Below are 72,089 nucleotides of genomic sequence, written 5' to 3' on the forward strand. Positions count from 1 at the left end.
ATAATTGGGCCATTTGCAACTCGATCTGCTTAATCGATATTGCATGTGTATCAACTTTTTGACCAATACTTGCCAAATAACACCTTAACTCATTAATGTGCTCATCACTAGAATCGAACCTACTCATCATTTTGTTCAACATATCCTTAACACGCGCCATACTATCTCCACCATCCCTAGGAGTAACTTTACGATTTTGAGGAGGGACATAGGGACCATTCCTATCATTTCTGTAACCGTAGTTACCCCTGTTGAAGTTTTTGTCGCGCTTATAGTTTCCATATAAGACATAATGACCCTCACAGTTATAGTTACCATAGATCCGACCTTGGTTCCTTTGACCCTTGGTGCCAATTATCCTGATTTGAGCCTTGGGCGCTCGGTCGGAAACCCCCCGCTGCTCATTTGCTGCATAGGAGTCCTCCGCATAATAGCATTCATTATTAGATGGTGGTTTCGACAATTAGTTGACTGCATTTATCTTTTCTGTACCCCAGTGACATGTTTTAGTACCAACCTAAGCTCAGTTCTCATCTGAGCAACTTCTTCGCGAATCTCATCTGTGGCTTGTTTGTGAGTGGACTGCTCTGTGAAGGTGTTTCTCCGTGTATCTGATTTCCTAGTACTCCAAGCTTTATTATTCCGGGAGATTTTCTCTAATTTTTCAGCAATCTCAGCATAATGACACTCCCCATAACATCCACCTGCTATAGTGTCCAACACCGCTTTATTATTATCATCATGTCCTCGATAGAAGTATTCCTTCAGTGAATCATCATCTATACGGTGATTTGGGACACTTCTCAAGAATGAGGGGAACCTATTCCAAGAACTACTAATTGACTTTCCTGGTAGGTCCACAATGTTGTTCACTCTGGCTTTGTGGATTAGTTTCTTGGAGACCAGATAGTAGCGTGCTAAGAAGACATCCCTTAGTTGGTTCCAAGTGAAAATTGAGTTATAAGGGAGCTCAATGAACCATATAGCAGCCTCTCCCGTCAGTGAGAGAGGAAACACTCTAAGCCCTATTACATCCAAGTCCAAGTCAGGCCTCCCTACACAGCTTTTACACACTGCCCTTACCTTAGCTATATGGGCATGTGGATCCTCAAAAGGTAGCCCTGAATACAAACCTCTGGCAATGAGCATTTGCATCAGGTTACTAGTTACCACAAAAGTATGGCCTGGTGGTAAGAGTGGCAAGACAAGTGGCCCATCAAAGTCTTCTATGTTGTTATAGCCTCTGTAGTATGCTTGGGGCCGTGGGGCGGGATGTTGTCCTCTCTGTTGGTGTTCACCCAGAGCATCGGGAAACAACTGACCATGAACATCAACCGGAGCTGGGATGTTCTTTTTTGGATCATCATCATTGATTCCCAAGTTTCGATTCATGTTGCATAGTGTACGCTCTAATTCGTGATCGTAGGAAAAAAAGGGTTCTCTTCGTCTCCGTGTATTTTGCATACAAGGAGGATGGTTCTGTAAGAATCAATAACGATAAAATAAAGTAAAATCAAGAAAATATCAACTAAACTATAGTAATAAGTTCATGTAAATCTAAAGGGGGGTTTCTATTTCTAAATGAATGAAAATAACTAACGAAATTGAAAGAGACACTTTACAGCTTTGAGTGTTGGAGTTTATTCGATAAATAAAAGTAACTAGGGTTTGCGTGTTCCCCACAGGTTCATAACTTGATAATTCTAACTATAACAATTCTTTCCTAGTATGTTGCATGTAAAGTGATAAGTTATGTATTTCTAAATCTTTGGTCCAGCATCTAGAAAATTTCACTCCGTACTTTGGTCCGTCTACGTGTGTTGCTATCCTAACCCTTATCTTTACCTCATATTAAGCATCGTATTCGATATTTGACTAAGTTATAACCTCGTATCAATCAATACTAGCCTATTAGATAGTATACACTAAATCTATGTTGATAATTCTTTTCCCATTATCTACCTCCTTGGTCCGGCAAGTAGCATTAAGGCGAGTTCTAACGTTGGCCATCCGTAAAAAAGAATTCTAAGTGAAAGAATTATTAATACATGCAAGACACTATTCTAGAATTGTTAATTTAGTTATGTTTTACCACATTATTTGCCTATGTTTCCACCAACCCTAGTTATTGAGTGTAGTTACCCATAGTCATAATCACAATATTCAAATAAAATATATAAGAATTCATGTACTTACTTCAATAAGAAAGAGTAAAATCCGAAAGTTTGCTTGATTAATCAACAAAAATCACCAACAATCACTTTCAAGAATCTCAAAGTAATCAAGAATCTCACAAAAAGTCTAATGATAATCAAAAGCCTAACCAAATAATCCAGAGTCTAACCAATAATACCGTGTCTAACCTCAAAAATTATATTTTTCGAACTATTTATAGAAAATAAAAACCTAAGTTAACAAGGATTTTATTTGCTGGAAATCTGTCAAAATGCGGCTGGGTCGACGGATCTCGCGACGGATCGTCGTGGTCATGACGGACCGTCATGGACTCCGTCATCCCATAATTGTGCAATTTCGTCTTGTGCTCTCTTCATTACCCTCGACGGCAAGTATGACGGATCGTCACAAGCACAACGGTCCCTCGAGGTTCTTCGTTTCAAAACACTTAAACTATTGGAATATGGGTACTGGGTCTACTTCTCTGAACTTCATGACGAACCTGCAGAACGGACCGTCATAGACACGACGGACCGTCATGGACTTCGTAACCCCACACTTGGTCAGACTTCCCCATCTTCCTTTAGCAGCTGCACTACACTGCCACATACGGACCGTCACAAGCATGATGGACCGTCACAAGCTCCGTAGGTGGTCTCTTCTGCATTTCTTCGCTCAAAAACCTCCGCATTCATCTTTGGACAGATTTCCTTCAAATAAGGAGAAACTTATATAAAAATTAGCACAAAAAGGATTTTGGACACACTAAACTTCAGGAAAAAGTATTAATAATACCGTGAAACCAGGGTACATCAGTAGTCCGTAAGGACTCATGTAGTTCAAACAAGGCACTACGCTTGGAGATATAGGAAAATATAGATTATTCCAAGATTGTTCAAGATTTTATGATAGTGTAGCTAGCAAATATGCAGATGCAAGTTAAGAAGCAGAAATCCAATAAGCTGAGCAGTAAGCCAAAGCAATTGAGAATCGACAAGACTACAAAATAAAATATCTCAAACTACAGTGTACCTATTTTGTCATCAGTACTGCTAATGTTTTTGAAAGTCTGTAAGATGTTTATGTAATCTTAAGATGAAAATTTATCTTTTCAATTGATGTTCATCCAACCTTTTCTAGATAACTAGTAGTGAATATTCATCATCACAATCCTACAACAACAAAAATTCTTTCTATTACTTGTTTATGAAAAATGTAACAAAAATAAATCTTTCTTTTAAAATAAATAAGAAGTGTTACCTGTATGACATCCCTCGATCAGGATCTATCCTTCCACTGCCATAAATATCCTTTAGTTCCAAGGAAGTAATTCAAGATTATCCCATTTGATCTATTTACGTTGCATGGTTTCCACTGTTGGTCGATTACAACACCAGGGAAAGGTGAAAAGAACCCTATTTAGGGAGTGCAATAGAGAACCTGAGATCCGATGCGAACAACAGTCGAAGGACCAGACCTTTTATGTCTTTATGATGCCCAAATCCTTATGCATGGAAATAAGGATCTTTATCATCAGTTCCCGTAGTCCAAAAGCTACTTCCATTGCATATATTAGATTGGAGGGTGTTCATGATACTTTACGGTGGAAGGGCAACAAAAAAGGTATTTTCAAGGTGAATTGTGCTTATAATTGGTTAAATAACTTCTTCCAGTTGACAAGTAACTGGCCTTGGAAAGGAGTCTAGAAATCAAAAATACCCCTCAAATTATATCATGTTTTGTGTGATTATTGGACAAGGAAGCAATTATGACCTAAGACAACCCAATGAAAAGAGGGATTCATTGTGTTTAATATGCCTATTTTGTGGGGAAACTACTGAGATAATTAACCATTTTTTTCTTCATTGTACAGTAACTGCCAACTGTGGAGACTATCCCTAAGACAAGAGAGAGATAAAGAATTATCCAAGCATTTGTTGGCCAATATGGAAGGAGTAGAATTCAAGATGTTTTGGTAGTATAGAAAATAGCATGCAAAAAGTCAAGCTTAATTGCTTGTTGCTACTGTTTTTTTGGTGTTATCAATTATACACAAATGACACTATCCCCATAATTGATGAACCAGATTCAATTTAGGTTAAGACAACTAGATTTGATAATCTTATTGTTATTGATGACCGCACTGATAATGAACTTAGTGGGTCTCAATTTTACCCTAGCCTACTAGATGTCTTACCATAGGCACAAAGGACAACACGTCGATAGTCCAAGAAATAATAAAATATTCTGGAGCCGAATAAGTCCTACTCTTCTATCCATGATGGTGCTTCTAGTCTGAGGAAGGAGTACAGAGTTTGGAATCTGAACTCCACAAATTCAACCACTTTCTCTATATAAAATGGGCTTGAAAGTTCCGTTTTTATGTGTTAATTGGTGTAAGACCACTGATCAAATAGTAATAGTGGTAGAATGAACTCAACTTGCCATCATAAATTTTCAAAACAAACAGGTAACGTTTAGTTACAGAGAGGGAGGGTCAAGATTGCATGAGTATTCTCATTATTAAAGCGTTAAATCCATAATATTAAAATAACTAAGAAAGAAAAAAATAACTTGAATATATGATTATTGTGGCTAACTAGTGCATTTTCTCTGTGGTTTGGCCAGTAGAGATATTTCAAACCTCATTAAGCCAATGGACAACAGAAAAGCATGCTTCAATAGAACTCTTATCCAGATCATCACCAAGAATATGAATTACTTTATATCATGTTGTTTAGTAACATTAAGATCCTTACTAAAGTTTTTAAAATCAATCCCAGCTTCTATCACAACATTATGCATTGTTTTCTTCCTCGAAGGTCCTTCCAAGCAAATCTCCACACACTGCAACAAAGCATAATACATAGTAATCAATTTTAAGTTTCCCATTAACTGAAAGGGGCAAGGGAACATCGTGTCACAATGTCTTCTGCCATATTCATCATGCTTTCATAGTCAGAGTATGCTTCATACATCTAAAATTAATTTAAAAGTAATTATTGATCATTTTGCAGCATGTTATTTGACTAAATGCTCTCAAAATGGATTTGCAAATTCGCTTTGAAGTCTAATAAACTAAATAATGAGAAGTCCTTTGACATAGAGAAATTACCTCAATGGAGGTGATTAAGAATTATGACAAGTTCAAATGCCTTCACCGCGGAATATATGACCAATTTCACGAATTTCATCGATCAATACACCATTTTAGGCCTACGGCCCCACTAATTCTTGACTACACTTGTAAAGTGTTGCCTAAAGTGTTTTGGGAACGTTTTTAAAGCGTAGCTGAAATTTTTAACTTTTAGCTACAATAATTTTGGCAACACTTTGAAAGTTAACTCTTTAATGGTATAAGATACACTTAATAAGTGTTGTTAAAATATGATATAATTGGCAACACTTATTTACATATATGGCCACACTTCTAAAATGTTCTATTTTTATAATTGAAAAAACAACACCTTATAAGTGTTGCCTTAAAAGTTTTCAATAAAATTTTATATTCCCTACAATATTTTAACGCTCCCTCCCATTTATATTGGTCAAAAAAATAAACATCAATAAATTGAAGATATCCCCAATTTCTAGAATGAAAAATTTCCCACTCAGCTCAAGACATTGAAGCTCCAAATTTGAAGTTTTCATGAAGCAAAACTATAATTTTTTTCAGGTTTCAAGATTTTGTTGTTCATTTAAGACATTTAAAACCTGATGATTTTTTTTCTTGAATATCAGAACACACGATTCAATTAAGAAGATGATTTATTAAAGATTCATTTCATTGAAGGGATTTTGTTTGGTAAAGCCTTTATCTTTAAACTTCGACGTTTACGGTTTCTGGGTTTATTGCTTGAGCGTTGTTACATATTTAGCATTAGGGTTTTATATTCTTATCTTTGTTGATATGATTTTTATTTTTATTTTTGGGAGTATTGCTCGTAGCTCTTACCTACATCAGTTGATTCTTTGTCGTGTGGGATTCATGGTTGTACTCCAGCGTATATACATTGATTGTTATTGGTCGTTAATGAAGGAAGTAAATATCAAGCTAGAGAGCGTTTTTGGAAGTCTGGAATGAGTGCTTTTTAGCAAGATGTCGATAAGAGTAATAATAATGGTACTGTACAAACGGAGAGAACAACACGAATACGTTCATCAGTAATACATGTGAGGTTCATGGCTGTAAGTCGAAGGTAATGGAACTTATGAGGTTCTGTCATACACATATATTCTCAGATTCTAAGCAGAAGTTGTAACAGGTTTGTAATTTTTCCATCAAAAGGTATTTTTCTTCTCTTCACATCTCATATATTTATGTCTTAGTATTGTGCCGAGTTCTATGAATTACGAAGAAATACAAATTTACATATGTCTGTGACTCTCACTTTGATATGATATCCTGCCTTAGAATATCCAGCACTACATATTTTACCATTGCTATTATGTTACCCTTATTCCTGAGTATAGTTACTATGCAAAATTTGTAGATAGTGGAAAAGGTAGTATCTTGTGTTTGTATGCACGCCTAAAGTGTCTTTCTTTGACTGGGTCGATGGACCTCGCGATAGGACATCGTGGTCACGACGAGCCATCGTGGACCTCGTGATGGGCCGCCGTGTACCTCGCGACGGGTCGCCGTGGACCTCGCGACGGACTGTCAAAGTAATGAGAGTTCCTCGTGGTCATGATGGGCCGTCGTGGTCATGACGGGCCGTCATGGTCATGACGGGCCGTCATGGTCATGACGGGCCGTCGTGGTCATCCGTCGTGGTCATGATATGCCATGTACTTGAGAATGTATACTTAGTCCACATGGAAAAGAGTAGCTTAGCATTTGGATGCATTGTCTGTTTCACTCATGAACAAATGTTACAAAAGCATGCATATTTAATTTTGGATTCAATTGAAGTTTATGACTTGTGCTTTACTGAAACATCGTTCTAATTCCTGCTATAATTCTCTCTGGAGTGTTTCATAATGTTTTAGTGAACTGTTAATGAACTGTGTTATGGTTCCTATTGCTTGACAGGGGAAAATGAGTGTTTTGATGATCAACGACATTGATGTTGGCCATGGTAGATTTGGTAAGCTATATTATCTTTACCTGGATGTACTTGTTAGTTTTTGTTTTTTCAGTTTCCATCAAGCATCTTCTCGGTCTAAATGACTATATCTTTCAGCTCTCTTTTTGACCATGAATTAAATGATCTGACATTATCCACTAAAGAGATTTCTTTTTCTTTTTTGCAATCAAGGTAACATGCAAGTGACAGTCAACAACCAAATTGTTGTTGGAACTCTGATGAATTTGTGTGATAATCCTACAAGGGTAAGTGTGGGACAGGACTGGAGTGAAGGAGATATAACACACAGGATTCCCATTATTGTGACAGTTTATGATTTTTCAACAATGTATGGTCCCCTAATTCGTGATGGGGGAATGGAGAAGTTCTATTGGTAAGCCCCCTTCTCTCCTTGCTTGTGATAATCGTTCATTGGCTTCTTTGGCGCAACTTCGTAGTATATATAGGGGTCACGGGAATTACAATTTATCACTTGCTGTAGGTTTGATGCAGTACAGAAACCTCAAAAGTTCTATCCTTAGCCGATTTACTTTTTACATTTGAACATGTGAGGTTAACTTTTATTAACACCATTAGCATCTACTGTTCATATTGTTTGTAGAATGTACGGGAATGATGGCATAACAAAGGATGAGGTTGCAACTATTGTTAATACCTTCCCAAATCATGGTGACCAACCATACATGAAAGTCATTTTAATTCATTCTCATATGGAACATATACAGTTTTTTGATATTTTTTTGCTGGCTCACACTTCTGGAAATAAGGACTAACTCTCTTCAACTTCTCTCAATTTACAAAGTTTGGGTGTTCTTAGTTCCATAGTACGAAATCTTGAAACTTAAGTAATATGTTAATAAAGTCTCTTGTGATTGAGGTGTAGTTGTTATTATTACTGTTGTAGAGTAATCTTTATTGTTTTTCTTGAAAGTGAAGTGCTGTAGAGCAAGTGAGTTCATGAGAACTCGATATTGTATTAGGATTATTTTGAATTTATAATGGAAGTGGGAACTTAAGTTATTGATTGGTCATAGAACAATTCAGTAGAGCTTTGCTAGTGTATTGCAGTACTATAGGGGCAATTCTCATTGTTTTTGGGATCCGTAGTCACTATAGATGTTGCAAAAATCATAAGGAGGCTTTGCTGTAATTAGTGAATAAGATAAGATACAGATTCAACGTACTATACTATTGCTGATGGCTGGTTCTCGGATTTGTAAAACTCGGCAGCAAGCACTGCATATTTCCAAGCTGGTACTCCATTCCACTTTTAAGGTTCTCAAAGAGGTCTATAGAAAAAAAGGCAGTTCCTTAATGAACACATTTGCTTCATCAATTGTTGTTGCTTGTAAATGGTGAGTACAAATTATTATTTTGTGTTTGCTTCTTTTCTACCACATTAGTACAAGTTCTAATCTAACACCAACTTTCGGAGGCTTGATTAAAATTTCAGTTACTCTTTTGTGCTTTCCACTTTTATTTAGTGGGTTGAAGACTCAGGAGGTGCTGATGATATTGGCAGAAGATTTCTTCGACAATGAAAGAAGGGAGAACTTCCAGTTTTTATTCCTCCAGAGGTAACGCATTTTCTGCTTCCCTTCCTTTCTCATGACAATAAAGGCAGGAGGAAATGTGGTTTCACTTGGTAAATTAATTTTACATATAGTGTTGGTTTTTCAACGTTTGGTTATTTAGCAGAAAAGTTGTTCAGACAACTAAAGAATGTCATGTTTTACATAAGCAAGAAAAATGATAAAAATAATGCAAAGAAGGTTTTTTTTGGGGAGTGGGAGGGGGGGGGGGAGAGAGTGATTTGATGTATGGTCTAATCACTGAAGAAATTAGAGGGAAAGCGGCACTTCTTACCTCTTCTATATAACTGCCAATATCTTATTTGTGTAGGGAAATGGAGGTGATCAAATTTTAAGTGGATGATCAAGAGTTTTTGAACTATTGTAAAAGTTTAAATACATATTTGATTTGTTGTGTACACATTTAGAATATTGATGTATAAGTATGGGTATGTACACAACACATACTATCTTTTGGTTGTACATGAAATATTTCTCGAAGTTTATTTCAAATATATAACTTCAATTTAATGATTAATTAGTTCATTTTGTGTTTTAGGTCACTTGTATGTATGTAAATATATTATATATATTTGTGCTACATGTAGGCTTATAAATGTTGAAGTTACACATTGTAAGTGTTGCTCTAGGTAGATAAAAAGTTACACTTTGAAAGTGTTGCAATAGATGACCAATAAAAGGCAACACTTTTTAAGTGTGACCAACAAAACTGAAAAGGCAACGCTTTTAAGTGTAGTCTAACAGAAAATAGGTGTTGCTAATGCACGTCTTAAAAGCGTGCCCTTATACCTATTTGACTACGCTTTATAAGTGTAGCCAAAGATGGCAAAATTTTAAACGTGTTGCCTAATGTCAAAGGTTACGCTTCTTTTGGGCAGCCCCTAAAAAGTGTTGTTGAATGTCCAAAAGTTTAGCCTTTTATCAAAGGCCACACTTTTTGCTAGTTTAGGCTACACTTACGTGGTGTTGCTATAGGCTTAAAATAGTGTAGTGGATTCCCCCAACCTACAGTTACACATGATATATGATGGATTGTTACAAAGAAGTAGAAGAAGCACTGCTCTTCTAATAATAGTTTAAGAAAGTACACCAAAAATTAGGGGTTATCCTCCAAAAGTATGAGTTTAATAGACTTCAAACATATTTCATATTTTTGTAGGTATGGCTCATAGTGAAAATGAGTCTAGTATTGTGGATTTGTAGTTATAAATATCAAGCAACAAATAAAATTTAATTTATCTTTTTGTATTGCCATTCAACAACCTGTGTTTCTCTATATTTGTTGAGTTGATTTTACTTTCTATCATATATCAAAAGAGTTCCATCTTATCAGCGGCATATTTATAGTTTGAATGTTATGGTGAACTGAAAACTTGAATGAACACAAGGTCCAAATGCCAACTTTCTTCCGATCGAATTGGACTGCAGTATCGATTCTTATTTTGTGTCTAATTGATGTTTTTCTGTTGAGTTTGTGTTTCTTGTCTAATTTGTGCTTCTGTTGAGTGATTTTTTTTGCTAATCTTCACTTATTCTTGGATCTTACGATGGGTTGTTGTTGGTATCGATTGTTGATCATGATGTTGTGTAATCTTGCTCGAACATCAAAAAATGTCATTGTGTGTCACATCCTTTAAAAGTAGTGAATTTTTGAAAGCATGGGTGCAACAACATTTCTAGAGAGTACGAGCTACTTATGATTATGGTTATAGAAGAATTAGCATTGTTGGGTTGACCAGAAGAAATGCAAGAATGGATATTTGTGTGGACCAAATCTGAGTACATTTAGAAGTGTGTTGATTTTTTTTTATTATCCTTGGTATAGACAACCAGATCATGTTATTTTCATTTCTTAATTCATGTATGTCTATTAATTAGTATTACATGTCTTAGATGTATCCTTTTTATATCCAGTAGTTACACCATAACAGAGCATCACAAATTCTAAAATGAAAAGACATCGACAGTTGCAATATTCTTTACCAATGATCATTTTAAAGGGCATATAGAAGCTACCAGTACCGGGAAATAACTCCACTGGTGATGTAACTCAGAAGAATAATAAAGTAATGAATCTGAACTCTCCAATTTTTACTGAAGTGATGTTCATGCAAAACATAGGGTGGTGAGAGAATACTAAGGGAATATAATAAAACAGAATGTTAAGGCTCCTGCTAAAGAGAAACCAGATGGATTTCTTAGTGAAGATGGGTTAGATGAAGGATATGAAGATATTGATAACCAAAGCACATAATTGAGGTATAATTTTGGAGGTGATGATGATGATCCATATTAAGACTCATTAAATGTAGATAGTTTTGCTAGTGAATTTGAAGGTGAGCAGGTTCGTAATGATTGAAGAAGAGAAGAACGACAGCTGAGAGATAGGAAAAAGAGTAGCACGATAGTCTATCATCCAATTTGTGAGAAAGTCATTTGGTAGATTGTTCAAGCATTTAAAAATGTTAATAAATTTAGATAAGATTTAACCAACTATGCATTAAAGAAATGACTCTAGCAAGAAAAGGATAATAATGATCAAAATCAGGTAAGGGCCAAGTATATGAAGTATATAGGTCTTGATGATTTTTTTCTCAAAGGGATATGTAAAGGGACTTATTTGTCGCAGTTGCTAAAGATGAAAACAATCAAATGTTTCCAAAAGCTTGGGCTATTTCTGTAGTAGAAAAAAAAAGAAACATGGAGATGGTTTATGAGGATCTTGCAAGACGACTTGCAACTTGGAAATGGGGATCAAACTACTGTAATCATTGATGTGAAAAATCTATGATAATGTTAGTTATTCTACTTTTAAAACTTTATTCCTTTCTGGCCTTTGTTCTTGATTAGTTTTATCTCAATTTAACATTTTAATCAACTAGTACAAACAACAAGTGAAAGCATAAAATTCACTTTATGGTTAGTTACTACATTTTCCTAGTAGTTACTGTTTATTTTGCTAAACAGTTTACCTACTATTTTTACTAATATCATATAAATTAGTTATTGTACTATATTTTTTGTTTAGTTACTAAAGATTTTATATCATATACACACAATTGTTTACTGTTTTTTGTAGGATTTGATTAGTTCTGCTAAGGAATTATTTCCTACTTGTGAGCACAGAATGTGAGCTTAACACATTCTGTTAAACTTGTCAAATAAATAGAAGGGTATTGAAACAACGAAAAAGTACTAGAAGTGTGTTAGGGAAACATTTGAATCTGAAGGACAGGGAAGGTGAGTTAAGAAAGTAGGGTAGAAAATTGTTGAAAATATCACACTTGACTTTGAAAGATGGTGAAAAGTGTACTTCGAGGAGTTCCCAAATGTTATAGTGTTGATAATAGTATGGATGATAGTTTTAATGCTTGGATATTAGCAGCCAGCTAGACACAACGCAATTGTGTCTATGCTGTAAGAAATTATAATCAAGATGATAAATAGAATAACTAAAATGAGGGTTTTCTCTATAGCTTGGGTAAATGGGATATATCCAATGGCTTTGAAGGTGTATGAGGAGAAGATGAAGAAGTACCATGATCAAATGATCGAAATAAAGGATTTCATCCAGGTGATTTGATACTTCTACACAACTCAAACTTGCTTTTGTTTCCCGTTGAGCTCAAATCAAAGAGGAAGAGACCATTCACAGTTGTACAACTGTTGTCACACAGAGGGTTGAACTTGAGAATGAGAAAGGAATCATATTGAAAAGCTAAGAATTACGCTACTTGGGAGGCAACCAAGATGTAATTTAGCTAGAATGAATTACTCTATTTTGTATTTAATTGAAATTTCTTTTCTTTGTTTGATTTTTTGCTAGAATAGGATAGTCTAGGGTTCGTGTCAAAAAAGTATCAACAAATTGTAAAAAGAAGTCCTAGGTTTGCTACATGTGCAACAAAGAAAGAAAAATCTGCAAAATTTCAAAGTGTTGAGGATTATATTGTTCCCATCTGCGAGTCATTCCTCATTCAACAAACCGTAGATGGCATCCATAGAATCAGAGTCCTCACACAATAATAACATTAAGTCTAAGCATGCACAATATGAACAATTTTAACTTTGACAGTCCATAGTCTGCATCCGTAGACCCAAGTATGTTTACTGATTTTTTTCCAAGTGTTGAGTATTACGACGGAGGCCTTAGACAGTTCGTATGAATGATTACAGATCGTAAATGATTTATCGTCACACCTCCCTTTTTTATGAAATTCTCCAATTTTAAATTCATCACCCATTTCCCTCAATTGCCAACCCTTACAACCCCTCACATTTCCCACCCTTTCACACAGAAAATCTGTCCTTAACAGTTTCAACTTCCACTATTTAATCATTTCCTCCGATCTTCTCTTTTTCTTTCTCCTATCTTACATTTTCTCGAAATTGTACTCATATTCAAGAGAGTGCGGGAAAGGACAATTATTAAGTTGGTTTTCAAAGATGCACTGGCACAACTTGAAAATTCATATAAAGGTCTGGAATTAAGCCTAACTAGATTAAATTACTTGTATTCAAAGTTGCTGATTGACCTAGGCTATGTGATGCTTGTTTTGTATGCCTAAATTAATTAAAGTTTACCTTAGGGAAGCAAGTAGATGCGAGTGTTGTCGATTATACGTAAATATGTGAAAAAATTACTTCAAATTGTGTTCTTGGTTTACAGTTTGTGATGGTGCTATTCTTTATTGTGATTAATTGATAAGTATAAGTATTACATATTTAGCACATTTTTCGTATTACATATGCTATTGTCTTACATATTCAGTATATTTTTTCTACTAACGTCCCTCATGGGGGATGCTCAATTTCATGCTGCAGGAACATGTACTCTAGCTAGTAGACCTCCTCAGTAGTAGTACACGACATTTTGCTACTTATAGTGAGCTTCATGTTGATTCGGAGCTTTATTGAGTCCTTGGAAAATTTATTTTTGTATTGTATCGTAGTTAAGGGTAAGGTGGGATCTGTCCCCACTTACTCTAGTCTTCTCTCTTTTAGAGGTTTTTGTAGACGTATGTACATGGGCCAATTGTGTCTTCAGGAGTTGTGGCCTCAACGACCAAGTCTTGTATATAACTTTTGGGTCTACTTATGGTTGTTTGTATCGCTACGTCCTATGTGAAATTGTCACGATTGTTATAGTTATATGCATAGTAAGAATAGGTTACATGTTGGTTCTCTCGGGCCTTTAAGGCATCAGGATTAATGGGTTTTGGGGTCTAACAGAAAGATTCTCATTAGTAGGTAATTTCCGTCTGAATACTCTCCAAATATGAAAACATCATTTGTAAGGGATGTGTTTGTGCTAGTTATATATATATTGATTTTGGTTTTTGTTATTTGTTCCCTAATTTAATTCTAGGCAGAGGAAACAGTGAACCCATTATTAGTATTGAGGTTCCAAATAGGATGGTTCGGTATGTCTTGTTGAATTTGAGGTTGTGTAGCAAGAATGTTTTCAACTTGTGTTTGAGGAGAAAGTTGAATGATCTCGTTCTGTTCCATTGCCCCTCAATGAATTCCGAAACAGTATCATTATTAAGTCTGTTGCTATCTCTAGTAAATTGAGCATGAGGTACCACACCTAGCGCACTGTCCCCATAGAAAGAACATGAACTAGACTTAATTTTCCATTGTATGTGAGTCTCTACAGTGTGTTTATTCCTCATCATGTTCCTCCAAGCTTGTGAGTGTCCAATATCCCGTTGTTTACTCACTAATTTAGATCATTGACAATATTTAGATCTTAAGAAGTCACCTCAAAGAGTTTGCATGGACCTAAAATCCCACCATTGTTTGTATTGAAAAGATTGACACACATAATTCATGAGTCTAACTCCAATACCCTCGTCATCATAAGGAAAACGTATATTATACCAAGATGACCAATGATACTAATTTTGTCATTTGTCCAGCCCCAAAAGAAATCAACCATAATCATTGAATTTTTTTGTGGTGGTTGAAGGAGAGGAAATAGCTGAAAGGAGATGTATAGGGGCATAGACTGGATTATATGCTTAACCAAAGTTGCCTTACCCCCATAACTCAACCTTTTTGACTGCCAGCTTGTCATTCTGTTTAATAACCTATACTTTCCAAACACGTATACGACTAAATTAACTTTGTATAAAGGGTATTTACACTTGAGATACTTAGGTAGTATTTTAGCTTAAATATCTAAGATACCAAGTTTATATGGAATTAAGAGTTGGAAATTGAATAAAATAAGTGAGTTGCTTGCTTAAATTTATTATGCAAGCAGGTGCATCACCTACTTAGAATATATGGATCAAATTAAAAGACCAAGAAAGGGCATTCCCTGCTTGACCAAATTAAAATGGCCAAGTAGATGCGTCACCTGCTTGACCAAATTGTGGTCCAAAATGATCAGGAAGAGTTCAAAAAGGAACCTTATAAGATCAAGATTAGTTGATATTCTTCATCATTTTAACTTAAAAAATAAATATTCTAGTAATTCTTTCTCAATGTCTCTCTTAACCTTCAAACAACCACCCTTATATCCATCTAGGGTTCTTAAAGATGTCTTTTTAATAAGCCAAGGTAAGTAAAATAATTCGTGTGTTTATCTTGTTTCTGCCATGGAAGGTTCTGGAAATCATGTGATTTATATTTTAAGTATAGGCCAGCCCTATCAAAGATTAGAAGTCCCACTTTCCTAGTATAAGAATTTTCACCAAAAAGGTCCGGTCACTGCCCCAGTTTTATTTGTTGTTATGGAGAATTATTTAGGTATAAAAGTAGAGAATTCACTGGAAAAGTATCAGAAATCATAAGTTCAATAATTTTTGGTTACTTTGAACAATTTTCTGACAGTTTAATGGTTGTTTTATACGTATATTACTTGGAACAGTTGGGTGACATTATATTTATGTATTTAGGTTGAAATTTTGGGGGTAGTGATACTCCGTCTATTTAAGAACTATACGAGCTTACTGCCCATTAAGCATTTCACTACTGTTTCACAAGGACCACATTGTGATTACTTATTACTATTAGCTTCATTATGTACTTATATTATGAGTAAGACCTTCAAGGAAAGGCTGAGTTCGTAACACCTCGTATTTACCTATAATAGTTCTATGTATATGTCGCATAAAAATTTCCTTGCGGTATAGTTATAGACTCTGTTTTCTATGAGACTGGGTGACAATAAAATATATTTAAAGTTTTAATACCCATAACCTTCTAACACATATACGAATAACTGAACTCAAAAACAATTGAAACTCACGATAGTTAAAGGTGGTATTAGATGTAAAAGTAAAAGGGATAAAGTGTGTATTAGTGCTACGGTCTTATAAAGAAAGTAAGAAAGGGAAATGGTGTGAAGTAATTGGTGTTAATTTATAGGTTGACTAAACTATGCTAGTAGGTGACAAGTAGGTAATGAACCTACTTAGAATTAGTTGACTGCATTTAAAGTGAAAAAGGGCAAATAGGTGATGCACCTACTTGATTTCACAAGGGGATTTATCTCTATTGGGTCTTGATTGTTTTGGATGCTGGGCTTTCTTTCATTTTTATTTTCATTTAATCGGTTTGGTCTTTAAGTGATCCCATGAATATAAGCCTAAATCTGGTCCATCAAACTTCGGCCCTTTCACTATATTGTAGCTCAAGTAGGTGATGCAGTAGCTAGCTTAATCAAGCCAAGCAAACAACTCAATTATTTTATTTCAATATACGAATTCTAATACCTTTTTCATCAAGTAGCAGTTAACTTTCAACTTTAAGCTCAATTACAACCTTACTATATCTACTTAAATAGTTTCGGTCAGAGTAATCTAGCAATACACATGCTGAAACGTGAAAGGCGTTACATCACATTCTGAGCTAGTTTAAACAAACACTAATCATATAAGAAAATTATCCCTCTCCTATATTATAAGTCTATGTCAAGTATCACATGAATAAAACTAATATATACATAATACAAGCCATTACACAAATGATAAAGATCAAACAGTAAAAGTCATAAAGAAATAAAAGATGTGTGGATTAATACTCAAGTTATTAAAAATATAGGCAACAAAGGACTAAAACCCTCACCTCCCTATTGACTTCAACAACCTTAATTTAAACTAATAAAGAATTAACAAATAAAACCAAGAATCAAAAAAGGGTAACACTTCGATTAGTCAAACTCAAGAAGTTAACTAGCAATCAAAATATTAACCCTAATTACTCACTAAGAAGATGCTACAATTTGAATGTCAATATTCAACATAGTATAAGTCTTCCAAAATGATAAAGGACTAATATTTATACTAAGGAAATAAGGATGACTTATTTGACAACTTTGCCCATAATGAGGTAAGGGTCTTGTTTGGTGGCCTTCTTCTGTGAATTCTTGAATTCACGAAATGGACATTTGCACACATGGCTTTTTTCCTTCGTCCTTCTAAATTTGATGTAATGTAAACACATTGTATGTCCTTGTTTGGTGACCTTAAATCTCCTCTAATGCATCCCTTTTCATGAACATTGCTTGTAGGCTTTGGAGATCCTTTGGTTGACTTTGTGTGAATGGTCTTGAGGGGTACATGTGACTAATGTTAGTGTCGTCCATGATGCCCATGTTATCAGCTACCACCCATAATTTTATAGATTTCTTCACTTAGATTCTTTGATCTTTGAGATTGTTGTTTATCAGTTCATAACTCTTTCGGGAATGTTCCTTGGATAATCAAAGCTATTTTGACCTGTAGTTTTGGTGGTCTTAATCATTTTGGAGATATGGAAATATAGACATGAAAATAATACTTCGAGGCATTAAAAATGACATAAGAGGGATAATTACACAATAATAGAATAGTGAACGTAGAATGAAGTACTTCTATGCACTAAGGAGAGGCGTAAATGTTGTTAGCTATTTCGAGATAGTACGGTGCCACTATGCTTCATTTACTAGGAATATAACTTAGGAGATTTAATTCATTGATACTAATCGCAAGTATAATATTTCATGCGAAGGAATACAGAATCAAATAGCCTTACATACCTTATACTCTGACTGATATAAAAATCACGATTCAACCTCTCCTTTTTGGTTTTAATCTACAATTTAAGTCATGGTAAACTAAAATTAGCAACTATCACACTGTGACCCTTGTAAAACAGTAGCTGCTGAAAAAATTCTGTCTTTGTACTTATACTAGAGCATGAATAACATGTTTTCCTAATTATCTATTGGAGAATTAAGCTAAATCCATGTGGTTTCACTTACCTTGCTTTGCAGATATTAGGGTTTCTTCAAGAACACAAGAAGAACATTAAGTGTGCTAGTTTAATATGTAAGAGAAAAGAGAGATAGAGAGAGACAGACAGAGAGAGAGAGAGAGAGAGAGAGAGAGATTTAGAGTTAATTCTTATTTTCATGTGTTAAAATGGGTAAAAAGATCAGCTCTTATTAGATTTGGCTGTTGGACTTTCTTTCATTTTTATTATCTTTTTATAGGTTTGGGATTCAAGTGAGCGCATTAATGTAAGCCTAATTCTGTTCCATCAAACATGGGCGCTTCAACTATATTGTAGCTCAAGTAGGTGTTGCAACTTCTAGATTAATTAAGACAAGCAAGAAATTCAGTTATTTTATTCCAATTTCTGAATGTTAATCCGTTTTCCTTCAACTTAGAACTTAACTTGAAGCTTTAAGTTCAATTGCCACCTCACTATATCTACTTAATTGCTTTCCGTTAGAGATAACTTGCAATACACATGCTGAAATGTGCAAGGCCTTCCATCACCTTCTGAGCTAGTTTAAACAAACACTAATCATATAGAAATATGATTCCGCACCTATACTAAAAGTTTATGTCGAGTATCATATGACTAGAACTAGCATATGCATAATACAAACTGTTACAGCCTCACCTAAGCTTGGGGTGTGACAGAGTTTTTGTTGTCATATTAGCCTAAAAAATGGGTGCGTATGGCTAAAATAATCTTTTTTCCTCTAAGGTACAGACTCTGTAACCTATCTCTTCTAATTGAGCCAATAAAATCCTAGGCTACACATGTTAAAAGTGTTCAATTTGTGGATACACAGTCTACACATATACTGGAAAATGGCTTCATTCGTTCATTTAATCATATACTTTGTTTGCTCACATGCTTCTTTCATTGGATATCACTCCCATTGTTTCAGTGTATAATGTTACTATACATAATCCTTACTTGTTCTCTAGTTAGTATACATTTTTTATATTCTAATTTGAGTTGTACATTTGTCCCTATCTTGAATCTTCCCACGTGTCATATTAGTTATCATGTTCACGGACCCTATTATTTGATACCGTTTACTTAATATGCTTTAGCCCATAATACGATTCATTGGATGTTCAACTTAAAATCTTGTATATAACTTTTTGGTCTACTTATGTTGGTTTGTACCGCTCCGTCCGATGTGAACTTGTAACGATTGTTATAGTTATATGCATAGTAAGAACAGGTTAGAGGTTGGTTCTCTCGAGCCTTTAGGGCATCGGGATTAATGGGTTTTGGGGTCTGATAGAAAGACTCTCATTAGTAGGAAATTTCCATCTGAATACTCTACAAATCTGAAAAGATCATTTGTAAGGGATGTGTTTGTGCCAGGTATATATATATTGATTTTGGTTTTTGTTCTTTGTTCCCTAATTTAATTCTAGGCAAAGGAAACATTGAAACAACCATTAGTATTGAGGTTCTAAACAGGCTAGTTCGGTATGTCTTGTTGAATTTGAGGTTGTGTAGCAAGAATGTTTTGAACTTGTGTTTGAGGAGAAAGTTGAATGACCTCGTTCTGTTCCATTGCCCCTCAATGAATTCCGAAACAGTATCATTATTAAGTCTGTTGCTATCTCTAGTAAATTAAGCATGAGGTACCATACCTAGGGCACTGTCCCAATAGAAAGAACATGAACTAGACTTAATTTTCCATTGTATATGAGTCTCCACAGTATGTTTATTCCTGATCATGTGCCTCCAAGCCTGAGAGTGTCCAATATCCCGTTGTTTACTCACTAATTTAGATCATTGACAATATTTAGATCTTAAGAAGTCACCTTAAAGAGTTTGCATGGACCTAAAATTCCACCATTGTTTGTTTTGAAAAGATTGACACACATAACGTATGATTCTAACTCCAATACCCTCGTCATCATAAGGAAAACGTAGATTATTCCAAGATAACCAATGATACTTATTTTTGTCATTTGTCCAGCCCCAAAAGAAATCAACCATAATCATTGAATTTTTTTGTGGTGGTTGAAGGAGAGGAAATAGCTGAAAGGAGATGTATAGGGGCATAGACTGGATTATATGCTTAATCAAAGTTTCCTTACCCCCATAACTCAACCTTTTTGACTGCCAGCTTTTCATTCTGTTTAATAACCTATACTTTCCAAACACGTATATGATTAAATTAACTTTGTATAAAGGGTTTTTACACTTGAGATACTTAGTTACTATATTAGCTTAAATATCTAAGTGACCAAGTTTATATGGAATTAAGAGTTTGAAATTGAAGAAAATAAGTGAATTGCTTTCTTAAATTTATTATGCAAGCACGTGCATCACCTACTTAGAATATCTGAATCAAATTAAAAGACCAAGAAAGGTCATTCCCTACTTGGACTTTATGAGCAAATTAAAATGGCCAAGTAGATGCATCACATTCTTGACTAAATTTGTGGTCCAAAATAATAAGCAAGTGGTCAAAGAGGAATCTTATAAGATCAAGATTAGTTGATATTCTTCATCATTTTAACTTAAAAAATAAATATTCTAGCAATTCTTTCTCACTATCTCTCTAAACCTTCAAACAACCACCCTTATATCCATCTAGGGTTCTTAAAAATGTACTTTTAATAAGCCAAGGTAAGTAAAATAATTCGTGTGTTTATCTTGGTTATGCCATGGATGGTTCTGGAAATCATGTGCTTTATATTATAAGTGTAGGCCAGCCCTATCCAAGATTAGAAGGCCAACTTTCCTAGTATAAGAATTTTCACAAAAAATGTCAGGTCACTGCCCCAGTTTTATTTGTTGTTATGGAGAATTATTTAGGTATAAAAGTAGAAAATTCACTGGAAAAGGATCAGAAGTCATAAGTTCGATAATTTTTGGTTACTTTGAACGATTTTCTGAAAGTTTAACGGTTGTTTTATACGTATATTACTTGGAACAGTTGGGTGACATTATATTTATGTATTTAGGTTGAAATGTTGGGGGTAGTGATACTCCGTCTATTTAAGAACTATACGAGCTTACAGCCCATTAAGCATTTCACTACCATTTCACAAGGACCACATTGTGATTACCTATTACTATTAGCTTCATGATGTATTTATATTGTGAGTAAGACCTTCAAGGAAAGACTGAGTTTGTAACACCTCGTATTTACCTGTAGTAGTTCTATGTATATGTCACTTAAAATTTCCTTGCGGTATAGTTATGGACTCTATTTTCTATGAGAGTGGGTGACAATAAAATATATTTAAAGATGCAATACCCATAACCTTCCAAAACATATACGAATAACTTAACTCAAAAACAATTGAAACTCACGATAGTTAAAGGTGGTATTATATGTAAAAGTAAAAGGGATCAATTGTGTATTAGTGCTACTGTCTTATAAAGAAAGTAAGATGGGGAAATGTTGTTAATAATTGGGGTGCTTCATTGACTAAACAATGCTAGTAGGTGACAAGTAGGTGATGCACCTATTTAGAATTAGTGAACTGCACTTAAAGTTAAAAAGGGCAAATAGGTGATGCACCTACTTGTTTTCACAATGGGATTTATCTCTATTGGGCCTTGATTGTTTTGGTTGCTGGGCTTTCTTTCATTTTTATTTACATTTAATCGGTTTGGTCTTCAAGGTAGCCCATGAATATAAGCCCAAATCTGGTCCATCAAACTTCGGCTCTTTAACTATATTGTAGCTTAAGTAGGTGATGCAGTAGCTAGCTTAATTAAGCCAAGAAACCAACTCTTATTTTATTTCAATATCTGAATGCTAATACCTTTTTCATCAAGTAGCAGTTAAATTTCAACTTTAAGCTCAATAACAACCTTACTATATCTACTTAAATACTTTCGGTCAGAGTAAACTTGCAATACACATGCTGAAACGTGAAAGGCGTTACATCACATTCTGAGCTAGTTTAAACAAACACTAATCATATAAGAAAATTATCCCTATCCGATATTATAAGTCTATGTCAAGTATCACATGAATAGAACTAACATATACATAATGCAAGCCATTAGACAAATGATAAAGATCAAACAGTAAAAGTCACAAAGAAATAAAAGATATGTGGATTAATACTCAAGTTATTGAAATTATAGGCAACAAGGGACTAAAACCCTCACCTTCCTATTGACCTCAAAAACCTTAATTTAACATAAGAAAGAATAAACAAATGAAACCAAGAATAAAAAAGGGGTAACACTTCGATTTTTCAAACTCAAGAAGTTAATTAGCAATCAAAATATTAACCCAAATTACTCACTAAGAAGATGATACAATTTGAAAGTCAATATTCAACATAGTCTAAGTCTTCCAAAATGATAAAGGACCAATATTTATACTAAGGAAATAAGGATGACTTCTTTGACAATTTTGCCCTTTATGAGGTAAGGGCCTTGTTTGGTGGCCTTCTTTTGTAAATTCTTGAATTCACGAAATGGACATTTGCACACATGGTTTTTTTCCTTCTTCCATTTCAATTTGATGTAATGTAAACACATTGTATGTCCTTGTTTGGTGACCTTAAATCTCCTCTAATGCTTCCCTTTTCATGAACATTGCTTGTAGGCTTTGGAGATCCTTTGGTTGACTGTGTGTGAATGGTCTTGAGGGGTACATGTGACTAATGTTAGTGTCATCCATGATGCGCAAGTTATAAGCTACCACCCATAATTTTATAGATTTCTTCACTTAGATTCTTTAATCTTTGAGATTGTTGTTTATCAGTTCATAACTCTTTCGGGAATGTTCCTTGGATAATCAAAGCTCTTTTGACCTGTTGTTTTGGTGGTCTTAATCATTTTGGAGATATGGAAATAAAGAAATGAAAATAATACTTCGAGGCATTAAAAATTACATAAGGGGGATAATTGCACAACAATAGAATAGTGAACGTAGAATGAAGTAAATTTATGCACTAAGGAGAGGCGTAAATGTTGTTAGCTATTTAGAGAGAGTACGGTGCCACAATGTTTCATTAAATAGGTATATAACTTTGGAGATTTAATTCATTGATACTAATCGCAGGTATAATATTTCATGCCAAGGTATACGGAATCAAATAGCCTTACATACCTTATATTCTGACTGATATAACAATCACGATTCAACCTCTCCTTTTTGGTTTTAATCTACATAAGTCATGGTAAACTAAAATTAGCAACTATCACACCGTGACCCTTGTAAAACAGTAGCTAATTTTAAAAGATAATGAACCCATAGAACCATTAAAATAATGTGTATCACCACACACTCATTCTCTATCCAACACATAAATTATACTTCCTTTCCACCAAGATTAACCAAATAGCTTCAACAATAATACACATACAACAACCCCAAATATTCTTTATCATACAACCAATTATTAAACTCACTACCCATTTGAGTTCTTCATGACATCACACCACTAATTACTCACTCAAATTCATATATAAGGAAGAAAAAAATGGAGCCGTCACCTTAACTCAATTTTTGCAACATCTCCTTATAAATTGAATTCTTTTAGAACTTGAGCTTCCCTTCACAGTTAAACCAAAGAAAAAGAAAAAGGTATTTTGATAACTAAGGAAGTGAGCAGTAGCTGCTGAAAATATTCTGTCTTTGTACTTATACTAGAGCATGAGTAGCATGTTTTCCTAATAATCCATTGGATAATTAAGCTAAATCCATGTGGTTTCACTTACCTTGGTTTGCAGATATTAGGGTTTCTTCAAGAACACAATAAGAACATTAAGTGTGCTAGTTTAATCTGTAAGAGAAAAGAGAGAAAGAGAGAGAGAGAGAGAGAGAGAGAGAGAGAGAGCGTTAGAGTTAATTCTTATTTTCATGTCTTAAAATGGGTGAAAAGATCAGCTCTTATTAAATTTGGCTGTTGAACTTTCTTTCATTTCTATTATCTTTTTATAGGTTTGGGCTTCAAGTGAGCACATTAATATAAGCCTAATTCTGTTCCATCAAACATGGGCGTTTTAACTATATTGTAGCTCAAGTAGGTGATGCAACTTCTAGCTTAATTAATACAAGCAAGCAACTCAATTATTTTATTCCAATTTCTGAATGTTAATCTGTTTTCCTTCGACTTAGAACTTAACTTTCAGCTTTAACTTCAATTACCACCTTACTATATCTACTTAATTGCTTTCCGTTAGAGATAACTTGCAATACACATGCTGAAATGTGTAAGGCCTTACATCACCTTCTAAGCTAGTTTAAACAAACACTAATCATATAGAAATATGATTCCTCACCTATACTAAAAGTCTATTTCAAGTATTACATGACTAGAACTAGCATATGCATAATACAAGCCGTTACAGCCTCACCTAAGCTTGGGGTGTGACAGAGTTTTTGTTGTCATATCAGCCTAAAAAATGGGTGTGCATGGCTAAAAGAATCTTTTTTCCTCTAAGGTACAGACTCTGTAACCTATCTCTTCTAATTGAGCCAACAAAATCCTAGGCTACACATGTTAAAAGTGTTCAATTCGTTGATACACAGTCTACTCATATATTGGCAAATGGCTTCATTCGTTCATTTGATAATATACTTCGTTTGCTCACATGCTTCTTTCATTGGATATGACTCCCATTGTTTCAGTGTATAATGTTACTCTACATAATCCTTACTTGTTCTCTAGTTAGTATACATTTTATATATTCTAATTTGAGTTGTACATTTGTCTCTATCTTGAATATTCCCACGTGTCTCATTAGTTATCATGTTCACGACCTCTATTATTTGATATCGATTACTTAATATGCTTTATCCCATAATAAGATTCATTGTGTCATATAAGTTCCGAAGGTAATATTAATGTTGTTTGTTATGTCATTGTTGATATGTCAAATATTTTATTCACATGTCTAATTCACTAGTATATAGTCCCAAGGTTCAAAATAGTTATGAACAATCCCAAAGATTAAGGGAATGACATAAACTGAATCTATTTAATTATGGGTGGCAGCCCCCTAGGATGAAAGCCTAGCATGGGTGGATCCTGAATGCAAATCTGTATATTTATGGGTGGTAGCTCTAGGTTAAGATACCTAGCGTGGGCCGATCCCAATAGATGTATTTTGGGTGGCCGCTCAGGAGTTGTAATACCTAGCATGGGCCGATCCTAATTTCTATATGTATGAGGAAAGCATTCCAGGGGTTAAAATGCCTAGCATGGGTCATCCTCTTCTACAACTGATAACTTGGTCATTTGTAAGCCCTAGAAAGATTATAAATCAAAGAATATTAAACAAAAGAACGCAACGTACAAGATTCCACAAGTATAAGAAAAGAAGCCAAGTGCATAATGTGTTACTTTATTCATTTATTCACGGTAAATAATGTAAAGAACAAAACCCAAGTGCATAAAGTGTTACTTTACCACATTATAATGAACAACCATAAGATATTTGGAAAATAATTATATGGTGTTAATTCATTACTTATAGTTCTATAAGATACTTCTCGATACAGGTGTATAGGTTAAGAACCTTATTAATTCATTATCTTCTGATATCAATTGTCCATTTTTTATTTTTCTTCACAGCATAGCAATAAATTTTGTACATGTACTGACGTCCCCATGAATGGGGGCGCTGCATTTCTATAAATGCAGGACATGTGTGATAATCTTAGAGATCTTTTTTTGTATCCAACCGAAGAATTGGTGAACTAATTTTTAACTGGACCTATGATGTTTCTAGTGCTCTTTTGCTTATATTGACAAATGTAATTTGGGTATGTCGGGGCCCTGTCCCAGCCACTTGATAGTTAAGGGGATAAAGATTCTGTAGTTTCAGTTGGAGGTTTAGTATATTCTTTTCTTAGATATAGTTCTATTTTTCTTATTTATTAATTTTTTTGTTGTAGGTTATTGGTATAGATAGTTCATAGGCTACTTGTCTACCTCACCCTAGCATGGGACGTGACAAAATGTAAAGCACTAGGTTCATGTTTCCCACGGATCTATAAAGTCGTGTATAGTAGAATTCTACTTATGAATGTGTTGCGCCACACATTTATAATTAGCATGCGACTTAAACATTTAGGAAATATGACATTTAATAATTCAAATCGTGCAACAGAGCTATGTTATTAGAATTTCATTCTTACTATTACTCTATTTTATGTCATCCAGAGTATGCGTACCATAGCTAATGCCCAAGTAAAAATGTATCAACCTTTAAGGAGAAGTGCTAGCTTAGTAGAGCTCATCTAGGATTACCATTTGGGTCCGGTGTTAGCACAAATAAGGGGATTGTAAAGGTTTATGTGTTACCTACATCTACAGATGGGTTTGCATCACTTGTATCATCACCTGGTTCATCTAAATTGGATATGAAGGGAGATATTTATATTCTTATGTGATGATTGGTTTCTTAATTAGACTAATATGGCTGCAACGATTTCTAGTGCAACATTTTAGAAGGATACAATTGATTCTAGAATTTCAGATGATCTCCATATGACTCATGCAATGGTTATAGGATTTAATCTAATAGATGATATTCACTACCTCCTCACTAATATACATTTAACCTTCAAGTTTACATAGATTAGAGATAAAAGTTGAGGAATGACCTAGTTTTTAACAGTAGAAAGATGTGGCAATAGGATAATATGATAGGAAAATATACCATAATAGTATTGATAGAGATACCCCTAGTTAGATGATAGGGCCTAGTTCTTCTATATATCCTTCCGAGTATGTTAGTAGTTGGGTTTTACAAGATATGTACATATGAGTATGACCACCTAGAATAGAAAAACATGTAGATCCCTTTTATGGTTAGAAAAATTTGTGGTAAGTTTATCAATTGTTTTGTATAAAAGTATACGCATAATATCTTCTTATTATGATCTATCTTTTTGTTATATAGGCTTACTATGTGATTAATGATTAAGGGTGAAAATATTGAATATCTTACATAAGTTATGATCGGATAGAATATTAAAAGTAGAAGAAATCATAGTATCAGTTAATTAGTAGAAGGAGAGTGACCGTACACATATGAATAAAGGAGAACAATATTTGAATACCATAAAACAAGTGTTTAAATAAACTAGGGCTTCTAGCTACGGAGAGACGAGTAGAGTAAGTTTCATGATAGTAAGAAAAAAAGATGACATATATGTATGAGAAGATATTACGGAAGGAGACATAGGTTATACCCTAACTATAAGAAATGCATGCTAAGAATGTGACAGAAGAAATCTCAACTTTAACAGTCGTAAAGATGTACCCAAAATTATTCCCCCAATTAACAATTTGAACATTTTTCAATAGAGAAAACATTTTAGTGTTAAATGAATTCAACACAAGAGGTAAAATTGAAGGATTAGTTTGATAGAAAATACATTGATCGTAATTTGCTAAACTAGGATGCACCAATATCATGTGTACAAAAGAACGATTGTTCATTATGCGTATTTACAGTCTGCCAAGAGCTAAATAAAGCTACTACCAATTTAATTTTTATATCCACAAATTATTGATCAAAGCCTGACTAAGACAGAGGATGATTAATCATGTTACACTCGTTCTTATTTGGTTACTTAAATGCGAAATTGGTAAGAATGCTCCATTTATTATGTCATTATGGAAAATCCATTAGCATGATTGTACTTGTCTAGCTAATCCCAGAGTGGCGAACCCTCAAAATCTATAAAATCCTGAATTTACATACACTTGACATGTATGTGTTCCTTAGCCATACATAAGAGTTTAGATACCCCAACGCCTTCAAGTTCAACTATTCATTTGCTTTTTGAAACTCCATAAGGTACAATACATTAAGAAAAAGTTGACCTTCACCTCTTACTACTACACACAAATAGTAGAGAATTTCTCCTCTATAGTGGACGGAATGTTTAGATGGAACTGGAGATGACCATGTTCCAATGGTTGGAAAACTTAAATAAAAAAATCTCCACATATAAAGAGGAGAACTGAAGTAAACAATTGTGGAGTTATTGTGTGAGTATAGAAACACGAGCAAAAATATCTCAGCCACGATTTAGAATCAGCAACAACATGCTTGCACTTTAAGGTATGACTAAGAGGTTATATAAAATGTCTGTCGCTTATAAACTATCTAGTTGCTTATATAATCATACATGCTACATGTCCTATAGCTTATTTATTCATATGACATAAGCCCTTTATGGATTAGTTCTAGCATATTACATAGTCATAGACCGATGGCCTTTGGGTTTTATACACTTCATAGAAGTCTACTTATTACCATATGTTTCATAGTGCCTTAGCTATATGGTATATTTCACTGATAACTTTCCACAAATCATTTGTCTATATTTTATGTGCATAGTACATTAGTTTCGCATATGCTATAGGCATCTTAAATAACTTTCTCTTGATTTGTATGTGTCATAGATCACATGTCGGCATGTTATATGCTTTATAGACCATTTGCATATATGTTACATGCCTCAGGGATTTCTTTCTTCGAGGCCCCACTTTTATTGGCAAATGTGTCATATGCTCACTTCTTCTATTTCGTATGTGTACTTATTCAGGTTTACCACCTATCCATGTGATATAGTTCGCCTACTTCATGTTTCATGGCAATTTCTTTTATGACTGTGTATAGTATGCTTGTTTATATGTTACATGTTCTCATTTTCGTGATGATTTTCTGATGTGTCATAGACTGTGACTTATATGCTCGCATGTTTATGCCTCTTTGTTTTTTTAATTTACATAAGTATTTAACATGTTAGGGTAAGGTTTCACTATATTATGGTGAGATGGGGATGAAACATAAAAGGTTGGGCAGATGAATTTTAGCACAACATTTACCCAAGGATAGATGGCTAAGCAGAGTGCCCTACTCAAAAATAAAACATAAAAAAGTTAGATTTTAAATTAATTGTGTGTTCTAACAAAATTCACATGTGAGACATCATTAGATTCAAAAAGAAAAGGATAGTGGATCCCTTAACAACATTAAGGATTTTAGTGCAAAATTGTCTAAGTTTCTTATGAAATGGAATTACATCAATAATTAGATTTAGTACACATAGCATTTTGTGTGTACATGCTATCAAAACGTGTGTGAGATTGTATACTTTGTCGTTCCATTTGGAGATATTGAAGTCAAGGAGGATTATCAAATAAAGGGGTTCTATATGCCTTCTACACCATTAGGTTAGGAACTCAAGGATTCTGACATGTAGACTCTATCAGAATAATTAATATGTAGGCGTCATAGGGTTGAAAAATCACTTAAAGTAAAGGACTCCCTTAAGTCCAGGTTTCCATAATTGTTACAAGAACTGAATATCATCTTTTATCATATGTGTCTGCTCACTTGATCATAGGCCTATTTCTTATTAGCTCACTTATCTTTTTTTACGTGTCACATGTCTTGATGGTAATTAATATTTGTGATTCTCGAAATACAAGAGTGTCACTTAAGGTTGGTGGAAAAAAAGGGAAAAGGTAAGTCACGTTATACAAAATTGTTTCACTTGATTATATGTGGCCAAAATGAGTCTTACTTACAATTTTATTGTTTCATGTGTAATGCTTGATGAAACGCCTTGTGATACTTGCATATACTCTTGTTAGTCTATAGAATTGGAATAGTCTTGCCTACAAAGGAAACATAGGCAAATTTTTGAAAAAATCTACGGTCAACATTGCCTCTAGCTACACCTCATTCGAGGAAGAATGATCCTAAAAGAGGATGATGTAATAACCTGTACTTTCAAGACACGTATATGACTAAGTTAACTTTGTATAAAGTGTTTACACTCGAGCTAGTAAGGTAGTATTTTAGCTTAAATATCTAAGTGACCAAATGTATATGGAATTAAGAGTTGGAAATGGAATATAATAAGTGAGTTGCTTGCTTGAATTTATTATGCAAGCAGGTGCATCACCTACTTAGAATATATGGATCAGATTAAAAGACCAAGCAGGTGCATCACCTACTTAGACTGTTTGACCAACTTAAAATGGCCAAGTAAGTGCATGTTAAGGTAAGGATTAGGGTTTAGTTTTTTTTAGGTGTTGGGGTTTATGATTTGAGGTTTAATATCTATGGTTTGGTGTTTAATATTTGGGTTTTGGTATTTTGGGCATGGGGTTTAGGGTTTAGACGGTTTAGGGTTTATTGTTATGGTTATTGTTAGGGTTTGGGTTAGGGCTTAGGTTTGTTTTAAGGTTTTAGGGTTCAGAGTTTAGGATTTGAGGTGTAGATAGTATATTTTTAAATAATAGGGTTTTTGTATTTTGAGCTAGGGGTTTAGGGTTAGTGTAAGGGTTAGGGTTTAGGTTTTTTTAGGATTTAAGGTTTGAGATTTACATTTGAGGTTTAATACCTATGATTTAGTGTTTAATATTTGTGTTTGTGTATTTTGGGCTTGGGGTTTTGGGATTATGGTATAGGATTAGGGTTACTATTAAGGGGTAGGGTTTAGATTTTTTTAGGTTTTAGGGTTTGAGGTTCAATATCTTTTGTTTTGTTTTTAATGTTTATGTTTTTGTATTTCGGGCTTGGGATTAAGGGTTTAGGGTTAGGGTTAGGGTTAAGGTTAGGAGTTTTTCTTAGGTTTTACGGTTTGAGATTTTTTATTTGAGATTCAATATCTATGGTTGAGTGTTTAATGTTTGGGCTTTCGGTTTTTGGGCTTGTTGTTAGGGTTTAGGGTTCGGGTTAGGCTAAGAGTTTAGGTTTTTGGGTTTGGGGTATAACATTTCAGGCTTAATATTTATGGTTTAGTGTTAATATTTGGGTTAATGTAATTTGGACTTGGGTTTTAGGTTTTAATGTTTGGGTTTTTCTAGTTTGGGCTTGGGGTTCAGGGTTTATGATTTATATTTAGGGTTAGGGTTAAGATCATATTTTTCTTCAGATTTTAGGGTTTAGTGTTTAGGATTTAAGGTTTAAAATCTATGGTTTAGTGTTTAATGTTTGGGTTTTGTATTTTCGGCTTTGGGTTTAGGGTTTAGGGTTAGGGTTATAGTTTAGCTTTTTTTTTAATATTTTAGAGTTTGGGGTTTAGGATTTGAGGTTTCATATCTATGATTTAGTGTTTAATGTTTGGGTTTTGGTATTTTGGTCTTGAGGTTTGGGTTTAGGATTTAGGTTTTAGGGTTAGGATTTAGGTTTTCTTTTTATATTTTGTATTTTTTGGTATTTAGGATTTAAAATTATTATCTATAGTCTAGTGTTTAATTTTAAGATTTTGGTATTTTGGATTTGGGGTTTAGGTTATGGTTAGGGTCAATGTTAGGGTTCAGTATTATTTAGGTTTTGTGTTTGGGGTTTAGGGTTTGAGGTTTCATATCTATGGTTTAGTTTGTAATGTTTGAGTTTTTGTATTTTGGGCTAAGTGGTTAGAGTTTAGGGTTAGGTTAGGGTTTAGGTTTTTTTGGTTTTAGGGTTTGGGGTTTAGAATATAAGGTTTCTTAGATATGATTTAGTGTTTCATATTTGGGTTTCAATATTTTGGGCTTGGGGTTCAATGTTTAGGATTTAGGGTTAGGGTTAGGGTTTAAGCTTTTTTTAGGTTGTAGGGTGTGGGGTTTGGGATTTGAGGTTTAATATCTATGGTTTCTTGTTTAATGTTTTGATTTATGTATTTTGGGTTTGGAGTTTCGGGATTAGGGTTTAGGGTTAGGGCTAGTCATGGTTAGGGTTTAGGTTTTGTTTTTAGGTTTTAGGGTTTGGAGTTTAGGATTGAGGTTTATTATCTATGGTTTAGTGGTTAATTATCTATGGTTTAGTGTTTTATGTTTGGATTTTAATATTTTGGGCTTGGGGTTTAGGGTTTAGGGTTTAGTTTGTTTTATAGGTTTTAGAGTTAGAGTTACGGTTTAGTTTTTTTGTAGGTTATAGGGTTTGACATTTTGGATTTGAGTTATAAATCTATGGTTTAGTGTTTAATGTTTGGATTTTTTTTATTTTGGGATTTTCAAAAAATAAATGACTCTTGAGGGGGTCAGGGGCTTAGCAACACCATCATGCAAATAATTAGTAAGATTCAAAAATATGTACAAGGAGGGGGCTAGGATACCTCCAATCATATAGTGGGTCAAGTCGACCTACCTACTAAGGATAGTCAACTTAACCCTATACACTTTGGCTGTATTCTAAAAATAATCACCTTACAAATTTCTAAAATACAAAAAAAAAATAACGGAGACTCTCCCCTTACAATAGGAGACGAATCTAATTATTTTGGATGACAGAAACATAGATAATACACCAGTCATATTAATTTGATCAAACTATGTCTCATGAACACTTTGAGGCATTGTATTGTGTCTAACCGGGTGTACTGTTAGCCTTTGAGAGAATGAACCTGAATTACAAGAACCGTGGTTTCCTTTACGTTATCAACATTTCAGCTAAGGTGAGTACCAGATGCAATAAAGTGCCACTATGCAGAATCTAACACAGCACTGTCTTGTTTACGAATTTAGATGTATTAGTTTTATGTTAGAATGAACATTGGTTACTTGTAACTTCACCTTCCTGTACTCTAACATGGTTCCTGTACATTATGTCAAGAAGGCTCTTTCAATATTCTAAACTTGCTTATTCTGAAATTGTGTACTCTCACTTTTCTTATCATATAGCTTCCTCTAACTGCAGTATCACTGCTACAAAAATGAACTTTATGGGCAATTTTTTTTGCGGCAATCAGGTAATTACCGCTAATGTATTTACGCAGGGCATACAATGAGCTGGTAATGTATAATTGCAACTAATAAGTATATTATAGTAGCAATTTTAATGAATAGCCACACAAGATCTTCTTTTTTTTCTAAAATAGAACTCCCTCCAGTTCTTCAAAAAATTTCGTACGCTTGCTTTTCTCAAAATCAAGGAGAAAAAAGTTTTCCAACACTTTACTACCCTAAAAAGCTCTCCTACACAAATAAGGAAAAGATAACTAAAAGTATATCCCATTCAAATAAGGATTCCTTACCCTAAACTCATATTAAGACTCACATACGACATATATCTCGTTAACATAAACGAAGTCCAGCAACATAGTGCAGTCCACAAAAAGTTTTTAGAAAATTTAAGGTATATAAATCCAACCACTCAAGTTTGTTTCTATGATTTTCTATAATATTTGTTGCTCTATAGATGTTAGTTAATATTCAGCCTGTAATTTTGTTCTATCTTCATTAATAAATACTTAAGCATTAATAGGGGAAAATAGAAAATACTTGACGAACTAATCAATTTTAGGCATTAGTTGTGATTTCCAAGTGAATTTATTCATAAATGTATGTTTTCATGTGTTTGTAATATTTAGCCGTTTTTATAATGAGTCAAGATATCTTCTTTTAAATATTAAGGTTTAGCCATTATATGGACCTCTATTATGACTCCATAAACTCTTTGTTTTTTACTCACATTAAATACTTGAAATCTTGATTTTAAGGTTTTGAAAACATCAGACATAGTAATATTATTTTATGTATATGTGAACTGTTCAATTAGTTCTTTTAATTGCATATCTTTAGGTTAATAATCTATCGTAAGTCCGAAGCCAATATTTATATATCTTTGAATTGTCACAAATCACAATTTAGTAATTCAGTTTTATTCGATGTCTCTCAAGTATAAACAAGTTAAAACTGTAGGTAATGATTTAGTATCAGTAGCTTGGACTTTGACGACTTCAGATGTTTTTATGAGAATTATCAAATTTATAGATGCTTTGATTATGTTTGGTTTGTATTTTGGTCTTAATGTTTTACAGTGAGGTTTGTTTCATTTAAATTCCCAAGGGACTTTCTTACTTGAGGAATATTAACACAACACTTGTTGTCCCTTTGTTTTTAGAAATTAGTTGTAGCCGATTTAGACCAATTAAAGCTCGACCATGAGTTGTAACAAAATATAATTTTAGAATTACTATTAATGTCCATTAAGTAGTAGATTAATCATAATAGATTTTACTTAATTTGTTGACTGAGAAATCCATCTAGGCTCTATCTTTACGACCAACGTCAGCCTGCGAAAGTTGTGTATAACTGCCCCCCCCCCCTGCTATGCCCTTCTTCTACTTTATACCAAGCTTAGTTCTCATGGCCCAGGGAAAGCTTGTGACCTATGATACAAGTCCCTCAACCTTCTCCAATTGAACTAAGCCCAGGATGCCACTATGTAACATTTTTACTACTGCACTTCTAAGAGAAAAATAAGTTAAGAGCAACTGCAACATCATTGTAGTGAACATCCAAACAACTACCAGCAAAAAAGTCATAAACAAGAAGTTCATTTAGCTAAAAGTCTCGTAACCTTTAAGTGGGGAATGAATTTAAATGTGAAAATATGCTTAGTATCAAGCAACCATTCTAGGTATAGGTTTGATTTTAAAGGTGTTATGTACAATAAAACATTCAGATATTTGGGTGAAGGGTTATCTCTAGAGGACTGGCAATGACTTGATTTTCAGTCTTGTCTGCAAGTTTTCTCACCTATTTAAACTTTAGGTTTTCTAATGGAGTCTATATATTCTGTGATTTTCCTTGAGAAGAATCTAATCGAATTAGTGTCCTCTTGTAAGATTCAGCCTGAGAAACTGATTCAGTTTGATCACACTAAGGTCTGCGTGAACAAGTAAAATCTTCTTTAAATATAATGAAAATGTCAGATTAACTACAGATTCTTTCATCATTTTTTTAGCCTAACTAACCTCGTTGTACAAGACTTTAGATATTCGATACACCCTTAGTCATCGTAATACTTTAGACCAAACAATAGCAGCATATCAACACTTAATGAAAAGGTGCGTAATCATCTCAGGTTCCTTATGCATAACACACGATCTGGTCAGTTTTTACACTCTATATCAGCTGCCTATGTAAACCTTAAGTGTATTATAATTTGAAGCCTTGACTATTGGTATAGTCAAACACTTAAATCTGTGAGTAGGAACTGATAAATCATGTTGTTCCTTTAATTTCTCCTCGTATATGAATATCTTGAACAACCTTTCTTAGAATCTCCTAAACTAGCCAAGCTTTACCTTGATGGTTCCTTTATAATCATAAGTGGAGATAATCTATTAGTAATATAATTAATACTCCAACTTAACATGAATTACTTCTTGCGTTTTTTTGGCAGAACTAACCTCAGTAGATCAGTCCATAGACATTCGGTATACCCTTAGGAATAATTAAAGTCGATACCAAATAGTAGAAGTAATTTGGGACTTAAGTAAAAGGTGCTATATTGTCTTAGGTTCTTGCTAAATAGCATATAATCAGGCCACAATTTGGTCAGGTTGTAGCCCCACCACAACCATCTATGTAATCCTTAAGTGTAATACAATCAAAATCTCTAAATACTAAAACTAGAAAATGCTTAAAGATACAAAATTGCTTGTAGGTTCTGTAATTTCTTCTCGAACATTAATATCTTTAGCAACCCTTCTTAAAATAATCTTTACTATGCAAGCTTTAACTTGATGGTTACGTTATACCAATAAATGATATACACAATCTGTAGTATAATTTAATAAAAATTTCAGCTTAAGTAGAACTTCGTCTAACATTTTGTGTACCCAAGCTAACCTGAGCAGACCAGCCCACAGACGTTTGGGAAACCCTTAGGAATATTATAAAGTTTGAGATAAAATGATACTATTAAATCGTCACACAAAGAAAAGGTTTCAATGTCCTCAGGTTCATGTCGCATAACACATAATCTAGTCAGTTTGTGAGCCCCATTTGAGTCGTCCATGTAAGTCTTAACTTTATTTCTAACCATGACATATAAGACATTTAGGACATCTTTCAATATATGTAATTACATATTGATTTATTCCATCGCTTTTTAGTAATGCATTTTTAGCTCTTACAGTAATTACTAAAACAAAGAATATCTTCAACTTTATAGAAAATCTTAGAAATAAAAAGTTGATGTATTGTGATAGAGTTAGTAAAGAATACATGGATGGAGTCAAGGATTTTATAAATCATGCTTTTTCTGAAAAACAAGATGGAGACAAAATTGCATGTCCCTGTACAGAATGTGTGATTTTTCATCAAGTAGATCAGGATAATGCATACGACCATCTCGTGGTTACTGGAATTTTGCTATCATATGATACTTGTTTTTGTCATGGATAGTCTCAAAATAGATCAAACAATACTCAAGTAACTAATTCCAGCCAATCAACTTTCAGAGGTGATGATATTAGTACTCCTTCCTATATCTCCTATATATATCTCCCATGTATTCCCTTATTAGGTTAACACTTCAATACAATCAATATTCCTTCATGGTATCAAGAGCCAGAAAACCTAGATCTTCTTTTCACTAGGTTTTTTTTCCCTCTTTAGGGAACCGATCGTTCCCTCTCTTCTCTTGGGCGGCGGCAGCCATGACAACCGAGGTGGATCCTCTCGATTTACTTCCTTCTGGCGTTAAACTCCTTCTCAGGCATCTTCATGCCCTGATTCCCAAAAAATTATCAGACATAAATTACACTACATGGAAAATCACCGTTCTTACAGCCCTTGAGGCCAATTACCTTCTCAAATACGTCTATGGAAGCACAAAATATCCGCCGGCAGTTATCACCGCCACAGACAAATAAGAAAAAACCAATCCGGCCCATGCCGCCTGGAAAGCCGTGGATGGCCGGATCCGATCATGTTTGATTGCGGTCATCTCTCCCACGGTTCAGAAACACGTCCGATCCTACACAACTGCTTCAGCCCTGTGGACGGCCCTCGCAACACGCTATGCATCAATTTACCACTCTCATATTTTTCAATTACGTGATCGTCTCCACACAATTACCAAAGGCACGAAAACTATGGCAAAGTATTTAGACGAGGTCTCCACCATCATCAGAGCCCTCGACACCGTGAACGAAATCATTCCTGAAAAAGATCTCGTCATGTGCATCGTTCGGGGGCTTCCATCAGCTTACTCCTCCATTAAACAGGCGGTTCGCATCAGTCCAACGCCCGTTGACCTGGCTATTCTCTCCCCGTGGCTAAAAAGTGAAGAAATCAATGTGGATCTGGAGAGCAAACTTCTTCTCCGAGAAGCCGCTGTTATGGAGCCGGCCACCGCCCTCACCGCAAGCCAGAACTATCGCGGGGGGCGTGGTGGCACCCGGCAGGGGAACCGCGGAGGTTACGAAAGAAACAGCGGAGGCCGCGGGCGCGACGGTCGGCAGGGCTGTAATCCGCCGTACGACGGTCAGCAGCACAGCAGCAACAACAGCCTGCACTCCTTCGGCAGCGGCGGGCAGTCATCTTGCAGCGGCGGGCAGGGCACTTACGAGCGGGATCGTCCAACTTGTCAAATCTGTCAGAAAAAAGGAAACACCGCTGTTCGTTTCTGGTTTCGGTATGAGGAGAGCCGAAATAGTGATAATCGTTCCAATTATGCATCTAAAGCCGGCCCTTCCTCTGAATGGCTATTGGATACTGGGCCAACATGCACGTTACTTCTGATCTATCCAAGCTTAATGCTCCAAATCCATATCATGGCTCCAATGGTATTACTGTTGGCAACGGTGAGTCCCTTAACATTGCTCACTCTTATTAACCTCTAATGATTTTCAGATCCTAGACAATACTACCAAGAGGGTGATTTTTCAGGGCCCCTGTGAGCATGGTCTGTACGTTCTTCCTGGCACAAGTTCGTCTGCCCACCCAGTTTCAGAAAGCGTTCGTGTGGCTCCGGTGGCTCTTTCGGCTGATGGACACAGTCTGTTGTGGCACAGTCGTCTGGGTCACCCGTCTACTCAAATAATAAATTCTTTAATGTCTCAATTAGGTTTTTTTTCCATTCATGTAAACAATTGTGACTCCTGTTCAATTGCTAAATCTCATAAATTACCTTTTGCTTTATCTGAGAAGCGTAGAACTCCACCTTTTCAACTTATTCATTCTGACCTTTGGGGTCCTAGTGTTGTTCCTTCATTTGCTGGTTTTCGCTATTATATTTTTTGTGGATAATTTTACAAAATGCACTTGGTTGTACCCACTAAAACACAAATCACAGGCATACACCACCTTTTTCACTTTTGAAAAAATTGTCAAAACACAATTCAATTCTAATGGTAAACTTTTCAAAGTGACAATGGAAAGGAATATGTAAATAACATCTTTGGCCAGTTTTTGCAATCCCTGGGAATTATACATCAAACCTCCTGTCCATACACTCCCGAACAGAATGGGGTGACTGAGCGTAAACATCGCCATCTCATTGAAACGGTGGTTACTCTTCTACATCAATCTCATCTCCCTATCTCCTTTTGGGTAGAATCTCTAGCCACCGCAAACTACCTCATTAACAGAATGCCCAGTCACACCCTCTCCAAAAAATCACCCTATCAACTCCTTTACCAAGAACTTCCTAATTTTACCAACCTCTGCGTCTTTGGGTTTCTTGCCTACCCTTGGCTACGCCCCATATTACTCACAAATTACAACCCCGATCCCGTCCTTGTATTTTTTTGGGCTATCACCCTACCTCCAAGGGTTATCGCTGTCTTGACCCACAGACTCATAAAGTTAACATATCTCGTCATGTCAAATTTGTCAAAAATGAGTTTTCCTACGAGTTTATTTCCTCCTCCACAAATACATCATTCATTGGCGTCCTTCCCCTTTTTCCAACATACTCACAGGGTCCCTCACCACCTTCCCCCACACCTCCACCCACTACCCAAGCACCCCTCATCACCCCTTCGTCCGTCACCCACAATACACCCGCAACCACCACCCACACTCATAACCAACCCGAACCACCCCATACCCACAACATCTCCAGCCCAATCCATTTTGGGTCCTTCCCGGCCAACCCCGAGTCACAACCTCCCGTGACATCCCCCAATACTCATCCCATGTTAACCTGTGGCAAAACGGTATTTTTAAACCCAAAACATTTCAGGATACCATACTACCAAATACACTCCTTCCCGATAGTGAACCAACAACCTACTCTGTTGCCTCAAAAAATGCTTATTGGCATCATGCTATGGATGACGAGTTTAAGACTTTAACTGGTCAGAAAACTTGGGTTCTTGTGCCTAAGCCCCATGGGCGGCACCCAGTGGGCTGTATATGGGTGTACAAAATTAAACACAATGAAGATGGCAGTATTTCCAGGTACAAGGCTCGTTTGGTTGCTAAAGGCTGTAAATCAGGAGTATGGGCTTGATTACTCCGAGACATTCAGTCCTGTTATTCGGCAGGAAACCATTTGCCTGGTACTGTCACTCGCCGTGCGCAACAATTGGCTTATCAATCAGTTGGATGTTTCCAATGCTTTTCTTCATGGCATGCTTGATGAAACTATCTACATGAAGCAACCACCGGGCTATGTTGATCCCCTCTTCCCTTAACATGTTTGCAAACTCCAGAAGTGTCTGTATGGGATCAAGCAAGCCCCCCCGTGGGTGGTAAACACGTCTGAAAACGTTCCTCCAGGGACTCAGCTTCACGTGTTGCGTACACGACACGAGTATGTTTACACGACATTCGGCACACGGTACAGTCATTCTTCTTGTTTATGTAGATTATATCATTATTACAGGCTCTACTGCAGCTCTCATTCAGGATGTCACTCGAGCTATGCATATTACCTTCAAAATGAAAGACCTTGGCCCGTTACATTATTTTCTGGGAATGGAGATTTCTCGGACAGGCAGCGACTTGTTTCTTCATTAGTCAAAATATGCTCGAGATCTGTTGCAGAAAGCTGGACTGGAAAAATGCACTAGTCAACCAACACCAGTGGAAGTCTCTACGTCTACGAATGGAGCCGACACCCCCTTTGCCGATATCACCCACATCCGTAGCCTCATTGGGGCTCTACAGTATCTGGCCATTACCCGTCCTAACATCTAGTTTGATGTCAACCGAGTTGCTCAGCGCATGCATCAACCAAGTGAACATGATTACCATTGTCTAAAACGCATTCTCAGGTACATTTTTGGCACTCTTGGTCGTGGTTTACTCATTTGACCGGGGACTTGGAGCTTCGGGGTTTCTCAGATTCAAATTGGGCGAATGATAAAAATGACAGAAAATCTACATCGGGGTTTCTCATTTTTTTGGGGCCGAACCTGATTTACTCGTGTGCAAAAAACAACCCAAGGTCTCTCGGTCCTCGACGGAAGCTGAATACCGCGCCCTTGCTCTTCTTGTTGCTGAGACCATGTGGTTCACATATATTCTTCATGAACTCCGCGCCACTCACACTTTTCCTGCTCTCTATTGTGACAACAAATCAACCATCTGTGTGGCCAGGAATTCCGTCCTACATACCAGAATGAAGCATGTTGGTACCGATTGTCTCTTGTTCGCGATGAAGTTCAGGCCGGCATCATGACTGTGCAGTATGTACCCACTGAAGAACAACCGGCTGATATTCTCACCAAGCCTCTCCCGAGCCGACAACACGATTACCTCAGTTTCAAGCTTCCGTTCGCTTTCGCTAAGCTCAGCTTGAGGGGGGATAATAACAGATAGTATAAATAGTACTAAATAATATTAGTATTTACTTTGTACTAATCCTAGTCCTATTAGGATTAGTACTCCTTAATCCTAGTCCTATTAGTATTAGTACTCCTTCCTATATCTCGTATATATATCTCCCATGTTTTCCCTTAGGTTAACACTTCAATACAATCAATATTCCTTCAAATATCATATAATTTTCCACCATGGACGTGCATGAAAGAAGAGTTCTTTATTCTGTCCTTGCTTATTCCTGGACTAAAATCACCTGGCAATAATATTGATGTCTTCTTGAAACCATTAATATAAGAGTTAAATGAATTATGGAATGTTGTGGCAGAAACATACGAGGCGTCTACAAAGGAGACATTTCAGGATGGAGCAATTCTAGTCGGGTTTGCTTGTCCTTCTTACAACATACACACTCAATTTAAATTTCTTAAACATGGCAAGAATTTTTTTAATGGGCCACCAACATTTCTTGAAGTTTGGACACAAATATCAAAATGATGCAAAATCATTTGATGGAACTAAGGAAACAAGATTTGTACCTTGCAGAATATATGGATCACAAGTTCTGGATAAAGTAAAAGATATAAAGTTTACTCTAGGCAAGTTAAGTGAAGAGGTAAGTGGGGTGAAGAAAAACACATGGAAAAAGAGACACATATTTTTCGATCTTCCTTATTGGGAGTATAAATTGGTGCACACAATCTTAATGCAAAGCACATAGAAATTTTTTTGTGAGAACATATGATATACACTATTGGGTCTTCATAAAAAGTCAAAAGAAAATATTGAAGCACAGTTGGACTTGAAGGAGATGAAAATAAGACCAAGTTATAGCCGCAATATCGAGCTAGTGGGAGAGCATATCTTCCTCCGACTTATTTCCCTATTTCTTCAAATGAAAAAGAGATGTTTTATGAAGTACTACAAAATTCCAAGTTTCAAAATGGCTATGCCTCTAAAGTCTCACGTTGGATTTGCAAGCAAAGTAAATATTTGATTCAGACATAATTTTAAAACATACATCAGGCACACAACAAGTAATTTATATTGATTTTGTTTTCTATATATTTGTCGTGTTTCTATTATTTATCATATTCGAAAGCATCTGTCAATTGTTTAACCATACATGTTTTTATCATTTGATGTCCTTCAAATATTTTGCATTCTAGGTAATTCGGGGGAAAGAAAGATGCGTAGACGTACTTTACTAAAAGATATTTAGGAACTTCCTTTGAGAAAACATTTGACGCGCCGTTTAATAGTGGCAATCAAGCGTTTGGAAAAGAGAGTCAAAAGCTTTCAAGCTTTCTAGGAATTATTGCAAGAACTCCAGAATTAACACCTCTAAATGTAGATTATTGGAGAAATTTCGACAATGAGGAAAAGAAGAAAATACTTAATTTTGTCAAGGTATGACTTATTCATTATTATCAGGTGAGAAAGGTTTATTATGCATGCGGTTATTTTCTACATGTGGGCTGTATTTTTTCAGAAGAAGTTCTCTATCCCAAAATGCGGAGAAGCCTTTTTCTTAAAGACACTGTTAAAGAAATGGAAAAATTACAAGTGTCAGTTAAAAGGTGACCACATTCATAAGTATAAGACTAAAGACGCTTTTCTAAAAAATAGACCAAGTCGTATACCGAGAGATCAATGGAGTGTTCTTATCTCTTATTGGCTTTCCACCAAAGCTAAGGTATCAACAAATATTTACATCATTCTCCAAGTTGTTAATTTTCATAGTGCTCAGATTTTTTTATGCTCAATTTATATTAAAAAATCATAAGATATCATTTAAATCTTTTAATGAAAGAGACGTACACAAGCAAATAGAAAAATGATGCCTCATACAGGCAGATCAAAAAGTGTTGTTACCTGGATGAATGAGCAGGTAAACCTATTGATATTTTCAACTATAACAATTTAACTTTTCATGACAAGTATAGATGACATCAATTTATTCTATTAGACTTCAAATGGTATAGAACCTACATGAGCATAAATATTTTTACTAACTCATAACACACTTAAGGATGGTAGACCATTGGATTATGATTTGGCAAAACCAATTGTAAGATTTCTTCTTTCTTTTATAATCTACATTGAAAAAAAGTAAACGGAAAAATACAAAAATTGAACACATGAATTTCAAATTGGATCTAATATATTTTCTATTGTCAGGACATGATAATGAGAAGACGAGTAATAATGAGGGATCTACAGACCAACCTCGTCACCGTGTTGCTTGGAAAGGTGATGTCTATTCCCAGTCACTAGGAAATGAAAAAAGTGGATATGTTCGTTATTTAGGACTTGTCCAACTCCTTCTTCTCTATGGGGTAGTAGATCTTTCTTTGAAAACATTGATAAAGAGGATTCATCTTATGAAAATGTACGATGGTTAGAATAGGAGATGAATGAATTGAAGGTGAAACAAAATGAAGAAATTAATATGATGAAACAAAATCAGGATGATATCCAATTAGAATTACTCCAAATGCGACAATTCATGCCTAAACATGCTCCTAATGAATCTATGCCTCAAAATATTAATGCACCTCAAGTGGACAGGTAAATTGATTCCATAAGTTTTATACACAATTTTTAAATAAAATTTAATCATATAAAAGTATTTTTAACTTATGTGTTAACATTTATCAGTTCCACTATGTTGATAGTTGTCATGGACAAAAAACACAAACAAGAGGGATACCTATTGTTGCTGAAAATACTCCAACTGCTCATGGTATACTCATCTTTATCCTTTGGTGTGATTGTTTGAGTTATTATTTGACTCCAAATTCATCTCCATTGTTGCTTGTCCGTGATGTGTAGTTAGTTTTATTCATAGGTTCTTTTTTTATAGCTCAATGTTAATGATCTGATTACTTGAACCGATCCATATAAACCTCATCCCTTATTCTCAATGTATTTTTATTATCTACATATCATATATTTTGTATTTTCCAATTGAGATAGGTCTTCTCGATACTTTGCCAGCCCTTGAATCGTATCCTAGATTCGTCTACATTATTCCAAGCCCCTGAAATGTAGTTAATTTTATCTATAGCTTCTATTTGTATATCTCAACATTTGTTGTCTGATTACTCGAACTAGTCCTATAATCATCAAATGAATATGTTTACTTCTGGAGAATAGAAGCCTTCTTCAACAAAACATTTTTTTACGTTCATTTTTCAATATGAATGTCACGACCCAAACCGAGTTGCGAGTGACACCCGCACTTACCCTCCTATGTGGGCGAACCAACCAATCTAAACCTTAACATTTCAATCTAATAACAACAGAAAATAATGCGGAAGACTTAAACTCATTAATAAAACCAATTCAATAACTATCAATATTCAACATCTATTATTCCCAAAACCTGGAAGTCATCATCACAAGAACATCTACGATCAAATGACTAAACTAAGAGTATTCTAAAAGCTAAAAATACATAAGAAGCTAGTCCATGCCAGATGTTCAAGGCATCAAGACTTGAAGAAGAAGATCCAGTCCAAGCTAGAAGCATTAGCTCACCCTGAATTTCTGATGTAGTAAGACTGTCTTGAATTACTGTTGAGTTGAAGACGATGGCACGTTTGCTGCACTCCACAAATAAACAAGAAGAAAACATAAAAGTAGGGGTCAGTACAAAACACGGGTACTGAGTAGATATCATCGGCCAACTCAAAATAGGGAACAGTATATATCAATATTATCGTAAATCAACTATAAAACTCAACATGTAGCCACAACAAGTATTATAATCATCAATAAGTACCATCAAGTTCATCCATGAGGGCTCAAGCCTCAACACCATACTCATTTGGGAATTATGTTCGTTAGATTGAGTATATTAACATCTTTCAAGATTCATTATCTTTAATTCTCTTGTGTCGGTACGTGACACTCCGATCCCTCATATTCATTATTCCTCTTGTGTCGGTACGTGACACTCCGATCCCCTATATCTACGTGTCGGTTCGTGACACCCGATCCCCTAATTCTACGTGTCGGTTCGTGACACCCGATCCCCTAATTCTACGTGTCGGTTCGTGACACCCGATCCCCTAATTCTACGTGTCGGTTCGTGACACCCGATCCCCTAATTCTACGTGTCGGTTCGTGACACCCGATCCCCTAATTCTACGTGTCGGTTCGTGACACCCGATCCCCTAATTCTACGTGTCGGTTCGTGACACCCGATCCCCTAATTCTACATGTCGGTTCGTGACACCCGATCCCCTAATTCTACGTGTCGGTTCATGAAACCCGATCCCCTAATTCTACGTGTCGGTTCGTGACACCCGATCCCCTAATTCTACGTGTCGGTTCGTGACACCCGATCCCCTAATTCTACGTGTCGGTTCGTGACACCCGATCCCCTAATTCTACGTGTCGGTTCGTGACACACGATCCCCTAATTCTACGTGTCGGTTCGTGACACCCGATCCCCTACATCATTCTGTAAATCATCAGGCCTTCTCTATACCAAGGCATCATCAATCTCATTACTTTAATTCATCAAGCCTTCTTCTATACCAAGGCATCATCATTAATTATGTATATTAAAGTTTCCTTTCAAGATTTGGGATTCAATATTTTCATCATGCTTATCTTATCACAATCACATAATCATATTCACGCAAACATACAATTAAGCATATAGTAGGGTTTACAATACTACCAATACATATCATTCTCTATTAAGAGTTTACTATGAAAGCATGAAAACCATAACCTACCTCCACCGAAGAATTGGAATCAACAAGCAATCTCCCAAGCTTTGATATTCTTCTTCCTCGTTCGACTCTTTCTCTCTCAATCGATCAATCTATCTCTCGCTTTTCTTTTCTCTTTTCTTATTCAAAACCCTCTTTCTTTTACCCCAAATTAACATATAATTAAGAATAAAAGATGGCAATAATACCCCACTAATTAACTTAGGGTTACCTCTTTTAACCCCAAGAATTTGAGTTATTAATATAAACCCACGAAATCTATAATTAAGGAAAGAATAGTCCCAAACGTCCCTTAAAATGTGTAAGGAAATCCGATTCTGCCTGGGATTTGCGCAACCTGTGACGGGCCGTCGTGCCTGCAACGATCCGTCCTGCAGGTCGTCGCAGAGTTCAGAGACCCAAATTTCCACCAAGGGTCTGTGACGGTCCGTCACACCTGTGACGGTCTGTCCTGCCATCCCGTCACAAAGTTCAGAGAGTCGATTTTTAGTACTCAATTTTAGATTTTCTAAGTGTTTTGAAATGAGACCCTGCGACGGTCCGTCGTGCCCATGACGGTCCATCGTGGGGTCCGTCGCTTCTGCCAGTTTTTCCAGAAATAAAGTCTGCTGCTTAAAACGACTAAATGGGTCGTTACATTAGATACCAATTTACCCATCGTTCGTCCCCGAATGATCAAAAGACGGAAAACAAGGGCGAAAAGGAGTACCTGAATCTGTAAACAGATGTGGGTATTTTTCTCGCATATCCGCCTCCTTCTCCCAAGTGGCTTCTTCAACCGGTCGATTCTTCCATTGCACCTTGATGGATGCAATCTCTCTTTACCTCAACTTGCGAACTTCTCTATCTAAAATAGCAACAGGCTCCTCCTCATAAGACAAGTTCTCATCAAGCAAAACGGAATCCCAACGGATAATGTAGTTTCCATCCCCATGGTATCTTTTCAACATCGACACATGGAATACCGGATGTACTCCGGACAGCCCTGGAGGTAAGGCTAACTCATAAGCCACCTCTCCTACTCGCTTAAGTACTTCAAATGGTCCAATGTACCTTGGACTTAGTTTACCCCTTTTACCAAACCGCATCACCCCTTTCATGGGTGAAACTTTCAACAAGACTTGTTCACCCTCCATGAACTCTAAGTCTCTAACCTTTCGATCTGCATATTCTTTTTGTCTACTTTGCGCCGCTAGAAGCTTTTCTTGAATAGACTTCACTTTTTCCATCGAATCCCTCAAGAGATCAGTACCCCAAGGTCTAACCTCGAACGCATCAAACCAACCGATGGGAGACCTACATCTCCTACCATACAATGCTTCAAATGGAGCCACATCAATGCTTGAGTGATAGCTGTTATTGTATGAAAACTTTGCTAAGGGTAAGAAGCTATCCCAATGGCCACCAAATTCTATCACACACGCACGAAGCATATCCTCCAACACTTGAATCGTTCGCTCAGACTGACCATTGGTCTGGGGATGGAACGCGGTACTAAGGTCCAACCTAGTACCCAATTCCGCATGCAATGTTTTCCAAAACTTAGAAGTAAACTGCGTACCTCTATCTGATATGATGGATAGTGGAACCCCATGCAATCAAACGATTTCTGAGATATAGATCTTGGCTAACTTCTCGGCATTATAAGTCACCTTAACCGGAATAAAATGAGCAGATTTAGTTAACCTATCAACAATCACCCAAATGGAGTCATACTTACCCATTGTCTTCGGAAGACCAACCACAAAATCCATTGCAATTCTTTCCCACTTCCATTCCGGAATGGGCATTCTCTGAAGTGTTCCTCCGGGCCTTTGGTGTTCATACTTTACTTGTTGACAGTTTGGACATTTGGCAATAAAATCCACAATGTCACGCTTCATTCTACTCCACCAAAAGTGTTGCTTTAGGTCACGATACATCTTGGTTGCGCCAAGATGTATAGAATACCTTGAACTATGAGCCTCTCTCAGAATAGTGTTGATCAAACCATCGACGCGGGGTACACATACTCTTCCCTTGATTCTCAAAACACCTTCCTCATCGATTTGTGCTTCCTTAGCCTCTCCTCGCAATACCTTATCTTGGATTCTGCGCAGTTTCTCATCATCGAACTGTCTTCCCTTAATTTTGTCAAGAAAGGAAGATCTTGCCTCCACCGAAGCCAATAATCCTCCCTTCTCATTTACTTCTAATCTCATCAAGTCATTAGCTAGAGTTTGAACCTCTCTAGCCAATGGGCGTCTCGAAGCTTGCAATTGAGCTAGACTTCCCATGCATCCCGCCTTTCTACTTAAAGCATCCGCTACAACATTCGCCTTACCCGGATGATACAAGATAGTGATATCGTAGTCCTTTAGTAACTCCATCCATCTCCTCTGTCTTAAGTTCAAATCTTTCTGAGTAAAGAAATACTGTAGGCTACGATGATCCGTATAGATCTCACACTTAACCCCATATAAATAGTGTCTCCATTGTTTTAATGCAAACACTACCGCGGCCAATTCCAAATCATGAGTGGGATAGTTACTTTCATGCACTTTTAATTGTCTTGAAGCATAAGCAGTCACACTCTTCTCTTGCATTAGTACTGCACCCAAACCAGAATAGGATGCATCACAATAAACAATGAAGTTCTTACCCTCTACTGGCAAGGTAAGGATAGGTGCGGTAGTCAACAAAGTCTTGAGCTTCTGAAAGCTTTCCTCACATTTATCCGACCATACAAACGGGACATTCTGCTTAGTCAAGTTCGTCAATTGGGAAGCAATAGAAGAGAATCCCTTGACAAATCGGCGTAGTAGCTAGCTAACCCAACAAAGCTCCTTATTTCTGACACATTAGTGGGTCTTACCTAATTCTTCACTGACTCAATCTTAGAAGGATCCACCATCACTCCATCCTTAGAAACCACGTGCCCCAAGAAGGACACTGCATCTAGCCAAAACTCACACTTAGAGAACTTGGCATAAAGCTTTTTCTCCCTCAACATTTCCAATACCATTCTCAAATGCTCCTCATGTTCCTCCTTACTTTTAGAGTATATCAGTATGTCATCAATAAATACGATCACAAAGAGATCCCAATATGGCTTAAAAATCCCGTTCATCAAATTCATGAACGCAGCAGGGGCATTCGTAAGACAAAAAGACATTACTACAAATTCGTAATGCCCATACCTCGTTCAAAAAGCAGTCTTTGGAACATCCGTTGCCCTTATTTTCAATTGATGATAACTGGATCTCAAGTCAATCTTAGAGAAGACACAAGCACCTTGTAACTGATCGAACAAATCATCAATGCGGGGAAGAGGATACTTGTTCTTTATGGTTACCTTGTTTAGTTATCTGTAGTCTATACACATTCGAAAACTCCCATCCTTCTTCTTTACAAACAAAACCGGAGCACCCCAAGGAGATGCACTTGGTCTAATGAAGCCTTTGTTCAATAACTCTTGAAGTTGTGCTTTTAACTCTCTTAACTCCGCGGGAGCCATTCTATAAGGAGGTATAGAAATGGGGCGAGTACCGGGTTCAAGATCAATACAGAAGTCAATATCCCTATCCGGTGGCATACCAGGAAGATCTGCAGGGAACACATCCAGAAACTCACGAACTACCGAAACCGACTCAATCGAAGGTACTTGGGTAGTGTCATCCTTGAGATGTGCCAAGAAAGCTAAACACCCTTTACTAATCATTTTCTTAGCACGATGAAAGGAGACGATGCGGACCGGATTGGAAGTGTAGTCACCCTCCCACACTAACGGGTCTGTCCCAGGCTTGGCTAACGTCACCGTTTTAGCATTACAATCCAAGATTGCAAATTGCGGAGAAAGCCAAGTCATACCCAGAATCACGTCAAAATCATCCATTTATAAGATAACCAAATCTACATAAGTGTTGCTCCCCACAAAGTTTACCAAACAAGACCTATATACCTTTTCAACTACCACAGACTCACCCACCGGAGTAGAGACACGAATAGGCATATCAAGTAATTCGCAATGTAAATTTAGACCATTAGCAAATAAGGAAGATACATAAGAAAACGTGGATCTAGGATCAAACAATACAGAAGCCATGCAATCACAAACCAGAAGATTACCTGTGATGACAGCATCAGATGCCTCCGCTTCAGACCGCCTAGGGAAAGCGTAACAATAGGCCCTATCGTTCGTCTGTCCGTTGCCCCTACCATGTTGTGATGTAGTGGCCCCAGTTTGCCCATTACCTCTGCCATTTTGGTGACCACCATTACCTCGACACCACGTCCTCCAGAATGACGGCCTCTACCATGACCACCTCTACCTCTAGCCATTGGGGGTCTATAACTCTGTTTTGGACAATTTCTCCTAATATGCCCAGTCTCCCCACACCCATAACACTCTCTGGAGTCAAGCATAGGTCTATCAGAGAAGTGTTGACCGGTCTGAGGTGGTCCCCCAACTACAGTCTGTAGTGAAGACTGAATTGGTCGGACTGAGTAACTTCCCGAACCCTGTCCTCTAGTGTAAGAACCATTAAACTCACCTCCCTTTCGAAGCCTTTTTGATGTCGATGTTGTGGTGAAGTCGTCTGGCTTCACTCCTTCCACTTTTATCACAAAGTCTACCACCTCTTGGAAGGATTTTGCCGTTGCCGCTATCTGTAAGGCCGAAATCCGCAATTCTGACCTCAACCCTTCACAAACCGGCGAATCCGCTCTTGAGGACTGAAACAGAGTTGAGTGGCATATCTGGATAGTGCACGAAACTTAGCCTCATAAGCATTAACCGACATCCTACCTTGCTCTAGGCTCAAGAACTCATCCCTTTTCCTATCCCTCAAAGTCCGGGGGATATACTTCTCCATAAACAAACTAGAGAATGAGGCCCAAGTCATAGGTGGTGCCTCTGTTGGTTGACACTCAATATGTGACCGCCACCACATTTTGGCGTTCCCTTGAAATTGATAAGTCACGAACTCAACACCGAACCGTTCTACTATACCCATCTTGTGTAGTAGCTCGTGACAGTCAACCTGAAAATCATAAGCATCCTCCGATTCAGCACCCTTGAAGACTGGAGGTTTCAATTTCAAGAACTTACTGAAAAGTTCATGCTGATCATTTGTCATTATAGGCCCAGTATTTAGGCGTGGAAACGTGCCTATTTCCAATGGAACATCCATGCGGGGAGCCATAGTAGCCGCATGTTGTACTTCTGAAACCGGAGGTGTTGGCGCAGAAAAAACTGGAGGTGCCTGACCTTGATCAGATAACCCGCTAAGATAAGTCAGAACCTGATTGATCATCTCTGGGGTAGGTTGGGGTGGCATTTCCTTATTTTGCACTTGTTCAGTTTCCCCATCCTCCCCTTCTCTTATTACCTCCTCAGTCGGTGGAGGAGTCACTGCCCTAGTATCAGATGAGCTAGGTGCTCGTCCTCTTCCCCTAGAGGATGTCCTCCCACGACCTCTACCACGGCCTCTTGCCGCTGCTCTTCCTTGAGCTACAGCCCCAGTGGCTGGCTCAGACGCACCCTGTCCCGCCGGTGCTGGTGTTGGTGTTGACGTAGTCGTTGCTCTAGTTCTAACCATCTGCGAGAGAGAGTGAAGATGGTCAGATACCAATTCGTATCGCCTAGATACCAATTGGACTCAAGTAGTAGCATGAAAGAAAGAATGAAAGAGTGAAATTTTCCTAAAGTCTTATAGCCTCTCAAGGAAAAGTAAAGGCGTCCCCCTACCGTTCCTTAAGACTCTACTAGACTTGTTCTTGTGTGATGTGACCAACGAACCTAATGCTCTAATACCAAGTTTGTCACGACCCAAACCGGGTTGCGACTGGCACCCGCACTTACCCTCCTATGTGGGCGAACCAACCAATCTAAACCTTAACATTTCAATGTAATAACAACAGAAAATAATGCGGAAGACTTAAACTCATTATTAAAACCAATTCAATAACTATCAATATTCAACATCTATTATTCCCAAAACCTGGAAGTCATCATCACAAGAACATCTACGATCAAATGACTAAACTAAGAGTATTCTAAAAGCTAAAAATACATAAGAAGCTAGTCCATGCCGGAAGTTCAAGGCATCAAGACTTGAAGAAGAAGATCCAGTCCAAGCTAGAAGCATTAGCTCACCTTGAATTTCCGATGTAGTAAGACTGGCTTGAATTACTGTTGAGTTGAAGACGATGGCACGTTTGCTGCACTCCACAAATAAACAAGAAGAAAACATAAAAGTAGGGGTCAGTACAAAACACGGGTACTGAGTAGATATCATTGGCCAACTCAAAATAGGGAACAGTATATATCAATATTATCGTAAATCAACTATAAAACTCAACATGTAACCACAACAAGTATTATAATCATCAATAAGTACAATCAAGTTCATCCATGAGGGCTCAAGCCTCAACACCATACTCATTTGGGAATTATGTTCGTTAGATTGAGTATATTAACATCTTTCAAGATTCATTATCTTTAATTCTCTTGTGTTGGTACGTGACACTCCGATCCCTCATATTCATTATTCCTCTTGTGTCGGTACGTGACACTCCGATCCCCTATATCTACGTGTCGGTTCGTGACACCCGATCCCCTAATTCTACGTGTCGGTTCGTGACACCCGATCCCCTAATTCTACGTGTCGGTTCGTGACACCCGATCCCCTAATTCTACGTGTCGGTTCGTGACACCAGATCCCCTAATTCTACGTGTCGGTTTGTGACACCCGATCCCCTAATTCTACGTGTCGATTCGTGACACCCGATTCCCTAATTCTACGTGTCAGTTCGTGACACCCGATCCCCTAATTCTACGTGTCGGTTCGTGACACCCGATCCCCTAATTCTACTTTTCGGTTCGTGACACCCGATCCCCTAATTCTACGTGTCGATTCGTGACACCCGATTCCCTAATTCTACGTGTCGGTTCGTGACACCCGATCTCCTAATTCTACGTGTCGGTTCGTGACACCCGATCTCCTAATTCTACGTGTCGGTTCGTGACACCCGATCCTCTAATTCTACGTGTCGGTTCGTGACACCCGATCCCCTAATTCTACGTGTCGGTTCGTGACACTCGATCCCCTACATCATTCTGTAAATCATCAGGCCTTCTCTATACCAAGGCATCATCAATCCCATTACTTTAATTCATCAAGCCTTCTTCTATACCAAGGCATCATCATTAATAATGTATATTAAAGTTTCCTTTCAAGATTTGGGATTCAATATTTTCATCATGCTTATCTTATCACAATCACATAATCATATTCACGCAAACATACAATTAAGCATATAGTAGGGTTTACAATACTACCAATACATATCATTCTCTATTAAGAGTTTACTATGAAAGAATGAAAACCATAACCTACCTCCACCGAAGAATTGGAATCAACAAGCAATCTCCCAAGCTTTGATATTCTTCTTCCTCGTTCGACTCTTTCTCTCTCAATCGATTAATCTATCTCTCGCTTTTCTTTTCTCTTTTCTTATTCAAAACCCTCTTTCTTTTACCCCAAATTAACATATAATTAAGAATAAAAGATGGCAATAATACCCCACTAATTAACTTAAGGTTACCTCTTTTAACCCCCAAGAATTTGAGTTATTAATATAAACCCATGAAATCTATAATTAAGGAAAGAATAGTCCCAAACGTACCTTAAAACGTGTAAGGAAATCTGATTCTGCCTGGGATTTGCGCAACCTGTGACGGGCCGTCGTGCCTGCGACGGTCCGTCCTGCAGGTCGTCGCAGAGTTCAGAGACCCAAATTTCCACCAAGGGTCTGTGACGGTCCGTCACACCTGTGACGGTCCGTCCTGCCATCCCGTCACAAAGTTCAGAGAGTCGATTTTTAGTACCAATTTTCAGATTTTCTAAGTGTTTTGAAACGAGACCCTGCGACGGTCCGTCGTGCCCATGACGGTCCGTCGTGGGGTCCGTCGCTTCTGCCAGTTTTTCCAGAAATAAAGTCTGCTGCTCAAAATGACTAAACGGGTCGTTACAATGAAAACTTTAAATAAAAAGATAATTTCCATCAAAGAAACAGTTTAAAAGGTTTTCTTTGTGAAAATTTTCTAAACTTTAATGATCTCGATCAAATTATCCGCTCATTTTTGTTCTCCTTTAAAGTATAACAACATTGTATCCTTTGCTTTAGGAATTTTCTAAACTTCTTTTGTTGTCCAATCGTTAGTCTAAACTGATAGAAACAATTGGTTGAATGGAAATAGAGACAGGTCTCCTCTACTTCTCATTTTGGATCCATTTCTCTTTCTTTCACTTCTAGAGTCTCTAAACCACACTTCATGTCCAAAGATTCTTTTGATCCATCAAACCTCTTTTGTTTTGTTTTGAACTACGAATCACACCATTGAGAAGTGTTACATTATATAATAATACCCTTCTTATTTTAAGTTCCCAGACAATACATGTGACCCTAAGAATACTGCTCTAAGAAAAATAACAACACATGCAGAATTTGCAAAATTTGTTCCTGGTGATACAGGTGCACAATCTGAGGTCATTTATTCTTGTCTGACTAAAGATCAGTACTTCACATATTGTCCCACTTGCAACACTCTCATATTTCACCACTAACTAATCCTCATTAGCTTAAAATTAGACTTGGTCTATTGAGGGGGTTATCAAGCAATAAGAAACCTTAGATAGGGTTTACGTGTTCAATTCTGATGTAAATTTTGTTGGTTTCATCCCCTATTGAAGTGCGATTCTGAAACATAATTAATGTATGTGTGTTCATGTATATGTATTGTACAGTTAGCAAGCCTGTATTATGGTGGTTTATTTTGTATTATTCTAGTCCAGTAAGTTTTTTACCTTTTTTTTAATTGATATGGAGCAGATTACTTTAGGTGGAATTCCTCTCATAGTTTTTGTCCTCCGTACTGTTATTTTTTTCAGTTTCCTACTAAGGTTGTTAATAAGTTTCCATTCTTTAATTTTTTTCTCAGGATATGAATGTATGTCTGATATTTGTTCTTGTTGTCTAGGTTGCGAATTTCTTCACTCTTTCTTTTGTTTATGTGTTTGAACTGGATCTTTGTTACTCTTAAATGTATCTGTGTCAATAATTGGAGAAACTAGGGTCATTGGTATATTTGCACATAGATCTTTTTATGTAATATTTGGTGTACTAAATATTTCAGTTAAGTATGAGAACTTGTCCTATCTCATGATGTTTTGGTCTACTAAATATTTCAGTTAAGAATGAGAACTTATCCTATCTCGTGATATTTTCATCAATTGGATTTCGTCATTTGACACATTTATTTTATTATTTCAGGTCATTGCGGTATGATGTTCAAAAGTTTTTCCCATGAAATATTTCAATATGACGAACCATTATGGTAATTCTTTGAAGACACTATGTTATTGGATTGGATATATAATGATACTAGATATTTCCTTTATATAAGTTTAGTTTTAAAGTTATTATACTATAGCTTGGACTAATACTTCATTTTGTTTAGATTTGATGAGATATATTATGTTCAATGAATTATATTGTTTATGTTTTAGCATTTTACTAACATCATTGCATCTAATAGGCTCTCTTTTGATTAGAATTTTGTTGGACGCAAAACGGGGGAAAATAAGTTCTTTCAAAAGAATATTATAGCCTTTATAATAGCCACCGAATTATTGTCATCAAAGATATGAGCTTTAAGCGGCAATCAAAGTTTATAGATGGTCGGTCACTACATGAACATGATTGTCGTTTTAAATATGATTCGACAAATATTTTAATGTCCACTAGAACTGATGCGTTTTAGAGGCATTTTAGTAGGATTTACTGCCTATATAAATTGACACTAAACAAGTGTAACTAACTATTTTTGTTGAATTTACCAACCATCCTTATTGCCAAGCGATTTCCGCTAGAAGAAATGTGTTTTAGCGGCAATTTAGTTGGTTTTACTGGCTATAAAAATTGACTCTACGTGAGAATAAATAATCGATTTGAATTGGATTTAGCAGTCTTTTTAATCACCCCAACAAATTGCAACTATATCAAATGACTTTTAGCGGAGTGTAATAATGTTGTATAATATCATATTGTGACTTTGTTTGGAAAGGAGACCTGCTGAGTTGTTGGCTTCCCTGTACGTGTACACACATTGGAAATGTTCACATTGTTGATCAAACGCCTGTGATTCCTGCACAAACCTGTAAAGTTTCCAAGAAGGAGTAGACACCTACAAAAATCACTTAACTAAAGTTCAGAATCAACTTCTAAAATAATTTCATGGTATCCTTGCTTAATGCACCAACGTAACCCAAAACATTCAGCCTGAAGTTATGACTGGTTAAGTGTCCCCATAGCTAGAGGTATAGAAAATGCATAAATAATGGTACCTCAGAATACCTCTCCCTCCCCCCCATATCTGTCCTTGGTTGTGTAATACACTACAATAAGTTTTTAGTTTGAGTATAGTAGGATGGGATGATTCCACTTAACTAATGTTACTCTAATCTCATGCATACAATTTTCCAATTAGTAACCACCTCTAATCTTGTCAAAGGCCAATGCATGGAAGGAAAAGAAGTACAAGTAGAAGAAGCATATCTTTAACAATTAGGTACTTGACTTGAGTGATGCTTGATTCTTCCTCCTTTTTTGACTGAGATCCTATTCTTCCATAAGTTCCAACATACATTAAGAGGAAGTGTATGAATAATAGTAGTATGAGCTTCATTTCATTCTGTAATATCGTTTAGCTCAATAATATACTGCTCAAAGAGGACTGTTGGACATTAACTCTCAGGCTGCTGGAAAAATACTTTCAAATATAGACTGCAAAGTGACCTTGTATAAATATATGATCCAATACATCTCACCCTTGCTGGATACAACAACAGCACTTTACAGACTCCACACCAAATGTTGCAAGTTTTTTATTCGTTGACAGTTTCTTCCTTAATTCTCCAAAAAAAGAAAGGACATTTTAAAAGATACATTTTTTGTGCCAAATTAATGAATCGAGTCTTGTAAGGTTCCTTTTTGTTCTGCAATGTTTCCAAGCTGATGAACATGAAAAGTGTCCAGATTCTGTTAGTTTCCAAACAGCAATGTCTTGTACTCCTTGTTGCTATTGAATATTAGTTTGCAATATTTGAGGAATGAGCATGCGGTGAACCTGCTGCCTCAACTTTGTCTCATTCCATGTACCATTAACAAGTAAATGGGAAATGCTATCATTATTAAAGCTGGAAATACTTGTGTATTTAGCCAAGGCACTTTACCCTAACCAATCATCCCACCAAAAGAAACTATTGCCATAGTTGATTTTCCAAGTAATGTGTTCTTCAACTATATCTTTACTCTTCATCATAATCTCAACACTAATTATTTACCAGTGTCCACTTCTTTGGCTTCTTGGATTGGCACTCTGACAATACTTTGCTTTCAGAAATTGACTCCATCATGAGGATTTAGATCTAAAGATACACCATTGTTTGAATAGAAGAGATGTACAAATATCTGTTAATTTTATGACCCCCACACCTCCTCCCGAACAAGGCAAACTCATGGTATCTAGAGACAACAAATGATACTTCCTTTTATCGTTGTCTCTCCCCCAAAAGAGATTTGCAATTAGTGACTCAGTATATTAGAAGGTGATATTGAATCCATTGTTTGCAATGTAATAGATATTAAGACATGCTAGATCAATGTCATTTTACCCCAATGCTAAGAATTCATATTTGCCAACCACTAATATTTTTGGAAATTTTCTAAACCAAGTTGGAATAAAATATGATCCTCTTTCTACCAATACACAGAGGGTACCCTAAATAAGTCAAAAGACTTATTTTTTGAGAAAAGCATGTGAACTCTATAATGGTATTGATTATATCGTGAGGAGTATTTATCGGGCACCATAAAGTGACTTTTCTCTTTTTTTATAAGATGATCTTAGTCTTGTTCATATTCACCCGTAGTGTCCATAATAAGCTTCATAGAATGTCTATCAGTGGAAGTAAATATAATCACATCATCTTCAAAGCTTAAATGAATAATCTAAGGATCTTGAGGCTCTACGTCAAAACCTTTATATAAAGGAACCTGATAAATATCATTAATCATTCAATAAAGAGACTCATCACCTAAAATAAATAGGGTTGCAGAAAATGGTCTCCTTGTTTATGTCTTCTACTAGAATGGAAGAAACCGTATCTGTGACCATTAATAATGATGGAGTACCAATTATTATCATGATTCTCCATATTAAGTGAATAAATATTTCCTCGAAAACCTAAACATCCTTAGGACCAAACAAGTGAATAACCAAGACACTATATCATAAGCCTTGCTCATATCTAATTTGAAAACCACATTGCCTCCTATAGGGGGTCTCTTAATGTGATGAGTGAATTCTTGGGCAACCATGATATTTCTGTGATAAGTAAACCCTGACTAGTTTTCTGAAATTAATAAAGAAAGGATTGTAGCTAGTCTCAAGCTCAATAATTTTGAAATGATCATGTTGGAGAAATTGCTAAGACTAATAGGTCTAAGGTCTTTAAAACTAGAAGGTTGTTCAGTTTTAGGAAGTAAAACAAAGCATGCATGTGACATGAATTTAGGCCTAATGTGGCTAAAGAAAAATTTCACAGCTGCAAGAAAATCTTCCTTAATTACGTGCCAACATGCATGATAATACTTGCCCCACAGACCATCCCGTCTTGGTGCTGAATTCAGATTCATAGCAAACACTACCTTCCTAAGTTTCTCTAAAGTAGGCATAACCTGTAATTTATTATTTAGTTTAGGAGTAACTAATGCAGGTATATGTTCAAGAATTCTGTCATCAATTCTGCAATGCTGAACAGTAATTATATCTTTAAAATAATCACAAGAAGCTTGGGCTATACGACCATCTCCTTGTATACAAACATCATTGTAAGTACAAATTTTATGCAAAAAATAACCTTCTTCTTTTACTTCTCATTAATGCATGGAAATATTTGGTATTGGCATCACCCTCCTCAAACCGTTGAAGTTGAGACTTCTATTAAATATAGATTCTTCCAATCTGAAATATCTAATATAATTGGCATTCATGAGATGTAATAGTTGCTTATAACTTTCAGAATTATACGTGAGAAGATCCTCCTCAACGTTTGTAATTTTTAATCTCAAATTCCTTAACTTTAGCATGCATATCACCATACTCTATTCTTGACCATTTACTGAGAGTAGAAGTTAACTTTTTTTATTTTATGATTCAATCTCCACATAGGATTACCAGTGACCCCTTTGTCCCAATACTCTTGCAGAGTCTCCAAAAACTTTTTATTCTCAACCCACCAATATATGAATTTGAAATACTTACTATGGATCTCATTGATTCTAATCATTTCCATTAACAGTGGACTGTGATAAGAACCAACAGAGGAAACATGTTCAATAGTAGTTTGAGGCATCACTTATAGCCAACTATCACCCAGATCATGCCTAGTGTGATCCATAGTTTATGCGTGTTCTTTGGATACCAGACTTGATTTCGATGGGGTTCATTAATAATATTCAACTGATTTTCATTTGTAGCGATAAAAGGTGTAGTAGATTTAGCAATGCATACCTCAGCTTTGAGATTGCCCTAAGTTGTAATGCCGTGAACTTCCATCGACGACATGCTAGATTGCCCCAAATATGATGACTGGTGTAATATTTCTTGTCCTTTCTTCACTTCATTATTATGCTGTAATTTCCAATATTCTTGCAACTTTACTGAAGAATAATAAGGTGTTAAAATTGGAACTTCTTGACTACCTAGATTATGTGGCTGTAGCATGTCATTGTGTTGCTAATTGTTATTGAGTTTTTTCATCGGTATTCTCCAAATGTTCATCATTGGATTGATATTTTTCGACATTTCTCACCGGAACTCCATGAATCTTCCTTGTGATTTCGATGGGTTGTTCCCCAATAACAGGGGAAGACTTACCCAAAGACCAAAATATCAAAACCCTAAAATTAAACGCTAAACCAGATATACAACTCAAATCTTTAACCCCAAACTCTAAAACCTAAAAAAAATTAAAATGAACCCTAACCCTAACATTATCCTTAACCCTACCATAAACCCTAAACCCAAAGCCCAAAATACCATAATTCAAACATTAAACACAAAACCGTTGATATTAAACCTCAAATCCTAAAAAAAACTAATGAAAACAAAAACCATGACCCTAACTCTAATCCTTATATTAACCCTAACCATAACCCGAAACCATAAACCCAAAATCCTAAGTCAAAAATACCAAAACCCAAATATTTAATAATTAATCATTGATTTGAAACCTCAAATGCTAAACCTGAACCATAAAACCTAAAATAACCTACACCCTAACCCTACCCTTACCCATAAACCGTAAGTCCGAAAAAAAAATCGTAAGTCTAAAATATGAAAAACGCAAACATTAAACACTAAATTATAGATTTTAAACCTAAAATTCTAAACCATAAGCCAAAACCTAAAAAAGACTAAACCCTAACCCTAAACTTACACCATTAACCCTAAACCCAAGCCTAAAATACAAAAACCCAAACATTAAAAACTAAACCATAGATTTTAAACCAAAAACCCTGAACACCAAAACGAAAAACTGAAAAAAACCAAAACTCTAACCCTAACCCTATCATGAACCCTAACCCTATCCCTAACCTTAACCCTAAATCCTAAACCCTAATCCCAAAGCATAAAATACTAAAATCCTAATGTTAAACACTATACCATATATATAAAACTCAAATTCTTAACCCCAAACCTTAAAACCTAGAAAACAACCTAAACCCTAAACCTAACTCTAACATTAACCCTAACACTAACCCTGCCATAAACCCTAAACCTCAAGCCCAAAATACAAAAACCTAAACATTAAACACTAAACCATTGATATTAAACCTTAAATCCTAAACCATAAACCCAAAAACCTAAAAAGAAACAAAACCTAACCCTAACGATAAACCCAAAACCCTAAACAGTTGCTAGTCATTCTCCCACAATGGCTGAAATGCAGCAGTTCATCCTTCCTTAACCTGGAATTTGTGCTTGAAAAAAGATTGAGGCAAAGGAAAGTAAAACTCCAGTATAGTGATGTTATACAAGCAGTGACCGAGTATATATCGCAGAAGTTCATCACTACCATTTTCATTGGTGCTTCTACCCAGAATGCCCTTGCAAGAGCATTCAAAATTCAAGATGTGCCAAGCTCTTTATCAACATCTGTGCATGATTTCTTCTAGATCCCTGCCATATTAAAGGGGAGAGTTCTAAAACTCAAGTCATCAATTCAACCAACCACTTCTAGTAGTAAAGCAAGGTCCAGCGAAATTGGATTTCACAGAATTCCCCAATTTCTCGAGTTCATATTCCCTAGGGGAGTTAGGGAAGTATTGAGTCCTTTGAATATATTGATATTGGAAATCAAATCATATATTATGATTACAGTAGTGCCTCATATAGGAATCTTGCAAGTCAGAGTACTTCACCCAATTATAGCAGTGCTATTGAGCATATACCAAAGGCATGGTCGAACAACCAAAAGACCAGCATGAATATTTCACCAGATTGTTTAGTCAGCACTATCAATGAAGTATTTAATAAAAGTCAACTAACGAGGTAGTGTGGCTGCAAGAATCTTACTCCTATCACATCATAGGGGAATAGTGATGATTTTTGTAAACAGGCACCAACTGCCGAGAGCTGGACGCAGTGAAAATTCCTCCCAGGCTTTTGTGAATTAAAATACGGATACTACAAAAATACTACATGATAGACTCCTTGATAGCCTACTACCTCCATCCCAAAAAAGAGCCAATAACCTAAATTTTTTGCATGTGCCCTAAAGAAAATGCATTCTATTCTACATCTGGTTCGAGTAATCTTTCAAGCTCATCAAGTTACCGTTTCTCTGATATGTCCTTTGAGCATTTGGACTCTTCTCATAATGTTTTAGAAGCTTCTAGGAGTTCCATATTCTCCCGAAATGCAAATGAGTTGGAGGAAAAGAAAATGCTAAAATTTGAACTGAAACAAAGCCTGTACATGCACAATGGGAACTGTGGATGACAACCAAGAGAGATTGATCATTCAACGTTAAAGGAGGCATGCAACATAGAAGAATCTAAGGAGCCCCCTGAAGCTTCACATTCTATGTTGGAAAAGAAGAAGGAAAAATGAAAAGATGCTTTAGAAAAAGCACCGATAGTTCAAAAAATAGCAGAATTTGAATCTAAGAAGCGAAGTCATGAAGTAGAAGAGTAGAAGAAAGCACAAGATACATTTGACTGCAGTGAGAATTTCTATAGGAGATACTCAAAGGATAAAATTGAAGGTGCTCGTTTAAAGATAGCTATATAAATTATTGTTGCTTCTTACTTCTTTCATGTTACAAAACCAGAACCCATTGTGCATCGAGACCTCAAACCTGCTAATGTCTCATGGATGCTAATTATAAAAGTAATATTAGTTATGTTGGCCTAGCCAGATTGGTTTGAGCGTCAATCTCAGGCAAATTCACTCAATATCTCGTGACATCAGCTGTTTGGACATTTTGCTATATTGACCCAGAATACCAAAAGAATGGGATGTTGATTATAAACTCAGATATTTACTCTTCCGGAATCATATTATTTCATATAATTGCAGCTAGGGATCCAATAGATTGACATACAATGTTTAGAGGTCAACTGAAAAAGGAAAGTTTGATGATATACTAGATCCATTATTGAACGATTGACCCTTAGAGGAGGCGCTATCCTATGCTAAGTTGTCTCTGAAATGTTACAAACTGAAGAGGAAGGAAAGTCCAGACCTTTGTACAGTCATATTGCCTAAACTGGAGTGACATAAAAACATTGTGTTAGACACAAACCTAGAGGTCCGCTTACTTTACGTCCCTCAAGTTCACAAGAGAGCTTAGTAATGACTGAGGAAGTAGGAAACATCATTTCTGACATTCAATCAGATAAAGCTGCAAAACTTCTTAGGTACCTATTGACAAGGTGATACCGCTGTTCATCACCTCAATTTTCAAGCATATTTTGGCCTCAGTCCAGAAAATCTATACATAATAAATTTACAAAGATACAATATATAGTCACAACCACAACACCCTGTTGTAAAATTGGAAACTAAAAAATTACTTTTTTGATTCCAAAAAAACAATCTGAAACAATCAAAACCCAAACATTAAATATTAAATCATAGATTTTAAACCTAAAATGTTACACTCTTAACCATAAAACCTAAAACAAACCCTATACCCTAACACTAATGATAAACCTAACCTTAAACCCTAAACATTAAGTCCTAAAAATACCCTAAGCCCAAAATACGCAAATCCAAATATTAAAAACTAAACCATAGATGTTAAACCTTAAATCCTAAACACAAACACTAAAACCTACAAAAACATATAACCCAAAAAAGATCCTAACCCTAACCTTAACCATAACCCTAACCCTAAACCATTAACCCGAAACCCCAAGCCCAAAATACCAAAACCCAAACATTGAACACTTAACCATAGATTCTTAACTTAAAATCCTAACCCCAAAACCTTAAACCTAAAAAACCCCTAAACCCTTACCCTAAGCCTAACAAGAACCCTAACCCTAACGCTATCCTTAACCGTAAACCTTGCACCCAAATCCCAAAATACCAAAACCCTAACATTAAACACTAAACCATAGATATTCCAACTCAAATCCTTAACCCCAAATCCATAAACCTTAAAAATGACCTAAACTCTAACCCTAAACCTAAAATTAACCATAACCCTAACCCAACCATAAAACCCAAGCCCAAAATACCAAAATCCAAACCTTAACACTAAACCATTGATATTAAACATAATATCCTAAACCCTAAATCCAAATACCAACAAAAAAACTCTAACCCTAACCCTAACCCTTACCCTGAACCATTAACCCAAAACCCTAAGCCCAAAATAACTAAACACAAAAATGAACTACTAAACCATATATTTTAAACCTGAAATGCCAATCCATGAACAATATAACCAAAAATAAAGATACACCCTAACCCGAGTCCTAACCCTAAACCCCAAAACCGTATGTCCAAAAAAACCCCTAAGTACAAATATGAAAAAACAAAAACATTAAATACGAAACCATTGATTTTAAATATTAAATACTAAATCACAAGCCCTAACCCCCCCCCATTCCAAAAAAATAAAAATAAACCCTAACTGCAACCCTAACCCAAACTCTAACCTAGAACTAACAATCCGAAACCCCACGCCTAAACATCTAAAAACCCTAACCCTAACCCTAAACAATAAACTTGAAACCCTAAGAAATGGTCTTGTGGAATGAAATTTTATGTCATGCTAGTGGATGCTTACCCTTTTGAGGATCCTGATGAACCAAAATATTCTTGGAAGACGATCAATAGGATCCTGAGCGTGTAGTATTCTGTTCCTGAGAACAGTCAGATATCTGAGGAATGTCGCCACTTAATCTCAAGGATCTTTGTTGGAGATCTGGTACAGAGGATCACAATGCCTAAAATTAAGATTCATGTATGTTTTTTGAAAAATGTTCCAATAAATTTAATAGAGGATAAGATTAGAAGTGATCAGTTTGAATAACCCGATCAACAAATGCAAAGCATTGATACGATCATGAAAATAATCTCAGAGGCAACATTACCACCAATTGGATTGTATATCTTGGAAAGGATGGACGATGACATGGCTGACTTGGATTCAAAGCCTGATCTTGATATTGATAGAAACGGGGAGATTATATATGCAATGTGAGTGCATGCCAAGCTAGTGAAAAGGAATTTGTATCCACAATCTTAGGAGAACATATCTGGACTTGTCGGTGTGCAAGGAAACATTAACACTAAACAATTGATAATAAACCTTAAATCCTAAACCATAAACCCAAAAAACCAAAAAAACCTAAAACCTTAATTCCTAACCCTAACCCTAACACTAAACCATAAACTTAAAATCCAAAGCCCAAAATTCAAAAATACAAACATTAAATATTAAACCATAAATTTTAAACCTCAAATGCTAAACTCTGAACAATGAAACCTAAAAAAGACCTACACCCTAACCCTAAACTCTAAGTCCAAATAAAGAATGACCAAAAAAACCTAAGTTCAATATACGAAAACCCTAAAATTAAACACTAAACCATATAATTTAAACATCAAATCCTAAACCACAAACCCTAAAACCTAAAAAATGTAAACCTAACCCTGAAAATCCTAACCTTAACACTAACCCTAGCCTTAACCCTAAACCATTAACATGAAACCCGAAGCCCAAAATACAAAAACCTAAAAAACCTTAAACCCTAGCCCTTACCCTGTCCTTAACACGAACCGTAACCCTAGCACTATTCTTAACCCTCCATAACACAAAGCCCCAAATAACAAAACCCTTACATTAAACACTAAAACATATATTACAACTCGAATTCTTAACCCCAAACCCTAAAATCTAAAAAAAAACCTAAGCCCTAACCCAAACCCAAACATTAGCCCTAACCCTTACCCTACCATAAACCCTAAACCCCAAGCCCAAATAAAAGCCCACATATTAAGCACCAAAACTATTGATATTAAACCTCAAATCCTAAAACCTAAAAAACCCAAAAACCTAACCCTAACTTTAACCCTAACCTTAACCCAGAACCATAAACCCGATACCCTAATTCAAAGTCCAAAAATTTTTGTAAGTCTAAAATAAGAAAATATAAAAATTAAACACTAAATTATAGATTTTTAACCTCAAAACCTAAACCACAAACCCAAAACTTGAAAAAAAACTAATCCCTAACCCTAAGCCATTAACCTTAAACCCAAGCCCAAAATACCATAACGAAAATATTAAACACTAAAGAATAGATTTTAAGCCAAAAATACAACAACCCAAACATCAAATTCTTAGCCATAGATTTTAAACCTCAAATGCTAATTCCTGAAACATTATACCTAAAAAAACAAAGACCCTAACCATAATCCTAACCCTAACCTGAACCCTAAGCTCTTAACCAAAAACCTTTAATCAAAAAAATAAAAAACCCTAAGTCCAAATTAGGAAAATCCAACCATTAAATACAAAATCATAGATTTTAAATCTCAAAATTTAAACCACAAACCCTAAAACCATAAAATATCCTAAACCATAACTCTAACCCTAACCTTAACCCTAACCCTAACCCTAAACCAATAACCCAAAACCCAAGTCCAAAATATCAAAACCCAATCATTAAACGATAAATCATATATTTTAAACTAGAAATCCTAAACCTGGAAAGATATAACCTAAACAAACCTAAACTCTAATCCTAACCATTTCCGTAACATGAACCCTAACCCTTTACTTAACCGTAGCTGTAAACCCTAAACCCTAATCCCAAAGCCCAAAATACAAAAGTCTTTACATTAAACACTAAACCATAGTTATACAACTCAAATCCTTAACCCCAAACCCTAAAACCTAAAGGACAACAGATAGTTGCCTTATTTATGAATGTACAAAAAATAGTAGCTTAGAGGATAGGTTGTTCTTCAAGAACAAAAGTTCTCCTATACCATGGCCTGCTTGTTTAAGGACAGCTGCACAAATTGCTTGTGCTCTTCAGTTCCCTTACCTAACAATTCCAAATCCCATAGTGTATCGAGACCGCAAACCTGCTAATATTTTCATGGATTCTAGCTACAAAAGTAAGATTTGTGATGTTGGCCTATCCATATTGGTTCCAACATCTGTCTTAGGCAGATTCACTCAGTGTCTCATGACATCAGCTGTTGGGACAATTTTCTATATTGACCATGAATGTCAAAAGACTCGGATGTCGAATACAATCAAATGTTTACTCTTTGAGAATCATGTTATTACAACTAATTACAGCAAGTCCTCCAATTGGTATGACACACCAAGTTGAGAGGTCAATTGAAAAAGGAAAGTTTGATGATATACTAGATCCATTAGTGAATGGTTGTCCCTAAGAGGAGGCATTATCCTTTGATAAATTATCACTAAAATGTTGCAAACTTAGGAGGAAGGATATGTCAGACCTTTGTTCAGTGATATTGCCTGAATTGGAAAGTCTAAAAAATATTGCATTAGACTACACACCCAGAGGTCTACTTACTTTACGTCCCTGAAGATCACAATAGAATATAGCATTGACTAAGGAAGTTAGAAAAAACATTTCTGACAGTCAATTAGATAAAGTAGCATAACTGCTCATGAAGCTATTGACAAGGTGATACCGCTAGTCACCACCTCTATTTTCATGCATATATTGGCCTCGCCAGTCCAGAAAATCTGTAAATATTAAATGTACAGATATAAAATATACAATAACACAACCACAACACCCCGTTGTAAATTTGGAAATAGAAAAATACTTTTTTGATTAGAAAAAAACACCAAAATACACAAAACCAAACATTAAATACTAAAATGTAGATTTTGGACCTCAAATGTTAAACTCTAAACCCCAAAAACCTAAAAAAGCCCTACACCCTAACCCTAAAACCTACACCCAAAACCTGAAGTAATAACAAAACTAAGTCGAATATACAAAAACTCAAACATTAAACACTAACTCAAAGATTTTAAACCTCAAATCCAAAACCACAAGCCCTAAAACCTAAAACAAACCTAAACCCTAACCCGAACCGTAAACTTAAGTTAACCTTAACCATAACCCTAACCATAACCCTAAACCATTAACCTAATACCCAAAGCTCAAAATACCAAAACCCAAACACTAATGACTAAACCACAGATTTAAGAATAGAAATCCTAAACCCCAAAACCTAAAATCTAATGAAGCCAATGTCCTAACCTTAACAATACGTTATCGTTAACACGATCCGTAAACCGGAAACCCTAAACCAAAATCCCAAAATACCGAAAACCTAAAATTAAATACTAAACAATAGATATTACAACTCAAATCCTTAATCCCAAAGTCTTAAACCTAAAAGCATCCTAGACCCTAATCCTGACCCTAACATTAACTCTAAACCTAATCCTACCGTAAACCCTAAACCCAAATCCCAAAATACGATAACCCAAACATTAAAAACTAAAACATTGACATTAAACTCAAATCCTAAACCCTAAATCCAAAAACCTAAACAAACTCAAAACACTAAACTATATACCAAAAACCCTAAGTAAAAAATACCTAAATCGAAACATTAAATATTGAACCATAGATTTTAAACATGAAATGCTAAACCATGAACCATAATGCATAAAATAAAACCTACACCATAACCCTTATACTAACCCTAGCCTTAACCATAAATCCTAAACCCCAAAACCCTACGTCCAAAAACACTCTATGTCCAAAGTACAAAAACCAAAACATTAAATACAAAAACATTGATTTTAAACCTCAAATCCTAAACCAAAAACCCTAAAACAAAAACAAACCTAAACCCTAACTCTATGCCTAACCCAAACACTAACCCTAAACCATTAACGATTAATCCCAAGCCTAGAATACCAAAACTAAAACATTAAACACTAACCCATAGATTTCATATAAAAAATACTAAACCCCAAAACTCAAAACCTGTAAAAACCCTAAATATGTGATTAATTATTTAATTTATAATGTGGAGGGGCAGAACTGGTCGAAATTGCCCATTGAGCAAAATCTTGTTTCACCTGGGTTCGAACCTAGATGGGAGCAATGATTTAACTTGATTATTTATAGTGATGAATTAATTTAAGTAATTAATATTTAAATATTGATTTAAGAAAAACGACAATCAGATTATTATTAGTAATTAATTAATTAATGGGAAGCTTTGGGTTGGGTCAACCCGGAGGGACCCGTTTTTGCAATGGGGACGTCACAGGTTCGAACCCCAACAGAAGCAACATTTATGTGGATTAAATTGAGGTTTATAATCTAATTTTATAAGGGTATTATGGTCATTTCACTGAACAAATTAAATCATATTTTCAATGTTTGAAATAATCGTAGTTGACTAAGTCTAAACTACTTCACCTAATCCTAACCCATGATAATCACTAATGAAGTATTTTGTTCTTTGCACATTCACGTTCATTCACTACATAATATAAATAAGGAGGTGCATTAAAGTAACTTTATATGTAGATAACAGTCTGATTTCATCATTTAAATTATGTTGAATAAGTCAACAACAAACTCCGAAGGAAAGAGGTACACGACCTCCACTAGTAGTATACTCCATGTTTACTCTTAATTCAGTATCTCTTCTAAAATTGTTTTTCAGCTTTATTTTAAATTTGAAAAACAAAAAAATCAAATAATTTAGTTATTATAAAACATTCTAGGCGGCATTCATCAAAAATAAAAAGACAAAAAATTGTATGCCTATGTTCTTTAAGAAATCACGTAAAGAACTTCATCTAGGAACAAGAATAAAAGCTCGGAAGAAAGGTTTGTGTGCGGGTGTATGCGTGTGTTTATGGCTGGTTGTAAAGGCTGAAAAGGTATGGGTTTTATTCTCTCTTGGTCCCTTTCCAAGAGACCCCTAAGTTCAACTTAATTCCAGTAAAAAAAACTAAGGTTGTCTCTGTTGCATGCCCGTGTCAATACATCCTTTGAAAGATTTAAAGTATGCGTTGGTATGACTTCTGGTAGATGATTTTAGGGCTTGTTGTGATTACATGTTTGAATGTTTATTTGGAAATTATGTGAGAAATGAACGATATTTTATGAAAATGTGAATTATCTTGACTTTATTGTGCATGTGTGTGTCATGAGTTAGGCATGATTTAAAGCTAGGAATTTTACATGTTAAAATATTGTATTTACGTATACGAATATGTTAAAAATGTGATGTTAATATGATTTCACAGTTTCTGAATTGAATGATAATTCTTGATTCAAAGTAACGCTGAAAATATACCTAAAGATCTCCCTAAAAACTACTCGTAATGTCTTCATGTTTAATGTGAAAGGGAGTGAGAAAATGGACTTCAAAAAGGTGATTAAATTGTCAAAAATAACCATGAAAACTCAATGAAAGATGCACTAGATGTTACCTGAAAATTCCTAAATTTAACATCTAAAAGTTGAGAGAATGGAACGCAAAGAGGGTTTACAAATTTGCAGCATTCTGGAAATTTGTTTTTGGGAAGCATACAGTAAAAAAATCACGTTCTAATATTTTTTTAAATGCTTGAGGTCAGTGGGGATTGAACCCAAAACCTCACCATATACATGTCATAAAAATTTACATAACAAAACATGGTAAGGGGGATCCAATATTGGGTAAAGCTAAAGTTAAAAGATAGGGTGGAAATGAAAGAAAATAAAGTGAGGCGTGTGGGGTTCGAACCCACTACTTCTTAGACGGAATAAGGAGAGAGAAGAAGAATGAAATAAAGAAATAATAAAAATGAAGTATGTGGGATTCGAACCCATAACCTCTTGGTATAATAAGAAGGTAAGGACAAAATGTAAATTAAAATAGGATGAAGTTGTGGGGATTCGAACCCACAACCTCTTGGTAGATGAGAGAGTTAGGAAAAAATGAATTAGAAGAAAAAATAGATGTGGTGAATGGGGATTGAACCCACAATATCATTAATAAATGAGAGAGTTAGAAGAAATATAAAGGAGGAAAAATAAATGTGGAGAGTGGGGATTAAACCCAACAACCTCTTGAATAGGTGAGAATGTTAAAAGATAAATTAAAAGAAAAATAATGAGCTTGTGGATAATTGTACCCACAACCTCCTTGTCTTAAAACGAAAAAGGACAGGAGAACAAGAAAGAAATATTATGGGGTTTATAGGAATCGAACTATGGTCTCCCAAATCTGAAAAAATGCAATTATCAAGTTTAAAATAAGATTAAGTGTTATTCAAGGGATTCAAAATGGGTTTACCTTTCCCAATTATGTATTGACACCTAAGTCATACGTAAACAAATATTTAATGAATGCTTCCTCTAAAGATCAAAATCAATATCTTGGTATATCTACAAGATGCATAAGTCTTGTACCACATAACCTTGGGTTAATATGAATAACTTAGACAAACTATGAATGAAGCATCATGGCTTGTATGTGTGGACTCATAAGTCTAGCATACGTTAAAAGTAAGTGACCCTAAGATGTATATGATGAAATGATGTAACCCTAGAAGGGTTAAGTAAAAGTGTGAAATACACTAAATGGCCAAGTGCATTGAGATATGATGAAATGAACATTCATGTTAAGGGGTGTGTAATTATGAAAATCAAATGTGTTAAAGTTAATGAATGAGGTGAAAATATGAGAAGAGGCTAATGTGAAAGATGAGATCAATTTAAAATGATCCTAAGTAAATGTTACTAAAACGTACTCACCTATGAGTGTGGAAATCTGATGAAGAGAGTAGTCTCTATGAACACTCTAATGAATGCATTGAAGTTAATGCATACATATTACTAATGATGAGATGAGAAATCATCTAATGAGTTATGATGTCCTCATGTAGAATCCAGCTGCCATGATGTATGAGTTAAATGTAATGGAAATTTATACTGCACACCGATAGGTTAGCTATTAGCGGTGATTCCTTCCTTCGGCAAAGGCGGAGGTTCCCGTAACTCTCATTAGATGATACTGTCCGGCATGCCGGGTATGCATCTCCCTATATATCCTAGTCTTTGAACCTATACTGCCAATATTGGGATCTAGCAGGGTTAAATTCCTTATATACGCTAGCATGTTTTGATTCCCATTTGTTAGTGATTCCACCTATTTTTGGTGTGGAGATTACACACTGGCTTTAATGATGATTACATGATCTTTGTCGTTTAAGTTTAAAGTTCCCAAAGAAATGATGAGGATAGCGTCAAAAAATCACATAATGAAATGAACGATATCAAAGGTGTTAGGATACGATAATCAAGAGATGAGCTAGACCTAAGTTATGACACTAGGTTATTATTAGTCATTGCACAGCGAACCCAACGAGAGTCTTAAACTACATCCTTGGTATGAGTGGTGTTTTTACTCGTATATGAAAGAATGAAAATGAAGTACGTATGAATAAATGAAGCAGACTCTGTGTTTCCTAAAGAAGGCTCCCTAGTTGAGGTCCCAATGTCGATTCCTCATTTTGGGAAGTCCTAATGTCAAGTCCATAATTCCAAGGTCTCATGTCATATGAAAGAATGATATGAACTATGTGATATTATATGTGTAATGTGTTTTGTGTTGTTTACAAAATGATAAGTATGATGATGCATGTTACTCTCATGGCATGACTTTCCAAATACAAATTTGGAAAGTCCACCAACTTGACTTTCCATAAATTATATCGTTAGGAGAGAGATCTTCTTAATAATGCATGTCCTTTGTGTGTTCTAGTATATACCCATAATTAGTACAAGTGTGTACTAATCTCATTAAACTCTATACTTATGGGTGCAGGCACAGGCGGAAGCTAGAGCTTACGGTACGACGCTGTAGCTATCCAGACATGGGGCATTCATCTGGACTTGGTAGGCACCATGCTTTCGAGGATGCTTTCCCATTATATTCTAGCTTAGATATAGGTTTGAGTTATTGGAGTATGTTCCACTAGATTTTTCTTTCCCATTTTATTTCAGACAATGTATTGGTACCATTTTCAAAAGTATATACTTAATGCAATATTGAACTTTTTTTTCATTTGATGACATTAATATTAG

Source organism: Solanum lycopersicum, chromosome 11 (genome assembly GCF_036512215.1).
Source record: "Solanum lycopersicum chromosome 11, SLM_r2.1".
NCBI classification, from domain to species: domain Eukaryota; kingdom Viridiplantae; phylum Streptophyta; class Magnoliopsida; order Solanales; family Solanaceae; genus Solanum; species Solanum lycopersicum.